Source organism: Acomys minous (genome assembly GCF_964271855.1).
Source record: "Acomys minous genome assembly, chromosome: 16".
In the NCBI taxonomy this organism is placed as follows: Eukaryota; Metazoa; Chordata; class Mammalia; order Rodentia; family Muridae; genus Acomys; species Acomys minous.
This window is the reverse complement of record NC_140498.1, coordinates 72,297,391-72,364,327: the sequence shown is the minus strand read 5'-3', so window position 1 is coordinate 72,364,327 and position 66,937 is coordinate 72,297,391. Positions and strand designations below refer to the sequence as shown.

The window sequence follows — 66,937 nt, the reverse complement described above, 5'->3', positions numbered from 1 at the left end:
TTTGACTTGATTTTGAGACAAGGTCTTACCGAGTTGCCTAGACTGGCCTGAATCTCACTTTCTGTAGCCCAGGCTGGGGTTGAATCACATCTTCTTCTGGCATAGTTCAGAGTACTGGGATTATAGACTTGCCTCATTATGCCAAGCTGCTGCTAATACTGTTAACCCAGCCTCCAGGACCCCAGAAAGCCTCCCTTTAGAGATCATAGCTTAGTAGTCACTTAAAACCAACTAAGGAAAAAGCCTCTCTGTCCTGTTCCTCCACATAAGGGTGGTGTGTCCTAGCCTCTCCCACAATCTCTATGGGTGCATTTCTTTCCTGTGGGTTCTAGGATGAGAAGCACTGGGCCATCTCTGCATGGTTTCCCTTGCCAGTTTCTCTTGAAGTTTTCTCGCCAAGCAAGCGGCCATGTTCAGCACACTCCCACTTCTCCTAAGTGCATTGCCATGTCCATCCCTTGCGAGCAATTTAGGGTCCAGGTGACTTAGCTGATACTGTCTATAGGTTAATATTCTGACCAAAGGTTCTTCATCACTTAGTCTCGTCGCTGGGGTCCCTGTTTGCTACTAAACCCCCGGCTATATCATTAGCTTCAAGGCACCAATGAAAGGGCCTGGCATACCTTCCCGAGCATGGGGCTTTTCTCCAGTGTGAATTCTCTGACGTTGAATGAGGCTTGTGAGCTTGAAAGCCCTTGTGTGGCCACTGTTGTTGGTGGATTTCTGTTGCGTGGGAAGGAGCCAGGGCACATGGGGGATGCTGGCTCCTGCCTCCCACATCCCCAGGACTCTTCTCTCCAAGGTGAATGTTGCAGCAGTGTGCAGGGGTCCAGGAGCCTCCAGGAAAACGGCTTTGTATTCACAACAGTCAATGTTGTTCCTGTGGTACAAGCACTGCAATATTAAAACTTGCTCCAGACCCAAGACTTGGCCACACTTTTTCTTTTCTTTCATATATATACACACACATTGTGTGTGTGGGGGGGTGTATGTATGTATGTATTTATTGGTTTTTTGAGACAGATTCTCTGTCCCAGAACTCACTCTGTACACCAGGATGACCTCAAACTCACAGAGAACTGGCTGCCTCTGCCTCCCAGGTGCAAGTGCAGGGATTTATGGCACGCGCCACCAGGACCTGACAAAGACACACTTATCTCCATAAACTGTGTTTGACCTGTTCCCACCAGCACAAGCACTGTACTATTGAACAAACTTGATCAAGACTCAAGATTTGGCCACATTTATTTCTAAAAACTGTATCTGATCTTTTTGGGGGGGCAGGGTAGTGGGTATATGTGTGTGTTTATAGGCCATAAGTCACCCTTGGGTATTGTTCCTCCAACACCATCTATACTATTTCCTGAGTCATGGTTTCTCTCCAGTCTAGAGCTCACCAAGTAAGCCAGTCTGGATGGCCAATGCAGCCCCAGGGACAAGTTTATGCCACCATGCCCAGAGTTTCTACATTGAGGATCAAACTGAGGTCCTTATGCTTGCACAAGTTAACTGAGCATAAATGGCTACCCTTGATCCTGACCCTCCTCCCTCAAGCTCCTTTGTGCTGTGATGACAGGTGTGTGCCACCATGCCCAGCCTTCCCTGTGCTTGTTCACATGCCCCTCATGCTTTATTCTGAGTAATTAAAAAATTAACTTTATTAAAGAACTTGCCTAGAATCCCCCAGTGAGGAGCTGGAGTGTGGCTCAGTGGTAGAGCACCTACCTAGAATCCCCCAATGAGGGGTTGGGGTGTGGCTCAGTGGTAGAGCCCCTGCCTAGAATCCCCCAGTGAGGGGCTGGGGTGTGGCTCAATGGTAGAGCACCTGTCTAGAATCCCCCAGTGAGGGGCTGGGGTGTGTCTCAGTGGTAGAGCCCCTGCCTAGAATCCCCCAGTGAGGGGCTTGGGTGTGTCTCAGTGGTAGAGCACCTGCCTAGAATCCCCCAGTGAGGGGCTGGGGTGTGTCTCAGTGGTAGAGCCCCTGCCTAGAATCCCCCAGTGAGGGGCTTGGGTGTGTCTCAGTGGTAGAGCACCTGCCTAGAATCCCCCAGTGAGGGGCTGGGGTGTGGCTCAGTGGTAGAGCACCTGCCTAGAATCCCCCAGTGAGGGGCCGGGGTGTGGCTCAGTGGTAGAGCACCTGCCTAGAATCCCCCAGTGAGGGGCTGGGGTGTGGCTCAGTGGGAGAGCATCTGCCTAGAATCCCCCAGTGAGGGGCTGGGGTGTGGCTCAGTGGTAGAGCCCCTGCCTAGAATCCCCCAGTGAGGGGCTTGGGTGTGTCTCAGTGGTAGAGCACCTGCCTAGAATCCCCCAGTGAGGGGCTGGGGTGTGGCTCAGTGGTAGAGCACCTGCCTAGAATCCCCCAGTGAGGGGCCGGGGTGTGGCTCAGTGGTAGAGCACCTGCCTAGAATCCCCCAGTGAGGGGCTGGGGTGTGGCTCAGTGGGAGAGCATCTGCCTAGAATCCCCCAGTGAGGGGCTGGGGTGTGGCTCAGCGGTAGAGCACCTGCCTAGAATCCCCCAGTGAGGGGCTGGGGTGTGGCTCAGTGGGAGAGCATCTGCCTAGAATCCCCCAGTGAGGGGCTGGGGTGTGGCTCAGCACTTGTGTAGAATCCCCCGGTAAGAGGCTGGGATGTGGTAGAGCACTGCCTCGTATATATACGGCCATGGCTTGGATCCAAGTAGAGTATGCACCAACTCTTCCCATCTCTCCCGCGATTATCCAGTTGTTTGAACACCATCTAATGAGTGCCTCTTTCCCAAGTATTTTTAAATTCTGCTTTAATTGTTAAATTCCTATTCAAGTAGGTTATCTCCTTAAATCTGCTTGAACCTTCTCCAGTACCTAATTATTTTACTGTGTAATTTCCTTTTATATTTGATATGATTGGTTCTCCTTTTAATGTTTCAAAATTCACAGAATGAAAAACAGGCAGCAGGGTGTGGTGGCACACGTCTTTAATCCCAGCACTTGGGAGGCAGAGGCAGGAGGATTACTGGGAGTTCGAGGCCAGCCGGGTCTACAAAGCAAGCCCAGGACAGCCAAGGCTACACAGAGAAACCCTGTCTCAAAAAACAAAGCGCAAACAAAAAAGAAAGAAAAAACAGGCAGCTACGATGGAGCTGGTGAGAGTTACCCCAAGGTTGAAAAAAAATCTTAATGAGTTGTTAATCTATGGCCAGTTGTCCACAGGGACAAGATACTAGATAAAATGAAAAAGGGTGAAACATAATATAGTTGGGGAAAAAAAAGAAAAGCCAAGCATTGTGGTGCACACCTTTAATCCCAGCACTTAGGAGGTAGAGGCAGAGGGGTCTCTGATTTTGAGGCCAGCCTGGTCTACAGAGTCAGTCCCGGGATAGCCAGGGCTACACAGAGAGACCCTATTCCAAAAAACCCAAAATTAATAATAATAATAATAACAATAATAATAATAATAATAATAATAATAATAATAATAATAATAGAAAAAATAACACATTTGCCATATCAGAACAATATACAAGATGCCCCAATATAGACAACAGTCTGAAAATGTTTTATTTTAAGCAGTGATTTCTTTTTTCCACAGTGTATTCCTGGACCCATTTTGTTTAAAAATAAAAACATGTTTTTGATAATGACTCTTGATGAGAAATTTGGTTTCAGATGAGATTTTATACAACAATAACATTAGGTCACGTGCCATTCAGAAGCTTGAGACTTACAGACCTCAGCACACTGTGCCACAAAGCCCAGGCTGTCCTGCCTTTCTGTCTCTTCTGGAAATAGCCCGGTGATGGTAGCCAAACATAGCATTAGCCATTGTGCCTCTCTTTTCCGGCTTCAGTGGAATCGTGAGAAGACTGTGTATCAGCTGCCTGTCTCTTTAAGCTTTTCGCAGAAAATGAAAATGGACCTTTCTCTGTCATCTGACGAAGTTCCCTGAAGCCAGCAGGCACCATCAGAATTATTCCACAGGTCTGTACCATTTGAGGAGCATCTTACATCTTCATTGGGACAATAGATATTGTGGGTTTGTTTTTTGTTTGTTGTTTGTTTTTCGAGACAGGGTTTCTCTGTGTAATAGCCCTGGCTGTCCTGGACGTGCTTTGTAGACCAGGCTGGCCTCGAACTCATGGAGATCTGCCTGCCTCTGCCTCCTAGAGTTCTGGGGTTAAAGGCATGCGCCACTACGCCCAGCTGGGTTTTTGTTTTTGTTTGGTTTTTTTTTTTTTAAGTTTTGCCTGCATGCACGTCTGCACACTACATGCTTGTTTGGTGTCTGTGGAGACCCAAAATGGGCACAGGATCCCCTGAAATTGTAATTATGGATGGTTGTGAGCTGCCACAAAGGTGCCGGGGACCGAGCCTTGGGTCCTCTGCAAGAGCAGCAAGTGCTCTTATTGACTGAGCCATCTCTCCTGCCCCAAGACAATATTTCTGAGTATGTCAAACAATTGAATATCTGTGTGTGTGTGGGAGGGGTGTGTGTGTGTGTGCATGCATGTGCTCATGCGCGCACATGTGAAATGCATGTCTTGCCATGTGTGCAAGTTCTCCTTTCCCCTCTCATCCCCCCATCATTCTTTTCTTCTGCCTCAGCTGGCACACACACACACACACACACACACACACACACACACACACAACTCACATGAAAGTATTTTCACAGTGAAGATTTATTTCAACAGATGCATTCAGTGAGGGCACAGCAGGAAGAGCTATAAATAGCTGAAGGGTGACGGAGTCAAGCGCACACTCTCTTGTTCCAGGAGCAAACTGCAGGGGCTGGTTTGGGATGTGCTTGCCCTGGAAATCTCACTCCAGTCCTGGGGTCAAAAAAATCTCCACAGGAGTTGGTCACATGCCTATCCTGTGACCATCAAGGTCCCATACAAAGCACCAGGTGAGTGTTGTGAGTTGTGAGTCTCCATGTCCGTGCCTCCTCCTCCTTTTTTTTGGGGGGGGGGGAATTTCGACACAGGGTTTCTCTATGTAGCCTTGGCTGTCCTGGTTTTGTAGACCAGGCTGGCTTCGAACTCACAGCGATCCGCCTGCCTCTGCCCCCGAGTGCTGGGATTAAAGGCGTGTGCCACCACCACCTGGCTTTCTCTGTGCCTTCTCTAAATGTGCTTTGGATCTGGAGAGATGGCTCAGTGGTTAAGAGTACTTGCTGCACAAGCAGGAGGACCTGAGTTCAAATCCCCAGACCCCACATAAAACAGTCAATGCCACATCGTAAGTTGTAAACCCTGTGCTGTGGAGGCAGAGGCAGGCACTGGGGCTTGTCAGTTGTCAGCTCCAGATTCGGTGAGAGAGCCTGTGTCAATGGCAGGCACACACACATACAAACACACAAAAGCTAGTGAGAAGCGTCGATAGGTAAAGACACCCGTTACTAAGCCTGGCGACCTGAGTTTGATCCCTACGGGGTAGAAGGAAAGAACTGGTGCCTGCAAGTTGTCCTCCGACCTCCATGCACAGTCATACACACACACACACACACACACACACACACACACACACACACACACACACCCCCACAAATTTTTACAAACTAAGACTGCTGTGTTAGCTCTCTGTTACTCTGACAGAAGACCTGAGACAGTCAACTCAAAAGAGTTTATTCAAGCTCGGGTTTCAACCCAGGCTCTTGACCGCTTTGGGTTTCTGACAAGGCGGAAGCCATGTCAGGAAGCAGGTGGGAGAACAAGGCTGCTTGCCTCCTGCCATCTGGAAAGTGGAGCGGAGGAGAGGAGGGGTGGGCACGCCCCTAAGTCTTGTCCAGGTCCTACGGTGATGGACTTCCTCCATCCAGGCCACGCCTCTAGAAGTTTTTAATCACCTCCCAGTCTCGCTATCAGCTAGGTACCAAGTCTTCAACACATGAGCCACTGAGGACATCCCAGACCCAAACCAGAGCTACAAGGACAGCCTAGTTCATCGTTTTGCTAATTTTCTGTAGACATGTTTGTTGTATATGCTTACATGTTATGTGCAGTTGCACGTACCCATGAGAAGAGGGCATCAGCGACCCCACCTTATTGCCTGGAGACAAAGTCTCCCACTACATTACATTTGGGAGCTAGACTGTTGACCAGCAAGCCCCTGTGAACTTCTCTTTCCACCCCACCCCACCCCCCCAATTTGGGCATGCAAATGGCCCATGCTCAGCTTTTACGAAATGCTGGGGATTTGAACTCAGGACCCTATGCTTGCATAGCAAGCACTTTTGCCCACTGAACCATCTCTCCAGCCCTTAGTTCACCTTTTTTTCTGATACAGGGTTGCATGCAACCCAGGATGGCCTCAAACTAGGTAGCCCAAATGATGATCTCCTCATCCCCCTGCCTCCACCTTCCGGGAGCGAAGATTACAGGTGCTGTTTTACAGCCTGGTTCTTCTTGATTCTATTTTGGGCACAGAAAAGATCTCACCAATCTTTCTGTGAGGATTCGAGTTTAGTTCTCAGAATTTGACCAAGGGTCATTGCCATGGCTACGGAGCTATGTGAAACCGTGCAGGGAAAGCAGACCTGCTGTGTTAACTCTAGTCTCACACGCATACAAAGGAAATCTCCAGGACAGACAGCTTCACTGAGGAATTCTGCTCATATTGGAAGAAATATTAAGGGCAAAAAACAGTGGTGAGAAGCCATGATCCCAGGTTCTAGAGGTAGAAAGACCAAGGGAGTGAGGCCAGCCCAAACAATGAATGGGAATCTTCTTCTTCTTCTTCTTCTTCTTCTTCTTCTTCTTCTTCTTCTTCTTCTTCTTCTTCTTCTTCTTTCTTCCTTCTTTCTTCTTCTTTTCTTCCTTCTTCCTTCTTTTTTCTTCCTTCTTCTTCTTTTCTTCTTTCTTCTTCCTCCTCCTCCTCCTCTTCTTTTGACAGGGTCTCACTATGTAGCTCTGGAATTCTCTAGACAATGCTTACCTCAAACTCACAGAGATCTGCCTGCCTCTATCTCCCAAGAACGAGCTCTCTCAAAATGAATGTATAAAGGTCTGAGGAATTGGTCTCTGGGGTAGGAGGTTTCCCTAACATGTGCAAAGTCCTTGGTTCTATTCACAGGAGAGAGAAGGAGGGGGGGGCGGGGAGAGGGAGCGCCCAGGCTACGGCTCAGTGGGTAGGGTTCTTGCCTAGCATGCAGGAAGCCCTGGATTCTGTCTCCAGTACTCCGTAAAGCAAGCAGTGAGGCCTGTGCCTACAATCCTAGTACTCAGGGCGTAGAGACCAAAGGACGGAGAGTAGACACGATAGCAGCTCCTACCGCTGTGACAGCCCTGCTGTGACTGGCCACATGACCTGAAATCGGGAGCCAAAGCTGTCTCCCCCAGGTGGCCTTCTGTTGGGGTTTTGTTTGTTTCCCTTTGGAGACAGGGTCTCCTATGGAGCTCTAGCTGCTCTGGGATTCCGTGTGTAGACCAGGTTGCTCTCGAGCTCACCAAGATCTCCTGCCTCTGCCTCCCCGGTGCTGGAATCAGAGGCGTGCGCCGCCAGGCTAGGCTTGCCAGGGCATTTTATCACAGCGAACGAAAGGACAGCAGAACTACAATCCCACAAGTGATGGGCAGCACACAGCAGCATGTGGAAAGGCCCAAGAGGGGGAGGAGGAAGGAAGAAAGAAAAAAGGAAAAAAAAAAAAATAGGACAGTGTGAGGGGAAGGATGGAGGGAAAGAGACAACAGACACGCTGAGGCATTTACACAAAGTGGATACATAACGTTAATATGAATGACCACTAGAAAAATATCAATTAAAGTCATAAGGTAACACTAAGCCTCTATTAGAATGACTAAAACAGCCGGGGGGGGGGGGGGAGGTGGCATACACCCAGTTCATGGCCAGCCTGGTCTACAGAGCAGGTTCCAGGACAGCCAAGGCTACACAGAGAATTCCTGTCTCAAAAAAAAAAAAACAACCAAAACCGAAAGTAAACAAGAGACTAAGACAATAATACTGATAATATCAAGCTCTGGCAAGAATGCAGAGAAACTGCAGTTCTCCTGGGCTAAGTGGGAATAAAATGGCACAGGGCTGGTGGTGTGTCTCAACAGTAGAGTGCCAGCCTGGCATTTCCCCCAGTGAGGGGCTAGCTAGCTACGTGGCTTGCTGGTGGAGTCCTGGCCTAGAATCCTCTAAGGAAGGACTGCGGGCGGGGCGTGGTTCCGTGGTACTGCATCTGCCTGCTCTAGCCTAATTGATGAGCTCCAGGCCAGGGAGAGATCCTGTCGCAAAGGAAGTGGATGGTGTTCCTAAGGATGACAGCAGCATACACATGTGCTGGAGGTGTGACACCTGCAGCGTGAGAGGCTTGGGGGTGGGGGGTCTCAGGACAAGAGAAGATGGTTAGCGCCCTAGAAACTGAAGCAAAGAACTGTGCGTTCCAGGCCAGCCCCGGTGAAGCAGCAAGAGGCAGAGCCTGTGAGATGGCTCAGCAGGTGAAAGGGTCAGCCACCAAGTCCAACGACCTGAGTTTGATCCCCGGGACCCACTTGGTGTGAGGGGAGAAAAGGCTCCTACCAATTGCTCTCTGACCTCCAACCTTACGCGTGGCGCCTGCGCACTTGCCTCTTCCCACCCACCCAATTAAAAACAAAGGCTAAAGAAAGGATAGAGGGAGGGAGGGAGGAGGGGGGAAAAAGTAGGCGTGAAGGCAGAAAGAAAACCCTAAATATAGCCTATTATCAGATGCCGCAATCAGGGCTTCACTCTGTGACTTTGGGCATAGAGGACAGGACACCGTTCTGCCCGTAACACATATAAAGCTCGGGGGGGTTTTGTTCCGTATTGAACAAAAACCTTCTAAATATATATAGGTTGGCGGGGGCGGGGGCCTCATCTAGTGAGGTTTCTTCACAATTCCCCACCGCCTTCAGCCCATCTTCAGCTGCTTAGATCAATAAAAGTCTCTGCGGGTTAAAAATACTTGGGCAACCCTGACACTGGAGAGCGCTCAGTCCCTCTGCGGGTGCTCAGACTCACTTGGTTTGATGGGATCTGGTTTTCCAGAGGAGGCAGCCTCCACTTAGCTCTTAGTCACAGCCGGCCTTCTAGAACATCCTCCCTTACTTAGCACCTGAACATCTCCCAGAGGTGGGGCGTGGCTGGGGCATTTGGGGTGCACTGATTATATTAGCTTTCCTCTTCGTGAAACAGTTGAGTTTGCATTACAGTGATTTTTTTTTTTAACCCCATTACAGGGTTTCTCTGTGTAGCCCTGGCTTGTCCTGGAATTTACTCTGTAGAACAGGCTGGCCTTGAACTCATAGAGATCTGCCTGCCCCTGCCTCCTGAGTGCTGGGATTAAAAGCATGTGTTACTACTACTCGGTGATTGTTAGCTCTCCTCCCAAAAGGGTAGCGGCCAAAGGCCTGCGATCTTATCGCTATGAAAAATCTGTTAGTTGTGGGCTGTGGAAAATGGCTCAGTTGATAGAATGCTTGCCTGCCATTCAAGCATGAGAAATTTGGGTCTTCTAAGTCCACATAAAGAACAATTGTTTGGATTTTTTGTTTTGTTGTTTTTTTGAGACAGGATTTCTCTGTGTAGTCCTGGCTCTCCTGGACTTGCTTTGTAGACCAGGCTGGCCTCGAACTCAGAGATCCGTCTACCTCCGCCTCCGTAGCGCTGGAAATATAGGTGGGCGCCACTGCATCCTGCGTGAGCAGGCTTTTGTAATCCCAGTGCTGGGGAAGCAGAGGCAGGCGGATGCCTGGGGCACACTGGCCAGACTATTTGGTTAGCTCCAGGTTGAAGGGTGGGTTAATTACCTAAAAGCCTCAGGTGGACGGACTGACGTTCACTTGACTGGCAAGGAGATCCACGTACCAAACCCGCGAGTACCTACTACCGATTTGAAAGTGTAAAGAACTGACTTGTAGATGGGGGGGCGGGGTGGGGGTTGGGGTTGGGGGCGTGTCCTTTCTCCTCTAAGCTCTTCCTTTCCATCCTATTAAAATTAACCCCCAAGCCCCGCCCCCATCCTAATCCCTTTCACACAGTTCCATTTCCATTCCATGGGGAGACTGCAGCACTGCAGACGTTCTGATTAAAGAACAGTTCGGCTGCTGTAGATGCTTGTCTGCTTTTGCCGCCGCGATCAATCTCTGACACAGTTTCAGTGAGAAAGCCTGTCTCAAAAAACACCGTGGAGAGCCCCGCACGGCAGCAAACACCCTTCCCCAGAGGCACGCAGATCTCTATGAGTTGATTTCTTTTTTTTTTTTAAACATTTATTTATTTATTATTATGTACACAGTGCTCTACCTCCATGTACACCTGCAGGCCAGAAGAGGGCACCAGATCTCATTATAGATGGTTGTGAGCCACCATGTGGTTTCTGGGAATTGAACTCAGGACCTCTGGAAGAGCAGGCAGTGTTCTTAACCTCTGAGCCATCTCTCCAGCCCGAGTTGATTTCTTAACACACACACACACACACACACACACACACACACACACACACACACACACACACACACACACACAGGGCCGGGAGTGGTGGCGCACGCCTTTAATCCCAGCACTTGGGAGGCAGAGGCAGGCGGATCACTGTGAGTTCAAGGCCAGCCTGGTCTACAAAGTGAGTCCAGGACAGTCAGGGCTACACAGAGAAACCCTGTCTCGAAAAACCAAAACACGCACACAATTGTGAGAATATGCTTTCTTTTTAACCCCAGGTGTAGAGACGTGGAGTTGTTTCGCACTGTCCGCAGCAGCTGACTGATTTGCCTCGTGTTCTCTAAGAAACATGTTTTTTGCCAGATGCTGTTAATCTCTGCGATTTGGAATTCTGGGAACTTTTCAGAGGGTACATAAATTCTAGTGCCCCCGAGAGAGGTTGTTGGCTGTTGGTCGTTTAGGGGGGTTGTTTATGGTCTGTCGGTAGCCATGATCAAAGAAGAAACAAAAGGAAAGAAATTAGATTCAGGGATTTCCAGTTACAAGCTGGGGGCCAGTGTGGTCTACCTATGGTGTTCCAGGCCAGACAGGACTTTATAGTGGTACCATCTCAAAAACAGAGAGGGATTGAAGAAGACGCCCAAGGCTGACCTCTAGCTTCTTCCACAGGCACGCACACACATACGCAATACACACACATACACGCTAATTTAAAATAAGTCTAGCCGGACATGATGATGCATGCCTTTAATCTTCGCACTCAGGGAAGCAGAAGCAATCGGATTATTCTGAGTTCGAGGCCAGCCTGGTCTACAAAGTGAGTCCAGGACAGCCAAGGATAACAGAAAAACCCTGTCTGGAAAACCAAAAATAATTTAAAAATTAAAAATACTAAATCATTTTTATTACATTTTATTTATGTGTGTGTGCGCGCGCATAAGGTGAATGAATGTATGGCTCTCTTTTTACTTCATGGCTCCTGGGAAATCGAACTTACATTATCCGGCTTGACGGCAAGCACTGTACTCGCTAAACCATCTTGTGTGTCGGGAAAAATAATATTTCAAAATCCTAATGAAGAGAGAGAGACTCTCCTTTCTGCATCGCGACCTTCACATCGCTCCGCCCCCTTGTGGAGCAGCGCGTCTTCACTGGCCGCCTCAGCCCTTGGCCCCGCCTCCCTGCGGGCAGCTACTGCGCAGACTCAATGTCGTCTATTTCTAATGGAGCAGCTCCCGGTCCTCCAGAGCACCAAGCCAACTTTCTAGAGGAGCCCCTGAAGAAGCGCCACCCGGAAGTTCAGGCTTCCCAGAAGGGGCCCCCGGCGTGCTTTCTGTAACGCCCGCCGTTACTCCTACCCCGAGGCTTTCCTCAGGTTGCTGTCCTTTGACAGAAAAGATGAACGAAGTTACAGTGGCTGTTGCAGAAAGGGTTGCAGGGCTACGCGGTAAGGGATGAATCCCCGAAGTGCCTGGAGAGAACAGCCCTGGGCCTAGGCCCTGGCTGAAGGGCGGGATGAAAAGACTCCGGTTAATAGATCGCTACGGATAAAACCGAAGGAAGCTGTCGGGAGATCATGCTCGAGGGCAGGGTTCGTGGATGCCCAGGGATGAAGCTGCAAGGGTAAGTGGGGTCGATCTTGAGGGCTGAGACTGTCAAACACTATCTTGAGTAGCTTTTTTATTTTATTTTATTTTATTTATTTATTTATTTATTTATTTATTTTGAGACAAGATCTTGCCATCTAAGCCTAGACCAGCCTGGAACTCACGAATCCTCTTACCTCAGCTTCCCAAGTGCTAGGGTCATAGGCATGCACCACCAGCAGCAGCTCAGCTGTAAGAGGGGGTTTTAATGAGGACAGCGGCGCTCTGGTTTGGGCCATGAAATGTATAACTGGTGCCAGGCTGGGTCGGGCTGTGTTGATGGGCTGGAAACAGGAACTGCCTGATTTATATAATACGAATTCATTAGCAGGCCAGGCTCTTCCACCACGGCGAGCTTTTCCGTGAGAATAAGGGCTCTCCTTGCCTACCCAGCACCGAGAAGAGTGCCTGACGTGTAGTAGCAGCTAAGCAGTGTGCGAGTGGCTTTGCCTTTGGTAAGACATCTTAACCCACCGCAGAGCCAGTGCAGCTGAGGAGTAGAGGGAAGGTAGCAGAAGGTTGGAAGAACACCAAAAGCGCGGTCCTGGTCAGGAGGGTTTGCTGAGCTCTCCTGCACTAACCACTGACAACAGGCTCCAGTGGGCTCTAGAGACGGGTCCAGGGCCCAGAACACGGGACCACGGCGAAGTTCAGTCTCGCCGTCCAAGCGATGTCCTTCTTTCTGTTCACGCCCATGCCAGAGCTGGGGAATGTTTTGTGTTTGCTTTGAATATGCCCTTCTACAGGCCGGGAACCGCTAATGACGTTAAAGCCCGAGTAGCATCATTTAATAAAACCAGTCCCTGTCAGATGAGGCAAGAACTCTGTGCCTGCCCTTTCCCTTTCTGCCGCTTTCACTGAACGTCTTCCCACAGAGTATAATACTCAGCCAAGTTATTTTGTGACTTACCGTATATTCTGTTAGAACGTTCCAGAAAGTCGATAATGAAGCTGGGCCAGCTAAGGCACACCTATAAATCCAGACTTGGGAAATGGAGGCAGTAGAAACAGAAGTTCAAGCCAACCTGGGCTATTGGGATCCATATGTATGCGGGAGGCAGGTGAAATGTGTCTGTCCTTAATAAAGGCACGTGCTGGCCAGCCTAATGGTATGGGCTTAGATCCCAGCACGCACGTAAAAGCCAGATTTGACTGTGCACTGCTGTTACTCTCAAGATGGCGAGGAGGAGGAGAGGCAGGTGGATCCCAGGGCACACTAGCCAGTCAGTGAGCTCCATTCAGCGAGAGACCCTGTCTTGTAAGATGAGGGTGGGGGCAGTAGCCCCTGGCCTCTGCATGCACACACACATACTGCGTGCATGCACACACATACAATAATGACGTTTGGGTTTTTTTTTTTTTAAGTTAATAATGAGGGAATGGAGAGTTGGTTCGGGTTAAGAGCGACTTGTTGCTCTCCGAGAAAACCCATGTTAGATTCTCAACATCCACATGGTGCCTCACAACCATTCATAATTCCAGCTCCAAGGGACCGAACACTCCCTTTCTGACCTCTGAGGGGCACCGTACATGTGGCACACATGCATACGTGCAGGCATAACACCCATATGCACACAAAATGAAGAACAGTCGTTTTTAAAATTAGTAACGGCAAGAATCTGTCCTCAGTAATTATGACTTGAGTATCTGCTAGTGTTGGCGCTGAACTGGGCTGAGTAAGAGCAGACAGCCATAGAGCCTGCCCTCATGGATCTCCCAGTCTAAGGCAGGAGGCCAGGATTAATCCCACTATCAATAGCAAGTGGCTAATTACACACTGAAAATAACACAGAGCAAACTGCGGGTGATGGCGGTGGGGGGGTGGGTAATTTTACTACTGGACCACCTTAAAAAAATAGTTCTTTGGGATTGCTTTTGTGTGTTTGGGGTTTTGCATTGACCTGCATTGTTCCTTCCTTTTCCACTGCCAATTAAGGGGAGGCCTCCAGTTAGTGGAAGCGAGCAAGTAATTACAAACCCAGGGACTGGCAAGATGGCTCAGGGGTCAGGGTTAGGTCTTTGTCATCTCGACGCAAACCAGGGTCATCTGGACAGAGGGGACTTGAATTGAGAGAAGGGCTCTATCAGAGTGGCCTGTAGGCAAGTCTGTGAGGCATTGCTTTGAGTTTTGATGTGGGATCATCCAGCCCGCTGTGGCTGGTGCCACTCGTGGCTGTTATTTCGGGGTTCTATAAGAAAGCAGGCTGAGCAAGCCACGAGGAGCAAGTCAGTAAGCAGCACTCCTCCGTGTCTTCTACGTCAGTTTCTGCCCCTAAGTTCCTGCCCTGCTTTCCCTCAGTAATGAACAATATTTGGGATGTGTTAAGCCACATAAACCCTTTCCTCCCTAAATTGCTTTGGGTCATGGTCTGTTACAGCAATAAAAACCTATTAAGAGAAGTGGGGTAAAAGCCCTTGTCACCAGGCCTCACGGCTTCAGTCCGATCCCTGGGTCCACATGGTGGAAGGAGAGAACTGACTTCTGCCCATTATCTTCTGACCTACCTGCACGTGCACATCATGGCGCGCGCGCACACACGCACACACACACACACACACACACACTTGCAGACAAGCAGCACATGCCTTTAATCCCAGGGCAGAGGCAGACAGATGGGTCTCTGTATATTTGAGGCCTACCTGGGCTACATAGCAAGTTCTAGGACAGCCAGTGCTACAAAGTGAAGCCCTGTCAGGAAAAGAGAAAGAGAGAAAGAAAGAAAGAAAACACAAACAAACTCTGGTGCCCGAGATTTGATCACTGCCCCTTGGCGGCAGAAATGCCCTGTGGGGACACAGAGGAAGGGGATGCAGGATATCCAGAAGAGCCCTGATAGGCTGTGGTCAGACAGTGGGGAGGAGGACCCCACTGGTCAGAAGTCTAGGGAAGAAGAATAGGGCGGAAAAGGGAGGGAGAGTGGAACGGGAAGATAGGAGGGAGGGGATTACAATTGAGATGTAATGTAAATAAATTATAATAAAAATGAAAAAAAAATGAAAGAAATTACAGACTGAGGTACCCACTTTGCTATAGAGGAGTAACTAAAGTATTCGAAAGGAGTTGTGTCCTGTTTGGGCTCCAAGCACATCGCCCCTTCTGTCTCCTCTCATCTGAGGTGATAATAAGAACCTGGTGCAGAAATGGAGACAGCTGTAGTTCAAAGCAAGTAGAAAAGGAGGCTGCTGGGGACACAGCTCACTGGTAGAGAGCTCACTTAGCGTGCGTGAGATCCTGAAAGCAGGGGTGATGGGACCACACCTGTAATCCCAGCACCCGAGAGGCAGAGGCAGGAAGATCAGGAGTTCAAGGTCATCCTCAGCTACCTAGTGAGCCTGAGCTAGAGACAGAAGGAAAGGAGGAAGGGGAAAAAATAGAGCAAGAGAAAGAAAACGTTTTCTAAGGTGGAGTAGAGTTTAAAAATGCAAGGTCTGGGGCTAGAGATGGCTCATCAGATAAAGAACTTGCTGAACGGGCCTGATGCCTGAGTTTGAGATGTTTGTGCATGTACAAACACACACAAACACACCCACCCACCCCACCCTGTGTAAGGTGGAAAGAGAGAACCAACTTTACACAATTGTCCCCTGACATCCATACTTCTGTCGTGGCCTTGACATGCACATGGGACACACACATGAGAACAGTAACTTAATATGAGCTGGTAATAGTGGACTGGGTTTTAAAATGATAGCCATAACAAACTGTTAAACCCAATAATATTAAAAAATAAAATTAGCTAATAGCTCTGCGATATTGAACAGGTGAAAGAACTTTCTAGAACCTGTTTCCCTATGCCGTGGGGCCTACTACTCCAAGAAGCCGTTGAATGGGTGTTCATCAGGTGTGGCCAGGCAAAAACTTGTTTGTCAACCTGTTCTCTAATGCAATTTCACCAATTCCCCGCTGGCCAGACTTCATGAAGCCCTTGTTTGTTTTTGTTCGGTGCTAGGGATGGAACCTGGACAGCTGCATATGGTAGGCAGGTGCTCTACCACTGAGCCGCACCCTAGCCCCACACTGGGGGATTCTAGGCAGGTGCTCTACCATTGAGCCACACCCCAGACCCTCACTGGGGGATTCTAGGCAGGGGCTCTACTACTGAGCCACACCCCAGCCCCTCAGTGGGGGATTCTAGGCGGGTGCTCTACCACTGAGCCACACCCCAGCCCCTCACTGGGGGATTCTAGGAAGGTGCTCTGTCACTGAGCCATGCCCTAGCCCCTCACTGTGTGATCCTACCCAGGTACTTTATAACCAAGTTACATCCTCAACCTATGTTTTTGTTTGTTCATTTTTGATGCAGAGTCTCTCCATGTAGTTCTAGCTGACCTAGAACTCGCTATATAAACCAGGCTACCTTTGAGTTCATAGAGATCCTCCTGCCTCTGCCTCTCAAGTGCTGAGATTAAAGACATGCACTATCGTATCTGACTTTTGGGGTTTTTTTGGGGGGTGGTACGGTGTGGAGAAATGGCTGCATAGTTCAGAACACTTGTTGCCCTTACAGAGGACCCAGGTTTAGTTCACATCATCCACATGGTGGCTCACAACCATCCACAACTACTGTTTCAAGGGATCTGACCTCCTCTTCTGACTTTTGAAGGCACTAGGCATGCACATGGTGCACATTATACATGCATACAGAAAACATACATAGAAAAGAAATTATTTCATTGCTAGTGTGTGTGTGTGTGTGTGTGTGTGTGTGTGTGCGCGCGCGCACATGAGTTGAAGTGCTCTTGGAGACCAGAAGGTTATGTCACATCGCCTGGAACCATTATGGTTGCTGGGAGTCAAATTTGGGTCTTCTGCAAGAAAATGAAGTTATTTTAACCACTGAATGCCCCTGCGCGCGCGTGCACGCGCGCACACACACACACACACACACACACACACACACACACACACCCCTTTTTTTTGAGATGTGGTCTCAGGTTCGCATGGCCTTGGGTTCAGTCTTTAGCAAGGTGGAACTTGGATTGGTGATTCTCTTGCCCGTTCTTGTATAGCTAGGACTTTAGGCCCAGGACCACAGGCCCAGTGTGCCCTTGTCCTCACCCGCCTGGAACATTCTCCTGTGTTGCTCACTCCTTCCTGTCGTGCCTGGACTCCTCTCCCTCTGAGTGCATCATTGAGTTCCCGCAGGACCCTCCTCCTGGTCTTCCTCCTCCTCCTCCTCCTCCTCCGGTCCCTTCCTGTTACTCTGCAATGTACTTTCAACTCCCCAAATTAGTGTGTGGGTTTGTTTTTTTGTTTTGTTTTGGTTTTTGTTTTGTTTTGTTTTTGTTTTTGTTTTTTTTTGCTGGTGGTTTTCTTTTCCTTTCCCCTGCCCCACAGTTGTCGCTTTATTGTGGAGGATCCACACGTGCTACAGTCTGAGTGTGGAGGAGAGAGGACAACTTGGTGAAAGTTGGTTCTTTTCACCATGTGGGCCCCAGGGACCAAACTCAGGCCTCCAGGCTTGACAGCAAGCACCTTTACTGAGTGAGCCATCTTTTTATTCCTGTGATGAAGACAAGCCTCTGCCTCCCCAGTGCTGGGATTACAGGCATGTGCCACCGAGCGCGGCCTCAGCCCCCACCACTTAAATGAGAAAATGACTTCTTTCAAAACACAGCTCATACAAACGCCTGAGTTCTTCGAATCCCAGCTGTTTCTCCACCCCATGGACCCTGCTTTGGGGGTCTGTCCTATGCAGTTGAGTGCTCACACTGTCTCACTTATTCTGGCTTCTGAACCCATAAGTTAGAGCGCTCAGTCCTTCAAGATGCCGCCACCCCGGGTGGCCCCTGCGCTTGTGAGCAGCTGGCCTGGTTCAGATTGAAGACTTCTGGGGGTCATGAAGAGCTGCGGGGCTCAGGGCAGCACCTACCTTCTCTGGCTTCTTCTTAGGAAAGGCACAAGCTGGGATCGGCCAATCGGAAGGGTGTGTTGGCTGTGCACGGTAATTCATGGGCTCTCTGCGTGCATGATGCTTCCACGTGATTACCAGCCCAGAAGCTCTTGACCCCGCGCCCCCACCCAGTTGAGAGCTTTATGGAGCCTTCACTTGACTGTGTTGACTCAGTCTCCAGCCTGTCTCCCTCCCCTAACAAATGAGGGGCAGTTCGGCGCAAAGTTCCAGGCTTTGATCTGGACTGCGTTCCTCTGTGACCAGCCTCCATCCTGAAGCTGCCCAGGACCCACGAGGATCCACCTAGTGAGAATGAAAGTTGTCCTCATGCCTCAGGAAGAGCCAAGGGGCTCAGGACTTCAGTGCTCCCATGACCCCCCCATTAGGGATCCCACCTGGGTGTGGGAGTTCATATCCTAAACCCAGCACTTGGAGGCAGAGGAGGTAGATTTTGAAATTTAAGGCTATTCTGAGCCACGTAGGCTAGCCATTCCAGGCCAGCCAGGGCTACATAGCTATAGAATGAAAAAAAAAAAATCTGAACAACACAAAAACCATGTGTTATGAACCTGTGTCAGAAGCCAAATATGTATTTGTTTGCCTGTGTGTGGATAGATAGATAGATAGATATAGATATCACTTTGTTGCAATGTTTTGGGTTTAGTTTGTTTTTCATTTTTATTTTTATTTTTATTTTTATTTATTTTTAAAGATTTATTTATTTATTATGTATAGTATTCTACCTGCAAGTACACCTACATACCAGAATAGGGCACCAGATCTCATTTTAGATGGCTGTGAGCCACCATGTGGTTGCTGGGAATTGAACTCCCGACCTCTGGAAGAGCAGTCAGTGCTCTTAACCTCTGAGCCATCTCTCCAGGCCCCCCCTTTTTTTTTTTTTTTTTTTTTTTGAGACAGTTTTTCTGTAGCCTTGGCTGGCCTGGACTTGCTTCGCAGAGCAGGCTGGACTCGAATTCAGAGTTCCACCTGTCTCTACCTCCCTGAGTTCTGTGATTAAAGGTGTGCACCACCACAACCAACTGTTTTTCCCTTTTAAAGAGATTTCCTTTTAATTGTGTGTACATGTACATCTAATTCTGTTTGTGTGTCAGGTGCCCTTGGAGGCATCAGGTCCCTAGAACTGGGTTAGAGGAGGTTATGAACCACTTGGCCTGAGAACTGGCAACCGAACTTGGGTCTTCTAGAAAAGCAGACTTATTTCTTCTTTATTTTATTTTATTTTGGTTTTAAGACAGAGTTTCTCTATATAGCCCTAACTGTCCTAGAAGATCACTCTGTAGAACAGGCTGGCCCCAAGCACACAGAGATCCACCTGCCTCTGCTTTCTGAATGCAGGGACTAAAGGTATGCAATATCATGCCTGGCTAGGCCAGACTGTTTTCTCTTTCTTTTTTTCTTTTTTTTTTTTTTCCTTTTTTTGTTTTGTTTTGTTTTGGTTTGGTTTGGTTTGGTTTTTTGTTTTGGTGTGGGGTTTCCGAGACAGGGTTTTTCTCTGTAGCCTTGGTTGTCCTGGACTCACTATGTAGACCAGGCTGGCCTCGAACTCACAGAGATCCACCTGCCTCTGCTTCCCAAGTACTGGGATTAAAGGCGTGTATCACCACGCCCAGCTGTTTTTTGGTTTTTCAAGACAGGGTTTTTCTGTGTAGGCCTGGCTGTCCTGAACTCACTTTGTAGACCAGGCTGGCCTCGAACTCACAGAGATCCACCTGCCTCTGCTTCCCAAGTACTGGGATTAAAGGCATGTATCACCACGCCCAGCTGTTTTTGGTTTTTCAAGACAGGGTTTTTCTGTGTAGCCCTGGCTGTCCTGAACTCACTTTGTAGACCAGGCTGGCCTCGAACTCACAGAGAACCACCTGCCCCTGCAGCACAGAGTGCTGAGGTCATAGGCATGCCTATGCACAACCACCCTGCCCTGCTGTAAAGCATTTTTTAAAATTAGTGATTGATGGGGTAGGACCCAGTCCATTGTGGGTGGTGCCATCCCTGGGCTAGTGGTCTTGGTTTCTATCAGGAAGCAGGCTGAGCTGAGCAGTGGTGGCACACGCCTTTAATCCCAGCACTCAGGAAACAGAGGCAAGCAGATCTGTAAATTCGAGGCCAGCCTGGTCTACAGAGCTAGTTCGAGGACAGCCAAGGCTACACAAAGAAACACTGCCTTGAAAAAGGAAGGAAGGAAAGCAAGCAAGGAAGGAGGGTGAGTGGGAAAGAAGGAAAAAGGAACAAACAAGCAAGCAGGCTGAGCAAGCCAGTAAGCAGCATTCCTCCATGCCCTCTGGGTCAGTTGCTCACTTCCTGTTCCTCCTTGGCTTGTGCCGTCTTGACTTCCTCAGATGATGAACGGTGATCTGGAAGCGTAAGCTGAATAAACCCTCTCCTCCCTAAATTGCTTTGGTCATGGTGTTTCCTCACAACAGCAGTAACCCTAACTAAGACAGTGAGAGAATCTGTTTCAAAAGCAAAATAAAAACAAACAAACAAACAAAAAACAACGGACGATTGGCACCTAAGGAGTGTGATATGCAAGATTGATTTCTGACCTCCACATGCACACACGGGGAAGGGAGTGAGGGAGCAAATTAAAATTGTGCAACCACAAAAAAAAGGGGGGGGGAGGAGTTTTGGTCATAACTGCTGATCTCAATAAACTGATCTCAATACGTGGGAGGCAGAGGCAGGCAGATCTGAGTTCAAGGCCAGCCAGGGTGACATAGTAAAGACCCTGTCTCAAAAAAACATAGAAACGAAAGGAATGTGTTAAGTCTTTGCTATAAGCCTTAAATTCCGTTGTATAACTAAAGGTCAAGATGAAAGGTCCAAAAAAGTCACTAACCACTTACTGCTCCTAATACTAAAATCCTAGAAGGTAACATTTGCCACTTGCTCCTCCTCGGGCTAAAGGTTTAGGTAATTATCTATGACCAGATTATCCCCAGACACGCAAAGAAATTATATTCGAAAGATCTGGCCCTGCAAGAGATAGCTTTTTATTTTTATTTATTTATTGGGGGGGGGGGGATTTTTGAGACAAGGCTTCTCTGTGTTAGCCTTGGCTGTCCTGGACTCACTTTGTAGACCAGGCTGGCCTCGAACTCACAGCGATCTGCCTGCCTCTGCCTCCTGAGTGCTGGGATTAAAGGCGTGCGCCACCACTGACCGGCCCAGCTTTCTAACTTTATTTTTAATTACGTGTATGCGTTTGTGTCTGTATGAGAACATACGCATGGAAGTGCAGTTGCCATGAAAGTCAGAAGAGGGCATCGGGTCCCCTGGAGCTGGGATCAAGGGGCTTGGTTGTGACCCACCCAGTATGGGTGCTGGGAAATGAACATGGCTCCCCCGCTAGAGCAGTATGGGCCTTTAACCCCTGAACTGGCTTTCCTACCCTGTCAGCATTTCTTCACATTCCTACCTATTACAGTGGCTGTCCACTATGATCACGTGACCCAAGTTTGCCTGATGGAGGGGGAAATAGAGTTACTAAACCCTCTTATATTGTGGAAGCTGAGGCCCTCAGGCCCCTGGTGTTTATTTGGGTTTTGTTGCAAACACTGGAAATAATCCAGGGTCCTAGAGTGAGGGGTTGTTAGAGTGGTCCCTAGGGTAATGTGATCCTTGGATGAGGTAGAGTCTAGCTAGGACACCAGGGGAGTCCAAAAAGCATCCCAGGGTAAGCGCTAGCGCCACCTCCGGCCCCTAGGCACAGGAGGAAGGGGCGGGGCTTCCACAGGTCGATGCCGGAAGTGCCTCTCCGCCCCTGCTACTGGACCATGGAGACCGTGTCCCAGTAGAGACCTTAGTGTGAGGCTTGCAGGGGTGGTGGCCATGGAGGCCGTGCTGAACGAGCTGGTGTCTGTGGAGGATCTGAAGGTGAGGCCTGGGTCAGAGGAAAGAGGAGGGTAGAATCGGAAAGAGCAGTTCCTGAGGCGAGCTGACTGAGGCCAAACATAGCCGGCTTCTTATTGCCGGGGAAGCCGAACTACGGCTCCCAGCAGCCTCTGCGGCGTCCTGCTTCTTGTAGCAACCTGCTCTGTGTTCCTAGCCCTGATGGGAGTTGTAGTTTCCAGTGTTTGGTCAACTCAGACCTGAGGCCTGAAGTCTTAATGTAAAGTAGAGTTGGGAATTTGGGGAATCCGTGCAGGAATGAGGTAGCATTTTAACCGGAGTACGCTTTCGCTAGTGTTGAGTCCCGCACGGTGCTAAGTTCACTGCATGGTAGCCCTCATCCTTGTAGCGGTGTTCTAGAATTAAGTTACGGCAGATTCAGGCCCCAAAGAGTAGCGTAGGACGGGACCGGCGGCCTCAAGTGAAGGCTGCGTAGGAGGTCGTTTAGCTGCTGGGTTTGTGTATTTACTGGTCAGCTACTTGGGGTCAGCTGGTCAGGTAGCAGTACCCGCAGCTGCCACCAGGTGGCATCTCCTCCTGGTACCACTAGGGGCTGGGTGCAGGGACCTTCTGAGAGGAGGGCACAGAGCCTGGGTCCCAGGGATGGAGCTGGCAGAAGCTGGAGTTCCGGGTACCAGTATCGACAAGTGGAAGGCGGAGGATAGGAAAAATGTTGTCTAACTGGCGTTTAGACACCAGGGTCAGCCGAGAATGGTGGACGCCCTTTGTTTCTAAATGATCCCTCTTCTCTCTAACGACAGAATTTTGAAAGGAAATTTCAGTCTGAGCAGGCAGCTGGCTCTGTGTCCAAGAGCACGCAGTTTGAGTATGCCTGGTGCCTGGTGCGAAGCAAGTACAACGATGACATCCGTAAAGGCATCCTGCTGCTGGAGGGTAAGGCGCTGGGTCCCCCAGCCCCACTGCTCAGCCGGCAGCCAGTCTGTCCTCTGCTGCCCTTGACCTCACCCCTCCGGGACTCTTTTCAACACGGAACCCTCACCTCATAGCTCAGTAACCACCAGTAAATTCACAGCTGCAAAGGACTAGATTTATTCTATCCTTAACCTCAACGTCTGAACGTTTATTCAGGTGGAAAATGCTGTGGGGGGGGGGGAATAAAACAAAAAACACGTTCTCGGTCTGGGGAGATGACTCAGTGCTTCCTGTGCAGTCATAAAGACCTGAGCTTGAATCCTCAGCCCCTGTGGAGAAAGCTGCGTGTGGCTACAAGTACATATATTGCGAGTAGTGGGGTAGGGGGGTCTTGCTTGCTACAGTCTTAGCTCCTCGTTCAGTGGGAGACCTTTTCTCAAGGGAACAGGGTAGAGTGTGAGAGCAAGACACTAGACGTCCTCTGGCCCTCGCGTGTGCATCAGAATATAGGCATCCATATGTCACATGCACACACACACACACAGTATCCACAAAACATTCTTGTTCAGTTATTAACAGTCATTTAGAAAGTTCTAGAGATTACAAATACGATCCTAGCACTCCAAAGGTGGAGGTATGGGGACATAGTTCAGTAGTAGAGCACTAACTGCAGAGATGGAGGCAGGAAGGTCAGAAGTTCAAGGCCAGAGCCAGCACCATACAGACCAAATTTGAGGTCAGCCTGGGATACATGAGCCCTCCTGTCTAAAAAAAGAAAAAGCATCTTTGGGGGAATATAGGCAGATTGTATGCAGGTGCTGTTTAATTTTTTTTTTTTTTTTTTTTTTTTTTTTTTTTTTTTTTTTTTTTGGTTTTTTGAGACAGGGTTTCTCTGTGTAGCCTTGCCTGTCCTGGACTCGCTTTGTAGACCAGGCTGGCCTCGAACTCACAGCGATCCGCCTGCCTCTGCCTCCCGAGTGCTGGGATTAAAGGCGTGAGCCACCACGCCCGGCTGGTGCTGTTTAATTTTATATAAGGGCCTTTACATCTACAGATTTTTGGTTCTGAGGGTGTCTTGGGATAATACCAGGCTATCAGGGGACAGTACTGTACTAAAAGCTGCCTGTGTCGTTCAGTCATTTTTGACTTTGACACAGGGTCTCTGTGTAGCTCAGGCTGCATCAAGCTCTGAACCTTGCCTCAGCCACCTTAGTGCTGAGAAGTCAGGGTGCCACCTGCTCTGGACTCTTTGTAAAAGCAAATACTGTCTGTCCCCTTACTTTGATCAGTTCGGATTATTCAAGTTTCTTTTACAGTAGGGCACAGCAATGGAAATGGTCTTGAGCATTTGAGTCTCATTAGGGACACACAGTCGGACATCGAGAAGGTCTCAACACTGCAAAACTATGTAGAGGCAAAGTATGGTTGTCCACACGAGTAACTCCAGCACTCGAGAGACTGAGGCAGCCTGATTGAGAGTTTAAAAGCAGCCTGGGCTACATAGTGAGTCCCTATCTTGACCCCCATCACACACACAAGCACAAAATGAAAAAAGTCAGGTGAGGGTCACTCAGGGAAAGTAAGTTAAAGAGAAGGGGTGCATTGTGGGCCAAGAGTGGTGGTGCACGCCTTTAATCCCAGCACTCAGGAGGCAGAGGCAGGCAGATCTCTGCGGTGGAGGCCAGCCTGGTCTACAGAGTGAGTTCCAGGACAGCCAGGGCTACACAGAGCAACCCTGTGTCAGATAGCAAAACAAAACAAAAGGCTTATGTCAGTAGAGCGCCTGTCTACTGTGTATGAACATAGGTTCCCTTCCACTCCCTGCACCTCGTAAGTCACTGGTCCTGTACCACTCAGGAGGTGACAGCAGGAGGCTTACAAGTTACAGTCATCCTCAGCGAGATGACACAAGGCAGGAGTGGCCTTGCAGTGAGACCCATAGCTGGCCGGTGGGAATGCTCCCATTGGTGCAGACTGGAATGCTGCCGCCTGCGTGTGTCACAGGTGTCTGGCAGTCTCATGCTGCCTCAGGGCTGTCACTGGAAAGCTGGGGGTGCTAGGAACTGATAGTGAGGTCCAGGACAGTGACCTTCCTAGGATCCTAGAGTGAGTCCATGTAGCAGGACCTGTGGAGCACAGTGTTAGAAAGAGAATCCAGCTGGGCAGTGGTGGCGCACACCAGTAATCCCAGCAGAAGCGGAAGTGGGTCGATCTCTGTGAGTTTGAGGCCAGCCTGGTCTACAAAGTGAGTCCAGGGCAGTGAAGGCTACACAGAGAAACCCTGTCTCGAAAAACCAAAATAATAATAATAATAATAATAATAATAATAATAATAATAATAATAATAATAAAAGAAATAAAGAGATAACTTTCTCCCCTCTCCAACCTCCTCCAGAGCTGTTGCCCAAAGGGAGCAAAGAGGAACAGCGGGATTATGTCTTCTACCTGGCAGTGGGCAACTACCGACTCAAGGTAAGGCTGCAGCGCCCTCCTTTGCACCCCGTGGTCCACCTGAGTCCACCCTCCCCGCCCCAGCCACAGCCCTGGCCCTCAGGAAGCTAGCAAAGGGCAGTGGGCCGGCGCAATGGGGAGTGCATGGGTAAAGAGTAATCCCAGGATAGACTCTGAGGGAAGGTGAGAGAGTATCAGGGTGTGGGGACCATGGTGACGTCAGGGTTGGGGTGCTGCCCCGTGCCTGTAGCTGTTATCTCTGCTAGCTTATCACCCCCCCACAGCTGGGCTGTTTGTGAACTCTACTCTGTGGGGTGGGGCTGTAGTGGGGGTGGAGGAGGAAGGATGAGCCGGGGCCGAAGAAGGACACCCTTGGGTGGGGGGTGGCAAGAGGAGCATCCCAGGGAGCCCACGGTGTGAGGTGTGCTCTTCCCTCTGATTGCAGGAATATGAGAAGGCTCTAAAGTATGTGCGAGGACTACTGCAGACTGAGCCCCAGAACAACCAGGCGAAGGAGCTGGAGCGCCTCATTGACAAGGCCATGAAGAAAGGTGACAGGCCTCTTGCCTTCTGCTCTTCCTGCCCCCTCATTCCTAGGGCCCTTGGGAGCACTCTCACATAGTCCTTTATCAGACCTACCCTCTAAGGTCTCAGTAATTCTGGAGCTCCAACCCCGACTCTGGCTATATGGGTGCCCCACTTCTGTGGAGGGGTGTGTGGTCAGGGGCCCCGGGGGCGGGACCCATCTGCTCATGCCTCCCCCTTTCCTTTTCCAGATGGACTGGTAGGCATGGCCATTGTTGGTGGCATGGCCCTGGGTGTGGCGGGGCTGGCTGGACTCATCGGACTCGCTGTCTCCAAGTCCAAATCCTGAAGGCAGCCTCTCTGCCCTGCTCTCTGCCCCTGGGGTGCCTAGGAGCCTGGGGCACACTGGAAGAGGGTCCTGCCCATCCTCACCATCCTCCCCTTTCCTTCCACATCCCTTGCTGCCCACCTCTGCAGTCTGCAGTACCCTCAGCCTCCCACCCCTGACACCTGTTGATTATCTCTGCTTGGCAATGAGTGTAAATAAAATTGGGCTGTGGCTTGGGAACCTCTGTGTCTGAGAGAGTCTGTTAAGGGAGAAGCAAGTTCACTGGGTGCACTGTGGCCCTCACTGCCTCCCCCGCACCCTCCAGGTTCCTCTGCCAGCCCACACCCTTCCTTCCTGCCCTGTCCTGAATCCACTGAGCAGGGACAGAACAGCTAGGAGGACATGGCTTTTCCATCGCCCCAGAATCACGGGAGAGAAGGCGAACAGAAGAGGGAACAGCAGTCTGGGATTTATGACTTTGGTCTCCTCTGACCCACTCAGCTGCCTGGGAGCTTTCCACTGCAGGGGGCCCCCACTGGGCTTCCTCCAAAAACCTCCGCCCTTCCCTGCCTTTGTCTTCCTGCCCCCTCCCCTTCCTCTACCCAGTCTTCCTCCTTGGCGTGGGGGGGGAGGGGGAGACATGGATGACGTAGGGTGAGAGAGGAAGCTGTGTGGAGCTGGCAGGGCTGTGGGGGTTGGTGGGCACAGGATACCCCAGTCCCTGCCTGTGGGACGGGAGGCAGAGATCTCACCCCACACCCCTTGTGCCAGGCTCTGCGTGGGCCTGTTTGGCTTCCCTGCATACTTGTCATTCCACAGCCCCTGGCAGGCTTGTGGGGGGGGGGGGAGCACAGGAGGAGGTACCTGAGGGGAGCATGGTGGGGGGAGCATGGTGGAGCCCTGAGGAGAGGAGGAGGAGCTGGGGAGCCACAGTGGGCATAGCTATGTCTCACATGCCAACTTGCCAGGTGAGAGCAAGAAACAGCCAAGAAGGAATCAGCCAGACTGGTGCTCAGCCAGGGTTAGGGTGGGGGACCCCAAGGTTTCAATTTATCATAATTAATTAATGGAGCTGGTGATAGTTTCCAGTAAGTGGATAGGTAGGAGGGATTAACCAGAACCATGTATTAGGCCTGTGATCCACCCCGACCCCGGGACCCTGGCCCCTTGGCATCCAGATCAGACTCAGTGCCGAAGGGTCAAAGGTCAGCTCTAGGAGGGGCAATTCAAGTTCAGGAAGTTTGGAGAAAGGTAGCATTCAGTGGCCTCACCTCAGCCTTGCGGCATTCAGATCCAGGACAATTAGCAACCGTTGGGGCAATAGGAGTGTGCCGGGGAGCTGTGATCTGTAATCCCAACTCCCATTACAACCTAAAAAGCCAATAATGTTGTGTCAACAAGGCTGAGAGCCAAAAGTTCAAGCCCAGGGCCCTTTGATATTGCTGGAGTCTAGTAGGAACCAGGTTGGCTGGACTCCAGCGCTCCCGTCACCCCCTAATCAACCTTCACGGTCCCAACCACAGGGTCTTCAGTGTCTCAAGTCACTTTCGGGGGTGGGGGGGGTCTCTTAATCCACGGTGGAAGCTGTGGTGGACCTGTGGGAGGTTTTCTTTCTTGACACTTGGGACTTTCAGTCACCTAAACTCTTTGTCCCCTCTAATTTCATTCCCTGGCCCTGGTGAAAGCTGAGTCAGAGACAGGCCACTTCCCCTGGATTCCTAATGCCTCCCCTGGGGGCTGCTCTTGGGCTGTATTCCTTAGTCTCCCAAGTTAAGTCCAACCTCCCCACTCCTAGGGCGGGGAGTCCCGGGTTAGGCTGGAGGCCGGCCGGGGGAGGGGGTGGACTTTTGGCCCGGCCCTTTATTCCCTTCATCACAGTCAACAGCTGCTGAGCGAGCGAGCAAGCAAGCGGGCTTGGCTCACTCCTCTGACCTGCCAGGAAGCAGAGGGTTCCAGAGGCAATCAGACCTGAGCTCCAGAGGAAGGCGGACAAGAATTTGCAGCTGGACGGGGTGGACGGGGCTGGCCTTCGCCCTTCTCCCTCCTCAGCCTTCCTCGACATCCCTTCTGGGCCAGAGCCTCCGGAACCCACCTGGACGTGCCACCTCTATCCCAATCCCTGGGGCTCAAGCCCCCTTGGGGGACCCGCATCCCAGCATGTCTATAGCTGTGGAGACCTTCGGTTTCTTCATGTCAGCCCTGGGACTGCTGATGCTGGGGGTGACCCTACCAAACAGCTACTGGAGAGTGTCTACCGTCCACGGAAACGTCATCACCACCAACACCATCTTTGAGAACCTCTGGTACAGCTGTGCCACTGACTCCCTGGGAGTCTCCAACTGCTGGGAGTTCCCATCCATGCTGGCCCTCTCTGGTATGGGGTGAGGGAGGCTCTAGGGGACAGAGGGAGGTTGGGGAGCTGGCCGGAGCGATTCCTAAAGGAGAGAGTGGAAGTGGGCTGCCTTTGGCTTGGCTTCGGGCACCCAAAGGATGTAGGCGTTGAGGCAAAGCCCTCTCTTCTTCTATAGATGACAGCTACAGCAAAGAGCACTGCATGACCCAGAACTGAGCGGGAACGAAGCCGTCACACATGCCCTACTGTGTGATCCTTGCCCAGCTAAGAGAAACTTCCAGATTCGATTCAGGCCTTTGCTCGCTCCAGGGCTTGGTGAAAGGTGGAATACATTTGGCCTTAGCCACCTGCAAGCTGAGAGCACTAATGGTGCCGGGGCACACTCGGTCACGAGGCTTCTAGGCAGCAAAACGTGCAGGTGTGAGGGTGTGAGCGAGATGTTGACTGTGGTTTAGTGCTTGATTCTGGGAAGGATTTGCTTAGTTGGCAGGGGTAAGATCAAGACTCCATCTTGGTTGGTTGACTGCCAGCCTCGGTGGCTGTGTGGACATCCACAACTGCTGTGTTCTACCCACCCCGCTGAACTCCAGAGGGCCCTCCTGCACACAGCTCCCGTGTTTTGAAGGGAGTCTCCTAGGAAGTGTAAGTGTGTGCTGGAGGGGTGTTTGTGTCAACATGCATGTGTGTTTGGGGGCTCAGAGTGTGGCTTTTTGGTTTGGTTTGGTTTGAGGGTCTTACATGGTTGCAGCCTGCAGCTCCAACTTGGGCCCAAGTGTGTCTTCGCTACCCTCATCTCTCACCATTTGCTTACCTGCAAAACCCCTCCCTCTCTCCGTCCCTCCCTCTACCATCAGTCCCCCCCCAAGGAGTCCCCAAACACATGTGTGTCCTCAGCATCACCTCCCCAGCATCCCCTTAGACCTCCCAGGCTTCCCGTGCTACAGAGATTAAGAGCCAATGACCATGAGCCCCTCTCTGGGTGTTCCCTCCACTAGATCCTGGCCTTGCTTTTCTGGGAACTCAGCTGCAGGTGATGAGTGGAACCTGAGGCCAGCCAGGCCCAGGGTGGGAAGCAAAACAGTATGAAATGGCCCCATGGATCTGAAAGATGCCCTGAGCAGTGGTGTCTGGGCGAATCTCTGGTACCCCGCTCTCCTGAGGTAGCTAGCTGCAAGGGTGTCATACTTCTGGCCATTTCTCCAGGACCTCTCTGGAGAAGCAATCTGTTCTGAGCCACAAACCCGAGAGCAAGAAGTAGCCAGAGGGGACCGTGGGTATAGGCAACTCGATGCCCAACCAGGCTGCGGCATCCCTGGTGTGCAGAGGACCTTTTGCTGTGAGCCGGGCCACCTAAGCCTTAGCTGGTGTTGCTCCTCTTTGCCTGCAAGAGACCATGAATTCGGAGGAAAGCCATATGGGAGTTTGATGGGGTTGATGGAACATACAAGGCCGTGAGGTCTCCAGGGTTCCCGTCACTTCCCTTTTGTGTTCTTTGGTTTGGATTGGGTTGAGAGAGGGTGTGTGTGTGTGTGTGTGTGTGTGTGTTGTTTTGAGACATGGTGTTGCTATGTAGTCCGAATCTCTGACCTAAGCTAGTGCTGAACTCGAAAAGATCCCCCTGCATCGGCCTCCCAAGTGCTGGGATTACAGGGGCGCACGACCATACCTAGCTTTTTCTTTTATGTGCATGCTACCCTTCCCGCTATGTACACCTATGCTTTTCAGAGGCGTTTACATCGTTAGCCTCATTTTGCCATGGCTGGACCACTCTGCCGAGCTAAGCAGCCTGCCTAGGGGCAGAGGATGTGGAAAGGAAGCTGCAATTTCAATTCCCTGGTGTCTGAGCTGAGGGCCAGTTTATTCTTCTGTGGTCTGCTGAGTCCTAAGAGAGATTTTTTTTTTTTGTACCCAGTCCTAGAGATTAAAATAAGAGCCATATGCATGCTAAACCCTGTACCACTGAGCTGCCCTCTCTGTCCCTCACTGGACGAAGTCTATGCTGCTGTTCTGCCACTAAGAGCCACCCCCAACCCCTCACTGGGAAATTGCAAGCAAACGTTCCACCTCTGTGCTACAGCGCCAGCCTTCTTTTCAGTTTTCGTTTTGAGACAGTCTTGCTGAGATGCCCAGGCCGCCCTTGAACTTGCAGCCCTCTTGCCCCAACCTCTCGAGGGCTGTGGTGATTTCAGGCAGAGCTCATCAAGCTGGGTTTATCGATCAATTAATGACTTGACACCTGCGCAACCTCTACAGGGTTCAGCCACGGGAGCCACATACCTGTAGGCCCCTCACTCATCTTTGTTTGTCAGCATTCTCTACACATTAAGAATCGCTGGGGGAGCTCTCTCTAAGGTGCGGCTGGGAGTCATAGTATCCTCTCAGAGAACTTTGCCCCTCCTCCCTACCTCTTAACTCCAGGCCTCTGCACCTCTTCCTGGCAGAGGCCCAGGCCTTTTGCCTTCCACACTGTGCTATGGGCCCCACCCAGGAAAGGGGTACAAGGTCCCTGAGAGTACTTGGCAACCATCAAAAACAGGAGGAAGAGCCAGCAGCTTCCCTCCAGTTTGAGAAAAGGGAAACTGAGGCACCAAAAGATGATGAACTGAGCTGAGCGCGGATGGGTTCCTAGGCCCAGGTTTTCCATCATCCGCTACCCTGAGCCATTGCTGCCCCCTGCTGGTTCCTGTAGGAGAAACTCAGATCCAACCCAAGAGGGCCCATAGTGTTGGCACACACACCTGTAACCCCAGCAAGCCAGATGCTGAGGCTGACAGATTGAGGCCGGCCTGGGCTTCCAGGATATCCAGGACTACCCAGAGAAACCCCGTCTCAGAAAAGAAAGAGAGAGAAAGGAGGTGGGGGTGGGAAAAGTCACTGAACCCTCACTTGAGTATCCAGTCCACCCCTCCCAACCATTTGTTTACAATTCTGCCCTAATTGCAGGTGGCCTAGGCTGTCTCTGGGAGGGGCTAAAATACATAGGTTGTGGAAGATTCGGGAAGGGGATTTCATTTATGTGGCTATGGGAACGATCTTCCATGCTGGGTCAACACTTTCTGTTGTGGCTACCGTGGGGTCAGCGGTCCCTTCTGCCAGTCAGCGCACATTCAAGCGCTCTGTAAGGTGGCCATTGGTGGTTGGTACCCTACTTTGGTTTGTTCGTTCCTGGGACCTCAAGATGAAGGGGCAGATGTTGTTTACATTCTCCCGGGAAGGAATTTGGGCAACACCAGCACTGGAGAGATGGAGATAAAAAGATCCGAAGCTTCAAAAGTGGTACCTTAGCTGGGCAAGAGAGACTGCAGTGTGAGAGGAGCCAAGATGAAGCAAAAGGGACAAGAAGGGAAGCTGAGCTAGATCAGGAAGAACGAGCTCGCTAGGCGTTTTTTAGGGGACGCATGCATGCTGAGGGGTTGGCTGGAAGGAAAAGGCTGACGCTTTCGCCCCCTGCACACTCTCCAGGGTATATCCAGGGCTGCCGCGCCCTCATGATCACCGCCATCCTCCTGGGCTTCCTGGGCCTCTTTTTAGGCATGGTGGGGCTCCGCTGCACCAACGTGGGGAACATCGATGTCGCCAGGAAGGCCAAGCTGCTGGCCGTCGCAGGGACCCTCCACATACTTGCCGGTAACGTGGGAGGAAGGGGACGCATGGAGTGAGGTGGCTTCTCATCGCCAGCTCTCAGGGTTTGCCTCACCTTCCCCTTTGGGTTGACCCCTGCCCTCTCTCACTCAGGCCCCACCTTGTCTGTGCTCTGCCGATCTTTAGACCACAATGCAGTGTCAGAAAGTAGGGCTGGCTCTGCTCCCCACTGAGCCCATTCCAAACTAGCTAGACCTGAGAGACTTATTTCCATCCTGAGTTTATGGCTGCCTTAGGGATCAGAGTCAGGGCATGTACGCGTGCGCACGCATGCACAAGCATGCACGCTCACTCACACTAACAGTGTACAGATGGCGTATCACTATCCAGCTTATTACATTTTTGCACACGTCCCTTCACAATAAACCATGCCGCAATGGTAAGTAAAGGCAGTTAGTGGTGACTCAAGATTGATTCTGGAATCTCCTGGGTGTACAGGACTCCCAGGGAACCTGTCCAAATCCTAGTCCCTCAGTATGACTGAGGCCTAGTGTTCATGGAGCCCAGGGTTCCATGCCCAGCACTGACTAAGCTCCGTGTGGTGACTCATGAATATGATCTCAAGAGGCAATGCCATCAAGGTTATGCCAGGCTACATGGCGCGTTCAAGGCCAGCCTAGGCTTCATAAGAGCTTGTTTTTAAAAAGATACCCTGGGACTCTCGTGGCCTGAAGAGAGCAGTTGGAACATGTCCGAGGAAAGGAAGTGTTACTCTTGGACATGATGCTCCCACCCTACTCCTACTCTGCCTCCCTCTCAAGCCCCTCATAGCTGCCTTGCATGGGATGGGGCGCAGTGCGGCTGTGAGGAGAGGGCACTTAGGATGAGAGCCTCCGACCTTTTCTTCAGGGGCCTGTGGGATGGTGGCTATTTCCTGGTATGCGATCAACATCACCACTGACTTCTTCAATCCTCTGTATCTTGGAACCAAGTAAGTGAGAAACCCCCTGCCCTTGGGACAGCGGGTGGGTCTCAGCTCCAGCCCCTCTGGGCCGGCACTCACTTCTTCCACTCCTCCAGGTATGAGCTGGGTCCCGCCCTCTACTTGGGCTGGAGTGCTTCCCTGCTCTCTATCCTGGGTGGCATCTGTCTCTTCTCTACCTGCTGCTGCGCCGCCAAGGAAAACCCAGCCACCAGGTGAGGGGGCAAGCCGGAGGAGGAGTGTGGAGTGAGGACCACAACATCCGGTGACCCTGCTCCTCCCCCCCCATCCCCCCCACCAAGCCCTCCTCACCCCCCCTGCCCCCCACCCACCCCAAAGCCCCCCTCACCCCCCTGCCCTCCCATCCCCCCCACACCCCCCACCCCCACCCCACCCCCTGTGACCCTGCCTTCCTCTTAATCCCACAGGGCTGGGCTTCCTTACAAGGCTTCCACAGTCGTGATACCCCGAGCCACGTCAGATGAAAGTGACGTCAGCTTTGGTAAATATGGCAAAAACGCCTATGTGTAGGAGGAGCTCTGGCCTGGGGGGACACCATTTCTTGTCCCACTGTCCCCAGCGAAAAAGTGTCTCCAGGACCTGTGGACCAGTCACCAGTTAATAACCTCAGGGCAGGCCAAATTTCCAGGCATCACCTATGCCTGGAAGCCACCTCCCACTCTGGGCACACCTTATCTGGCACTCCAGCCTCTCCCGGGAACAGAAGCTTCCTCTGAAGGAACTCACATTGCCTCCTCCAGCTGGACCCAAAGGGATGGAGGTGTCTGCAATATGTGACTCCATAGAAATATGTGATAAATAAATGTTATGATTGTTCAGGGAGCTCCCCGGGGTCATGAAGTTGCATCCAAGTAAGGGGGTCATTTTCTTTCTTCTTCTTTTTTTCTTTCTTTTTTTTTTTTTTGCATTGGTGTTTTGCCTGCATGTATGTCTGTAGAGGGTGTCAGATCCTTTCGAATTGGAGTTACAGTCATGAGCTGCCATGTGGGGTGCTGGGAATTGAACTCAGGACCTTTGGAAGGGCAGCCAGTGCTCTTAACCACTGAGCCATCTCTCCAGCTCCAAGGGGGTAATTTTCAAACCATAGACTTTCAAGTCTGTCCACTTTTGAGCTGTCTCATCCAGTGAGATAGTGTATGAGGGAGCTGGTTTAGAGTGTTTGCCACGCAAGTATGAAGACCTGAGTTCAAATCCCCAGCATACATGTAAGAAGCCAGGCACGGACACACTGTTGGCAACCCAGGCGCTGTCGGGGAGGTTCTCTGAAGCTTCCTGGCCTCCAACCTAGCTCCAGGTTCAAGGTTGAGACCCTGCTGCAAGGGATTAAGGTGGAGAATGAGGAAGCAGGCCACCAGAAGCCTTCCTCTGACCTCTGCAGGCACAACCACGAACACATGCACACATTCTCAACAAAAGGCGTTGCAAGTGATTTGAAAAGGGGAATAGCTAATTCCTGCTCAGCGTCACTCACCTCAGGAAATTGTGAAGAGCTGGGAGGCCCCTGGGCTGCTGAAAAGTCCTTCTCATCTGACTCTTGGGCCTGTTTTCTCACAGCTGTACAGCAAAGGGACAGTTGATCTAGAGCAGGTGTTGGTGTGTGCGTGTTTGAAGTAGATTTGGGGTTTAATAAAGATATTTTGAAAGATGCATTCTTTACATGGATGTGTGTGTTTCCCTTCCTGTGTTGATGTGCACCAGGTGCCTGCAGGTGCCTGAAGAGACCAAAAGAGGGCGCCAGATCCCCTGCACCTGGAATTACAGGAGGTTGTGAGCTGACGCCTGTGGGTGTTGGGAACAGAGCCCTGATCTTCTGTCAGATCTGCAAGGTCTCCTAACTGCTGGGCCATCTCTTCAGTCCCTTACCAAAGGGTTTTTGTTTTTGTTTTTGTTTTTGAGACAGGGTGCCTCTGTGTAGCCTTGGCTGTCTTGGATTCACTTTGTAGACCAGGCTGGCCTCGAACTCACAGCGACCACGCCCACCCAAGGATATTTTAATATAGGCGAAAGCTTGAGGGTCAAGAGAGAGGAGTTCACAAGAAAATTATATTCAAGAGCATGAATGTAGCCGGGCGTAGTGGTACACACCTTTAATCCCAGCACTCGGAAGGCAGAGACAAACAGATCACTGTGAGTTCGAGGCCAGCCTGGTCTACAAAGATTGCATTCTAGTGTAACCAGGGCTGCACAGAGAAACCCTTTCTTTAAAAATAAAAGAAAGGACCATGTGTGGTGGTGAGCCCAGCACTGGGGAGATGGAGGAGGGCTCACTGGCCAGCCTAGCAAGACTGGTGACCGATAGGTAAAAGTGCAGGGGGAGAGACCTTTGTGTTTTGTTGCTGTGGTAAATACCACGACCAAAAGCAACTTAGGGAGACAAAGATTTGCTTCAGCTTTTTGTTTTATTTTGTTTTTCGAGACAGGGTTTCTCTGTGTAGCCTTGGCGTCCCTTTGTAGACCAGGCTGGCCTCGAACTCACAGTGATCCGCCTGCCTCTGCCTCCCGAGTGCTGGGATTAAAGGCGTGCGCCACCGCTGCCCGGCTTGTTGGTTTTTAATAGCGCTCAAGCCTGCCTGCCTAGGGATGGAAACCCCCACAGTGGGCTGGGCCCTCCTTCATCAATTAGCAGTTAAGAAAATGCCCCCACAGTTCTGATCCAGGCAGTCCCCCCAATTGAGACTCCTTCAGATGATTTTGGGCTGTGTCAAGTTAAGAGCAGAAGCTAACCAGAACACTCACAGGCTGATCCGCACCCCCTCCCGTGCATACACACACCCCAGAAGAAAAAAAAAGAAAAGAAAACGAAGTCACTAGATAAAAACCTGGAATGCGGTAGGAGAAGAGGGGACCAGGTCTTCACCATCACTGACTGGCGACCTGGGTCGGCCTCTGGGTTCTGCGCTCTTCCCCTTCCCTATCACGGAATTCACACAGCTGCACCGACTCCCCTGCCTGCCTCTTCTCTCCGCTCCCTTTCAGAAAACCTAAACCGAGTTGCACAGCTGACCGCTGAACTGTACTGAGCATCGTTACTGGGTAGGGCTTTTATTTCTTCAGCCACTGTGTGGTCATGTAACTATAAAAGGCCAAGGGCAGGGGCAGGGAAACGGGAGCTGGAGAGATGGCTCAGAGGTTAAGGGCACTCACTGTCTGCTCTTCCAGATGTCCTGAGTTCAGTCCCCAGCAACCACATGGTGGCTCATAGCCATCTACAATGAGATCTGATGATGCCCTCTTCTGGTGGGCAGGTGTACATGCAAGCAGAGCGCTGTATACAAAATAAATATAAATCAACATTTAAAAAAAAAAGAGGCCAAGGGTGACTTCTTTTAGGTTTCTGTTTGTTTGTTTGTTTTGAGACAGGGTTTCTCTGTGTAGCCTTGGCTGTTCTGGACTCATTTTGTAAACCAGGCTGGCCTCTAACTCATAGAGAGCTGCCTGCCTCTGCCTCTGCCTCCTGAGTACTGGGATTAAAGGCATGTGTCACCACACCGAGCAAAGGGTGACTTTTTTGTTTTTCTTTCTTTCTTTCTTTTTTTTTTTTTTTTTTTTTTTGTTGTTGTTGTTTTTCCCGAGACAGGATTTCTCTGTGTGTAGCTTTGGCTGTCCTGGACTCAGTTTGTACACCAGACTGGCCTCCAATTCACAGAGGTCCTCCTGCCTTTGCCTCCCAAGTGCTGGGACTAAAGGCGTGCGCCCCCGCCCCCCAGCCAAGGGTGACATTTTTGTTTTGTTTTTCTTTTTTTTTTTTGAGACAGGATTTCTCTGTGTAGCCTTGGCTGTCCTAGACTTGCTTTGTAGACCAGACTGGCCTGGAACTCACAGAAATCTGCCTGCCTCTGCCTCCCGAGTGCTGGGAATACAGGCATGCGCCACCACAACCAGCTCTAAGGGTGACTTTTAAAGAGAACATTTATGTACATTTGTGTGTGTGTGTATATATACATGTGCACATGTATGTGTGCCAAAGCATAAATGTAGAAGTCAAAGGCTAACTTGTGGGAGTCGGTCCCAGGGATCAAACTCAGGTTGTCAGACCCAGCCACAAGTGACAAGTGCTCTTACCTACTAAGCCGTATCACCAACCCAAAAGTTTAGTGAGAACTTGTGTCAGAAAACTCACAAAACTTTGCTGGATCTCAGTAGCAGCTTACTCAGGTCGTTTCTTCAATAAATACTTAGATGCTCCTGCTGTGTTTAGCAGGCTAATTTCAAGGATTATGTCATTACGGCTCGCAATCCGCTTAGACAAGTAGAGAGTCTGAGCTCCTGGAAAAGCCACACCAGTCTCAGCAGTCAGCGCCACCAGCAACAGGGACCTTAAAGCTTCCCCCATGCTTCCCAGGGATGTCTTGATCCTATGCTGGTAATAAGTGCACACACACTCCACTTCTGACATCCTAAGGGCAACTGTAGCATCGGGGACAAGTGTCAGCTTGACCCATCCCGCTTAGTTAAGTATCAGACAGAACTGGTTTCCTCTTGTGTCATTTTGCAATGCTCCTCAGCTCTTGTGCCACTTGCCCAGTGGAAGCTAGCTCAAAACTGAAACTACTTCAAAAGGTGCTGATGGCGCAGCCTGTCAGCACAGCTACTGCCGAGGCATGGAGAGTTCAAGCTGGGCATGGTGGCGCATGCCTTTAATCCCAGCACTCAGGACGCTGAGGCAGGCGGATCTCGGTGAGTTTGAGGCCAGCCTGGTCTCCAAAGCAAGTCCAGGACAGCCAAGGCTACACAGAGAAACTCTGTCTCGAAAAAACCAAAAACCAAAACCAAACCAAACAAACAAACAAAAAAGAGTTCAGGGCCTATTGGAGCTACAGAGTGAATTAGTTCAGCATGGACAACCTAGTGTGATCCAGTTTCAAAATAAAAAAGTGAGCTGGGGATGCAGGAGGAGAGAAGAGAGAGAGAGAAAAAAAACTCAGAACCAGAAGAAAAAAAATAAGTAAAAAATATCTCTTTCCAAGCCAGGTGCGGTGGCGTACGCTTTTAATCCCAGCACTCAGGAGGCAGAGGGAGGTGGATCTCCCGAGTTTGAGGCCAGTCTGGGTCTACAAAGAGATCCAGGACAGCCAGGGCTATGTAGAAAGACCCGTCTTCAAAGTACCAAAACAAACAAACAAACAAACCAAAACTCCCACCTCCTTCCAAACGAAATTCATAGCCCAGAAATGGGGCCAGTGTGATGGCTCAGGGGGTAAAGATGCTTGCTGCCAGCTAACAACCTGAGTGTGATCCCCGGGACCAATGTGGTGGAAGAAGAGGACTCCTCAAAGTTGTTCTCTGACTTCCACACTCATGCTGGGTCTCTTACACACCCTCATCTGCCCTACACTAAATGTTAAATTTTAAAAAAGAGGAAAAAAAAAACTATAAAGTAGTCAACAGCAGGTGAAAGAATCGAGGTGCTGAGGACACTAATCCCCAGGGTAGAGTTGATGCAGCTGCTGGCTGGCTAGGAGGGGGCTGGTCCCCTTCCTCCTTAACCAATCTATAAGCTTCCAGAAAAGCTGTGCGCTCTGGTGAAGATGAGTGCTCCCAAGAGGGTGGGGGTGGGGTGGGTGGGGCTATAACTTTTTTCTTTTATTTTTTACATGTACGTATGCCTGTGCACCTCATGCATGCAGTACCCTCAGAGGCCAGAAGAGGGCGTCAGATCCCCTGGAACTAGAGTTGCAGACAGTTATGAGATTACCATGTGGGTGCTGGGAATCGAACCTGGGTCCTCTAGAGGAGCAACCAGTGCTCTTAACCACTGAGCCATCTCTCTAGCCCAGAAGGATTTTTTTTTCCTTTTGTCTAAGTGGGTACACAAGCGATTGTGCTTTTCTGCTGGACCCTCCAAACCAGCTCGTGGGGTCCATTTGTAGTGGGATATACAGCCCTTGGGCTTTCCAAAGACCAGATAAGGGCAGGGGGACGACTGAGTGGGTAAAGGCAGTAACCCTGAAACTCTGACGACCCACATTTGATTTTTAGAACCCACACAGAAAGCCAGATGTCACGGCTCGTATCTGCGATCCTTGCAGCCCTACAGCGAGACGGGGAGTGGGAGAATCACTTGAGGGCCAGCTAGCCTGAAGTGCCCTGGGTGAGGGTAGCCACAGTAAAAATCCTGTCTCAAGAAGGTAGCAGAGGAGAACTGATTCCCTCAGGAGTTGTCCTTTAGCATCTACACACTCACTACAGCATGTATACACACACACACACAGACACACACAAATACAGAAGAAAAACACTTCAGATATATGTATTAAAAAAAAAAACAGTACATGGGAGGTGGAGGCAGAATGATTAAGAATTCAGTCACCCTTGGATATACTTTTTTTTTCAAGGCCAGCCTGGGCTACGTAAGACCTTGTTTCCTAAACCAAACTAAAGCAACAGCTAAGAAAGGCAGATGACGAGCCAGTCCTGGTGGCGCACGCCTTTAATCCTAGCACTTGGGAGGCAGAGGCAGGCAGATCTCTGTGAGTTTGAGGCCAGCCTGGTCTACAAAATGAGTCCAGGACAGCCAGGGCTACACAGAGAGACCCTTTCTGGAAAAACAACAACAAAACCCACCACCACCTCACAGGTTGAGAGCACAGGCTGCTCTTCCAAAGGTCCTGAGTTCAACTGGCTCACAACTGTCTATAATGTGATCTGATGCCCTCCATGCTGTGCAGGTACACATTTGGGCAGAACACTGTATACATAATAAATGTATACATCATTGAAAAACAGAAAGAAAGGCAGATGACTTGACAGTGGCTAAAGAACGGAGGATGGGATATAATGCTCAGGTGACGCAAGGTGCAGACAACGGGGGGGGGGGGGGGGGGCTGGAGGAGAGAGAGTCTATGCAGGACTGACAGCCAACCCGACCTTTACCTCCAAACATCCCAGAATGAGCAGGCAGGTTCCTGTCACCAAGCCATTTATTATCACAGCACTCAGCCGGCTGGACCAAGCCCCCCCCCCCCCCGGCAGTCCCTGGGGTCCATGTGGCCGTCCTTGGTTGGCAGGACACAGCTTTGCTGGGTGAATTGGCGGCTCTTCTCTCTGTCCTTCATGGGTGGGCTGGGGGTGAAGGGTTAGGGGGTACTTCCTCCCCCTGATGCCAGGTTTACACAGTCCACTTCAGACACCTGCAGAGAGAGAGAGAGAGAGAGAGAGAGAGAGAGAGAGAGAGAGAGCGCTAGCTCACTGGGGAAGGAGGGAGGACCTGGGTGGTAGCTGTGGGCACGGGTGGGTTAGGCTCAGGCTCACCTGGTCTCCTGGTGGGTGCCCAGGCAGTGCACGGTACAGTAGCGGGCACCGCAGCTTACACAGGTATACGGGGATGGGAAGCCACACACAGCACAGAAGGGGCGCTGGGGCCGGGACGGGGGACCCGCACAGGCTGTCAGGTAGTTGGGGCCCTCAGATGCACTCAGGTTCTGCAGGGACACGAAGAGACAGGCATCTTGAGTTCTCTAAGAGCTTTCTAGGGTCCTCCCCAGCTCCCCTTCACCCTTCACCCCTGGCTGAGCCCTCTGGCACCTGCTCCTCCAGCAAAGCCTGGAAGTTTTTCCGGAAGCGAAGTTTGAAATGGTCACCTCGGGTTTTCTTCTTTTTCTTTCCTGCGGGGGCAGGGGGGGCATCAAGGACAGATGCTTGAGCTAAGCAGTTGCTGTGATAGCCATGTTGGAGATGCCCACCCACAATGCACTTGGGGTCTGCCCCTCCCTGCCTGCATCTACCCTAACATGACATCACCAATCCTGATCAACTCTCAGCTACTTAAAGTCCAATCTACTCCACCTTTTTATTTTGGGGACAGTAGCTCATGTAGCCCACGCTGGCCATGACCTCACTATGTAAACACGGATGATGTGGGGGCTGATCCTCTCCCTTCCCCTTCTCAAGTGCTGGGATTATAGGTCTTTTGTTTTTGCTGGTTTTTCCCCCCCCTTTATGGGGGTTTTCGAGACAGGGTTTCTCTGTGTAGCGTAGGCTGTCCTGGACTTGCTTTGTACACCAGGCTGGCCTCCAACTCACAGAGATCCACCTGCCTCTGCCTCTCAAGTGCTGGGATTAAAGCCGTGCGCTACCAACACCTGGCTCTGTTTTTGCTGTTTGGATGCAAGGTCTCACTAAACCCCAGGCTGACTTTAAACTCACTTTGTAGACCAGGTTGACCTTAAATTCTTGGCAATTCTCCTGCCTCAGCTTTCTGTGGTCTGGATCTCTACGCCGTCATACCTGGTTGCTTCGTCTTTTGTTTGTTCGGTTTTTGGTTTTTGAAGACAGGGTTTCTCTGTGTAGCCCTGGCTGCCCTGGACTCACAGAGATCTGCCTGCCTCTGCCTCCCGAGCGCTTCATCTTTTTATTCCATGCACAGGATGAAACCGCATCACAGAGAGGAAAGCCAGCTGCTCCCAGCACAGGAGCTAGTCACTGGCAAAGCCACAAGTCCTTCCTAAGCCACCTCCCTTCCCACATGGCCTTCCCCAGTCCTGTCTCCTTTCCTCTCCTCCAGCTCAATGACTGAGATTTTATGTTCGGTCATATAAAGACATACTGGAGCCAGCAAGACGGCTCAGTGGGTAAAGCGCTTGCTGCCAAGCCTGACAGCCTGAGTTCAATCCCTGGGACTCACATTACAAAGAAGAGAACCAACTCGTGGAAGTTGTCCTCTGACCTTCACCCCCATGCTATGCCACGGCATGCATGTGCGCACATCTGCGCAAATAAAACAACAGGGATTGCTTAAAGTTTAAAACCCTCAAAGGGTGGTGGTGTTGCACAGCTTTGAACCCAGTGCCAGCAAGGCAGAGGCAGAGGCAGGCAGATCTCTGTGAGTTCGAGGACAGTCTGGTCTACATAGAGAGACCCTCTCTCAACAAACAAACAAAATCCTCTCTGCCAGAGAAAGACCAGGCACATACATCTTATATCTAGCTTAGTGTGTCCAGCTGTTCATGGTTGATTTGTTGTTAATCCCTCCCTCCCACTCCAGGTATTCCTTGGTGTCCAAAGGTAACACCTTCGGACACTAACTTGACTCAATGGATTCAAGACAGAGACAGGGTGTCTCTGTGTAGCTTGGCTGTCCTGGACTCACTCTGTAGACCAGGCTGGCCTCAAACTCATAGAGATCTGCCTGCCTCTGCCTCCTGAGTGCTGGGATTAAAGACATGTGCTGCCACTACTGCCTAGCCAGAAGATGGTTCTTTAGAATACATTGTCTTCTCAGATTGTTTGCTCTATGAATAAAGGGCAGTTTTGCTGGGCAGTGGTGGCACACGCCTTTAATCCCAGCACTTGGGAGGCAGAGGCAGGCGGATCTCTGTGAGTTGGAGGCCAGCCTGGTGTACAAAGCAAGTCCAGGACAGCCAAGGCTACAGAGAAACCCTGTCTCAATAAAACAAAACAAAACAACAACAACAACAAAAGTGCAGTTTTAAAGAACCAGAGGCCAGTAATACGGCTCAGTCGGTAAAGGCACGTGCCGCTAAACCCAGCAACCTGAGTTTAAACCCAGGAACCTATACAGTGGAAGGAGAGAACCAATTCCAAACAGTTTTCTTCTGACCGCCACATGCAAGCATGGGCAGAACACAGACACACAAAATAAACGAATGTAAAGACATTAAAAAAATACAATTAAGATTCAACTCCCATCTCTGCTCATTGGCATCTGCAGTAACAGGCTGCCAAGGAGCTTCATGACACTGCCTCACTCTTTGTCCCCCAAGCCCCACCTCACCTGTGTCTGCATCGTCATCAAACTGAGGCAGCCTCTTGCCCAGCTGGGGTAGGCCTGCGTGGGGGTCATCCTGGAAATTGTCATTCTCTAACGCCTCGAGCTGTCGATTGATCCGACGCTGCCGGGCCGCCCTGTCCAGCACCCGCCGCTGTCCAGGGTCCTGGGAGCGAACTAAAGAAACGGGGCAAAGAGAATTATGAGGGTCAAGAAAGGAGGAAAGAAGCCGGGCGTGGTGGCGCACGCCTTTAATCCCAGCACTTGGGAGGCAGAGGCAGGCGGATCGCTGTGAGTTCGAGGCTAGCCTGGTCTACAAAGCGAGTCCAGGACAGCCAAGGCTACACAGAGAAACCCTGTCTCAAAAAAACAAAAAACAAAAAAAAAAGAAAAGAAAAGAAAAAGAAAGAAAGAAAAGACAAGAGGAAAGCTGGGCTGGCAGCGCATACAGCCACGGTCTCCGGGCCTCATCTCAGGCAGTGTGCTGTGGGAAATTCCCAGCTCTTGACCCTGCTTCCTTCTGGGTGGGGGGTGGGGTGGGGCTGGGGTGGGGGTGGGGTCTCCTGTTTCAGCCCTTCATGCCAACTGTTAGTCCTCCAGCGCCAGCAGTAACTAGAGACACAATAAATTGCAGCTGGCATGATGGCTCAGTGGCTAAGAGCACTTTCTGCAGGCAGGCCCAGTGGTGAACACTTATAACCCCAGCACTCGGGGAGGCAGAGGCAGGCGGATCGCTGTGAGTTCGAGGCCAGCCTGGTCTACAAATCGAGTCTGGGACAGCCAAGGCTACACAGAGAAATTCTGTCTCAAAAAAGTCACCACCACCACCACCAACTCACAACAACAAAAAGGGCACTTCCTGCTCTTGCAGAGTATTAGAGTTCAGTTTTCGGCACCCAGGACCATCAGCCACCGGGGCAATTCACAACCTCCTGTAACTTCAGCTCCAGGGGCTCCAACTCTCTCTTCTGTCCTCTGTGGGTACCTACACACTCTCTGCATGTAGCAGCAACAATAGCAACACACACACACACACACACACACACAAATAATAATAATAAGGAGTGCCTTAGAGGATTAACACTGTATTGACTTCTGGCTTCCATATTCATGACATCTGTGACTTTGTAGGGCAAAACCCAGTATACTTTTCTAGAATGTTCCTTCGGCCTGAGATACGTTCCTATACCCCGCGACTGCACTGACTACCTTCCTTGGATTAAAAGTCTTCCTGGCAGGACTCCCAGCTCTTCCTCTCTTGTTGGCTATGCTTCCTAGTCCCACAGCTCGGCTCCCCTCTTGCTCCCTAGGCCACCTCTGCCTGTCCCTCTTCTTTTATTGAGAAGCCTTTTTGGCTTGCCCCTTTGCCACCCCCACATCCTTCAATAGTGTCTCATGAATCCCAGGCTGGCCCAGGACTCACTATGTAGCTGGGCATGGCCTTGAATGACCTCCTACGCGCTGCCACACGCGGTTTCTGTGGTGCTGGGGAGAGAACAATCTTCCAGCTGAGCCACATCCCTAGCCTCTCTTTCTTGCGTTTCTTTCTCTTTCCAAAATATTCCGTTTATTCTGTGTGTTCTGTGCATATATGGGCATTGCAGTACACGTGTGGAGGTCAGAGGACAATCTGTGGAAGTTTTTTTTTTCTCCCATGAGGTGGGTCCTGGAGCCTGAACTCAAGTGGTCAGGCTTGGCAGCAAACACGTTTAGCTACCGTGCCATCTCACCAGCCCATTCCTGATGTTTCTCATCCAAACACAGAGTTGTGTTTCCCAACATGCCAGCCTCAAACCTGAACTCCCCCAAACCACAGACTTGGCTATAGGACATTGAGGCGAAGGCAGGACCAGCTTAGTTACGTAGGCAGCCTTTAAGCTACAAAATAAACCTGTCTCATTAATAATAATAACAACAACAATAATAGCAGTAGTAATAATAATAATAAATAAAAAGAAGCAGGCCGGTGGCAGCCTTTAATCCCAGCACTCTGGAGGCAGAGGCAGGCAGATCTCTGAGTTCGAGGCCAGCCTGGTCTACAGAGCTAGTTAAGACAGCCAAGGTTACTCAAAGAAACCCTGACTCGCAAAAACAAAAAACCAGAAGCTGGGTTGAGCACAACTGCTCATTGCAACAGGCTTAGGAGTGACTAGACTCTTCCTCTCCATCCCCCAGTCTGGTTTGCAGCATGAATGAATGGTTCCGGGACCGCCCCAACGCTGAGCGTGAGGACCTGCGAAGGGATTTGACGTGAAAAACTGGGCGGGGAGATGTCAGGCTGAATTTGAACTTGGAATGCACAAAACGCAGAACCTCTGAAGGCTCACATACCCGAGGGTTTCTTCTCCACCATTTGCTCAACACAGCTGTCAGAAGAGCCTACTGCGCACGCGTACTAACCAACCGCCCTTGGTCCAAACTCATCACTTCCGGTGGCGTGCACTCGTACGCGTGCGCAGTCATTCCCCTCCCGCTTGAAGTCATTACGTGATGTTCCCTTGGAGACCAGAAAGCTTTCCGCCATCTTTGATACGGGCAAACCTACTTCCGGTCGCGTTGTAGTTGTAAAAGAAAAAAAATTTTTTTTAAAATCTAAGAGCCTCTTAAAAAGGGTCACTTTTTAAAAATGGTGCATGTGGTTTTTAGGAGCGCGCTCTGGTCCCGGTGCCTTCTTGCAGCCCCGGAGCGTGTCCCCGGGCTGCGGGAGGGGATAGGCAGGTTCGATGCCTTTGTTGAACCCCGACCCACGGCGATGTCCGCGCGATCCCGCCTGACGCTTGCTGGCCTTTCCGGGCTCGTCGCCCCCGCCGCGCGTCCTCCCCCAGGTCTCGCCGTCCAGTCCTCCCACCGGATCAGTGCTGTGGTCAAGACCCGCCCCCGCGTCCCCAGGACCCTCCTCAAAAGGTCACTTCCCCTCCCCGGGGGATTCGGTTCCTCAGGAGTGAGTCGTGCTGTGCCGGGGACTTAGACCCTCTGCTCCTCCCTACCCCCCCCCCCCGCGCCCGCGCCCGCGGGACAATCCTTGCCTTGTCTCGCCGTCTGCATCTCGGGTTTTCGGTGGCCTCGGGTTACGCCTTTTTTTCCAGGGCGGAGTCTCGAGCGCAGCTCCTCCTCGTAGCGGGCTAGGCTTCCCTTTTCCCAGAGTCTTCTCCGGGAGTCGGAATCTCGGCGCTAAGCTCAGCCCCGGTGCGGGCCTGGGTGTCGCCTGAGCGTGCTGCTAGCCATGGCTGCGTCAGGCCCGGAACCCCGGCTTTTGCTCCTGCTGCTGCTGCTGTTGCCGCCGCTGCCCCCTGTGACTTGTGCCTCCGATCGATCCCGGGGCGCCAACCCTGTCAACCCAGGTGAGACCACCCCTCTTCACCCCTCACCCCCAGAGTCCAATGGGCAGGGTCAACGCGTCTGCCAGCCTGGGAGGGAGTGTCCAGTCTCTTTCCGGGACCCAGCCCATCACCCTCTTCCCCCACGTTGAACTAGGGGTTCCAGCCAACCCCAGACAGACAGGAACACCCCAGCCCCCATTCCTGAGTGTTACCCTTACCCAACTCTTCTGGAGACCAAACGTCCTGGAAAGAACTTTAGTGAAGTTAACAGAGAGGTGGAGGGAATACACGGGGATCAACACGTGGGGCACCCGAGCCGTGGGTCTGAAGTGCTAGTTCCGTGGCTGTGACAGACAAATTGTTGGTGATCACTGTGGCTACGGCCGAGACTGAGGGATACCGGCGTTTTCTGCAGTCTGCGGAGTTCTTTAACTACACCGTACGGGTGAGTGGGGGACCCCTGGGGAAGGTTCTATCTGTGGGGAGACCGGGAAAGCTGGTCCTGCTTCCTCACCTTGGCCAGCAGAACCTCTTCCATGGCATGGGGGGGTCGGGGTGGGGTCTTTCCTGCAGACCCTGGGCCTGGGACAGGAGTGGCGAGGGGGTGATGTCGCCCGAACAGTTGGTGGCGGGCAGAAGGTCAGGTGGCTCAAGAAAGAAATGGAGAAGTACGCAAATCAGGAAGACATGCTAATCATGTTTGTAGACAGGTAAAAGGGGGGGGGGGTCTGGGGTGGGAATGGGGGGGGGGAATGAATCGGAAGAGGGGGGAAAAGAAGAGACCCCGCCCCCCATCGTCCCCTTTTCTTCGCTCAGCTACGATGTGATTCTGGCGGGCAGCCCGACAGAACTGCTGAAGAAGTTCCTTCAGAGTGGCAGTCGTCTGCTGTTCTCTGCCGAGAGCTTCTGCTGGCCTGAGTGGGGGCTCGCAGAGCAGTACCCTGAGGTGGGCACGGGCAAGCGTTTCCTCAACTCTGGTGGTGAGTGGCAAAGTTACCCAAGACGGAGCCGTCGCCCTCTCTATCTCCTCCGCCATTGGAGCGGGGTGGGTGGTGGTGGTGGTGGTCATTGTATGCTCTAGGTACTTGAGGGTTGGAGAGAGAGTGGGACCCTGGGAGTCTTAGGGGGCGGAGTCTGACTCTCTTCTGCCCCGCCCCCGTCCCCCTCCCCCCCCCCCCCAGGATTCATCGGCTTTGCTCCCACCATCCATCAGCTTGTCCGCCAGTGGAAATACAAAGATGATGATGACGATCAATTGTTCTACACTCGACTGTACCTGGACCCAGGGCTGCGGGTAGGGAGACTCGGGAAATAGGAGTATGGAAGAGGGGGGTGCAGGTGTAAAGGAAGTTAGAGAAAGATGACGTCACCTGTCCCCTCTCAGTTAACTGCTTCACCTTATGCCATCTAGGAGAAACTCAAACTTAACCTGGACCATAAATCCCGGATCTTCCAGAACCTCAATGGAGCTTTAGGTGAGGAAAAAGGGGCTTAAAGGTGGGTGCTGAGGCATGGGTTCCTGCCAGGACTGGGCTGGTCCACAGCTGACCAGTGTGCTAACTTACCCAGCACCTATGCATATGTGTTAGCAAGAGTGAGGCTGAGAGTGTGGCTCAGTGGTAGAGCACCTGCCTAGAATCCCCCAGTGAGGGGCTGGGGTGTGGCTCAGTGGTAGAGCACCTGCCTAGAATCCCCCAGTGAGGGGCTGGGGGTGTGGCTCAGTGGTAGAGCACCTGCCTAGAATCCCCCAGTGAGGGGCTGGGGTGTGGCTCAGTGGTAGAGCACCTGCCTAGAATCCCCCAGTGAGGGGCTGGGGGTGTGGCTCAGTGGTAGAGCACCTGCCTAGAATCCCCCAGTGAGGGGCTGGGGGTGTGGCTCAGTGGTAGAGCACCTGCCTAGAATCCCCCAGTGAGGGGCTGGGGTGTGGCTCAGTGGTAGAGCACCTGCCTAGAATCCCCCAGTGAGGGGCTGGGGTATGGCTCAGTGGTAGAGCATCTGCCTAGAATCCCCCAGTGAGGGGCTGGGGTGTGGCTCAGTGGTAGAGCACCTGCCTAGAATCCCCCAGTGAGGGGCTGGGGTGTGGCTCAGTGGTAGAGCATCTGCCTAGAATCCCCCAGTGAGGGGCTGGGGTGTGGCTCAGTGGTAGAGCATCTGCCTAGAATCCCCCAGTGAGGGGCTGGGGTGTGGCTCAGTGGTAGAACACCTGCCTAGAATCCTCCAGTGAGGGGCTGGGGTGTGGCTCAGTGGTAGAGCATCTGCCTAGAATCCCCCAGTGAGGGGCTGGGGTGTGGCTCAGTGGTAGAACACCTGCCTAGAATCCTCCAGTGAGGGGCTGGGGGCGTGGCTCAGTGGTAGAACATCTGCCTAGAATCTCCCAGTGAGGTGCCGGGGTATGGTTCAGTGACAGAGCAGTGCCTAGAATCTCCTAGTGAGGGCCTAGAAGCATCATTCAGTTGCAGAGCACTAATGGTGTCCAATATGAAAAAGCAGGCTGAAGTAAGGACTGACTCCCAGAATGAGAAAACTCACTATAGATGGTTGTGAGCCACCATGTGGTTGCTGGGAATTGAACTCGGGACCTTTGGAAGAACAGCCAGTGCTCTTAACCTCTGAGCCATCTCTCCAGCCCTAGAGGGCAACTCTTGAGACGCCACTCTCTCTTTCTACTATGTGGTTTCTGGGTGTTAGGCTCGATGACAGGGGCCGTTATCTCCTGAGCCACTTCGCCAGCTCCGTTCTGACACACTATATGATAACTTAAGAAAACAAAACAACGTTTTTGTAATAAAATTTCAGCTCAAATGGCAACAAAAGAAAAAAGCATCACCCTGACTGAGCTACAGTCCAAGGGCCTTTGGGCCTACGCGCTGCTCTGTCTGCTAGAGGAGTTGGCAACCCCAACTTACACTTTAAAGAGCCTGTTGCTTTGTGGTTCCCAGATAAAGGGACTCTTGAAAACCTTCCCCTTTCCCTCCCCACCCACCAGATGAAGTGGTCTTAAAGTTCGACCAGAATCGTGTGCGCATCCGAAATGTGGCCTACGACACACTTCCCGTTGTGGTCCATGGAAACGGTCCCACTAAGGTGCCCCTAAGCGCCATCAACCCTTGCCTGTCTCAAGCCCTGGGTACCCCCCAACCCTCCTGGACCTCCTGTCCTCCCCAGTCCCAGCAGAAGAGGTGTTGGGACAGCTGCCTCCTCACCTTGCTGTCTTTTCCCTGTGCTGAGCCCAACTTGCCCCCTATCTCTCTGTCCCCAGACACCTCTACTTTAGCCTGACACCCCCCCCTGTCCCAACAGCTCCAGCTCAACTACTTGGGGAACTACGTCCCCAATGGCTGGACTCCTCAGGGAGGCTGTGGATTCTGCAGCCAGGACCGGAGGACACTCCCGGGGGGGCAGGTGAGGTGTGCGATGTGGAGAGGGAGGGCAAGCTGGGGGGGCCTCGGGTGCAGAGTGGGCAGTGGCTGGCTAGGCAGGGCTGTGGGCCAGAGAGAGGCCTGCCTGAGCTTCTGTGAGCCTTGTCCTGTGCTGCCCTCCAGCCTCCCCCCCGGGTGCTTCTGGCCGTGTTTGTGGAGCAGCCTACCCCCTTCCTGCCTCGATTCCTGCAGCGTCTGCTCCTCCTGGATTACCCCCCAGACAGAATCTCTCTTTTCCTTCACAACAATGTGAGACATGGGGTTCCCCCCCCTCTACACCTCTTCCCACCTGTCCTTCCCGATTGCATCCGGGGTACCACCTCTCTGCCCAGACTGTCGACCCCTCCCTCTCCCCTCGCGTCCTCAGGAGGTGTACCACGAGCCTCACATTGCAGATGCCTGGCCACAGCTTCAGGACCACTTCTCAGCTGTAAAACTAATAGGACCAGAGGAGGCGCTGAGCTCGGGGGAGGCCAGGGACATGGCCATGTGAGTGAGTCTGCCTGGTCCTTCCCTCTCCCCACTCCCCTTCCTCACCCTGTGCCATAAAGGGTGGAGCCTTGGGAAGAAGACACTGACCCTTGCCCTCTTCTCTGAACTGGGAGATCCTCACTCATCCTGCTATCCCCAGCTATCCCCTGCCTCATGCCTGACCTGGGCTCATCTCCCCATTTGTGGGTTCCCCCCCCCTACCCCCAGGGACAACTGTCGGCAGAACCCGGAGTGTGAGTTCTACTTCAGCCTGGATGCTGATGCTGTCCTTAGCAACCCGGAGACCTTGCGCATCTTGATCGAACAGAACAGGTGACCAACCCCACCCACCCGTGGAGCCCCAGGAGGGCCTAGGAGCCCCGCCCATTCTCTGGGTGGGACATAGCCCTTTCCCCTCTTGTCCACCTCTCTCTGCCCACCCTTCACACTTCTGTCTTACGCACAGGAAGGTGATAGCTCCCATGCTTTCCCGCCATGGCAAGCTCTGGTCCAACTTCTGGGGTGCCCTGAGCCCCGATGAGTACTATGCCCGCTCCGAAGACTACGTGGAATTGGTGCAGCGGAAGCGAGTGTGAGTCCCACTCCTGTGTTATGCAGGTGCCAGACCCTTCCCTGGGTCCCCACTCCGTATCACGTGATCATTAGACAGGCCACTGCTGTGGACAGGGGCCGGTAATGGATCGGGTGATGTGAGAGATTCAGGCTCAGGGTTCTGGGGGACCCTGAGAGAAGCTTCTGCAGTGAACAAATGGTAATCTGAGGGGTTGTCCACCTGGCTGACCATCCCCGGTACCTGCAGGGGCTTGTGGAACGTACCCTACATATCCCAGGCATATTTGATCCGAGGGGAGACCCTGAGGACTGAGCTGCCTCAGAAGGAAGTGTTCTCCAACAACGGCATTGACCCGGATATGGCTTTCTGCATGAGCTTCCGGGACAAGGTGAGTGGGGTGGTTGTGGCATGGGTTGCCAAGTTTGGGGACTCGATGCTGTGTCCACAGCCTCCTGTCGTCCTCCTCACGCATGCCCACCCTTTACCCCACTCCAGGGCATCTTCCTCCACCTCAGCAATCAACACGAGTATGGCCGGCTGCTGGCCACTTCTCACTACGACACAGACCACCTACACCCGGACCTCTGGCAGATCTTTGACAACCCTGTGGTAAGAGGGGAGCCGCCCCCTCCCACTTCCTCCATTGCCCGCCATGGGTGGGGCAACCCAAGGGTGAGAGGGAAGGAGGCTCCACTCAAGTGTTCCCTCAAGTGCCCTAACCCTTCCCGCAGGACTGGAGAGAACAGTACATTCATGAGAACTACAGCCGTGCCCTGGATGGGGAGGGGCTGGTGGAGCAGGTAAGCCGCCGCAGGACCTTGGCCTATGCTGAGATTGGTGGGTTCTAAGCTCAGCTCCCAGGGACTGAGGGTCTGCTCTTTGAGCAAGAGGGAAGCTAATAGCCACACCAAGTGTTACGGGCCTGCCATCCTGGAGGTCTGGAAGCTGACACAGAAGGATGGAGAATTTTAGGCTAGCTTGGGCTACATAATGCCAGACCAGCCACGGTCAGATGACAAGACCCAAGGCTCAAATATATGGGCAGAAGCTAGGCGCTGTGGTGCACACCTGTAATCCCAGCACTCAGGGAGGCAGAGGCAGGAGGATCTCTGAGTTCGAGGCCAGCCTGGTACAGAGCAAGTCTAGGACAGTCAAGGCTACACAGAGAAACCCTGTCTCAGGGAAAAAACAAAAAAACAAAAAACATGTGCTGAGGAGATATCCCAGTGGCTAAGCACATCACACGTGAGCACGAGGACCTGGTTCAGAGCTCCAGAGCCCAAATAAATGCCAGGTGGATGTGGTGTTATGGCCCCACCTGTGATCCCAGCCTTGGAGGACAGAGACTAAGGATCCTCGGCAAGTTGGCTAGCAAGACTGGCCGCATCAGTAAGCTCTGGATTTGATTAAGAGAGCCTGCCTTATGGATAAGGTGAAAGAACAACCAAGCAGTTCCTGATGTCAGCCTCAGACCTCCGCAGGCACACATGTGCACATGCACGCTTCCGCACAGGTGTGTTCACAAACACGTAGAATCAGGTGTGCAGGCCTATACTCCCAGAATTCAGCTAGTGGAAACAAAAAGGCATGAGAATTAGTAGTTAAAGGGCAGCCTCAGGCACTTAGCAAGTTCAAGGCCATCCTGGATTCCATAGTTAAGACCTTGTCAGCCAGGTAGTGGTGGCGCACGCCTTTAATCCCAGCACCCGGGAGGTAGAGGCTCACTGTGAGTTCGAGGCCAGCCTGGTCTACAAAGTGAGTCCAGGACAGCCAAGGCTACACAGAGAAACCTTGTCTCGAAAAACCAAAAAAAAAAAAAAAAAAAAACAAACCTTGTCTAAAACTGAAAATAGATAAATGGGCTGGGGACGTGGCTCGGTTTGCAGAGTGCTTGCCTGTTTAAACTGAGCATGATGTTGCACGCCTCTGCTCTGACATCAGCATTCAGAAAGTAGAAGGAGGATCAGACGTTCAAGGCCAGCCTCGGCTACATAGTGAGTTTGAAGACAGCCTGGGTTACATAAGACTCTGTCTCAAAAAGAAAAAGGCAGAAGAAGATCATTGTCCTAGAGACTGGGGCTGCAGGCACCCTATTCCTGCCTTCCTCTGCTCAGGCCTCTCCACTGACCACCACCACCCCTAGCAGCCTATATGTTTCCCCACCCCCCCTTCCCTGAGCTTCACCTTGCCTTGTCCCTTGTTGTCCTGCCCTGTCCCTAGCCATGCCCAGATGTGTACTGGTTCCCACTGCTGACAGAGCAGATGTGTGACGAGCTGGTGGAGGAAATGGAACACTATGGCCAGTGGTCCGGAGGCAAGCATGAGGTGAGGGCAGAGGGCTCCCCAGAGGGACAGGGTGAGCCTGACAGAGGGACAGTGGGATCCGGGTATAGAGGGGACCCCAGAGGCGGGACTCATTCGGGGTATGTTTGTGACTTGTCTCGTTGCTGTGGCAAAGTGTCCGACAAGAGGAACTTGAAGAAAGGGTTCATTGTGGCTCACAGTCTTCGGGTACAGCCCCTCATGGTGGGAAGGATGGCAGCAGGGGTACGAGGATGCTGGCCCCACACATCTGTAGCGGGGAGCAGAGGGAGATGGAGCTGCTGCTTCTCAGCTCACTCTTCTTTGTCATTCAAGCCTTCGGCCCATGGGATGGTGCCGCTCACAGTGGTCAGGGCTTCCCACCTCTGTGAACGGCATCTAGATGATCTAGGTGATGCTAGGTCCCCATCAAGTTGACAGTTGAGGTTAGCTGTAGCACAGGGTGCTCAGTTCATGGCTGCGGGCGTTGGATAGCATGGCCAGGTCACAGGTGACTCATAGGAGAGCTGATGACAGCAGGGACTGAAAGGCCCAACAGCAGTGAAGCTGGCCGACAGTAGAAGAAAAAAACTGCTTTTAAGTGGCAGTGCTGCTCACACCTTTAGTCCTAGCACTCGGGAGGCAGAGGCAGGCGGATCTCTGAGGTCTAGGATAGCCAGGGCTACACAGAGAAACCCTGTCCTTTTTAAAAAAAAGAAAGAAAGAAAGAAAGACTGGGAGGCAACAAGAAGACACGGATGTTGTCCCTGAGACAGAATGGGCTGGCCCAGGGATGTGGAGGGCTCAGTGTCTGTTGCCCACAGGACTCCAGGTTGGCTGGAGGGTACGAGAACGTCCCCACCGTGGACATCCACATGAAGCAGGTGGGGTACGAGGACCAGTGGCTTCAGCTGCTGAGGACGTACGTGAGGCCCATGACTGAGTACCTGTTCCCTGGCTACCACACCAAGGTGGGCTATCCCAACCACTGCTGTCCCCCTCTTCTCCTGCCCCAGTCTCGGAAGGCTCCATATGGACCCCCCCCACCCCCCCACCCCTCCACTCCTCCCACCCCCTCAGCCCCTGTAGCATCTAAAGCTCCACTGACCTGGGGCCCAGGGTGGAGATGCTTTTGGGAAGAAATTAAGGCTCCTACTTGGGCTGCTGTGCTATTAGTGGGCTGGGCATGCTGACACCTGTAAGCTCAGCACGCGGGAAACTGAGGCAGGAAGATGAAGAGTTTAAGGAGAGCATGGGCTGCGCAGTCAGACCCTGTCTCAGAACAGAAAAGAGGGGCTGGAGATGTGAGTCAGCTGGAGCGCTTGCCTTGCGTGCGCACAGCCCTCTCTTGCATGCATCCCCAGCACCGCATAAAATGGAGGTAGAAGGACTGTAATCCCAGTGCTCAGAAGGCAGAAGCAGGAGGACCAGAAGTTCAGGGTCATCCATAGCTGCATAGTGAGTTTGAGGCCAGCCTGGGCTACGTGACACCTCGTCTCCAAAATCGGGAAGAAATGGGGCTCGGGGAGTTGGCTACAAAGTGCTTGTCATGTAAACCCGATCGCCTGAATTCATGTCATCCATGTAAAAAGCTGGAGATAGCATTACACATCTGAATCAGTGCTGGGGAGGAACCTAAGGTGGAGGAGGAGGAGTAGACCCAGGGGTGCTGGCACCCACCTGTGATCCCAGCAGGCCGAGGCAGGCAGATCTGAGTTCGAGGCCAGCCTGCTCTACACGGCAAATTCCAGGCCAGAGAGGTTTACATAGAGAGACCCTGCAAAGTGAGTTAAGGAAGGGCCCTGGCTTTTCCCGCCTTTCCCGAAGCTTCCACTTCATGTCCCCACAGACGCGGGCAGTGATGAACTTCGTGGTCCGCTACCGGCCGGATGAGCAGCCCTCACTTCAGCCACACCATGACTCGTCCACTTTCACAGTTAATGTTGCCCTCAATCACAAGGGCGTGGACTATGAGGTGAGGGTGGGGTCCTCCCTGTCTTGGGGCCCCCGCTGGGCTCCTGCACACACTTCACCTTGCAGCCTTGTCTCAGCTCCCTTCCTGGCCTCTGTTCTCGGTTGTTTTGTGTCATGTCTTGCCTCGGCTGCTGGATTAGTTTGCTCTCTGTTGCTGTGACAAGAAGCAAGACCAGAAGCCACTTGGGGAGGAAGGGTTACGGGGCTGAGTCACCCCCATCACAGTCCACCGTGGAAACCAAGGCAGGAACCTGGAAGCAGGAGCTGATGCAGAGGCCATGGAGGGGTGCTGCTTACTGCTGGTTCCCCACTGCTTGCTCAGCCTGCCTTCTTATACACCCAAGGACCACCTGCCCAGGGGATGGCACCGCCCACAGTGGGCTGGCCCTCCCACATCAATCATCAGTGAAGAAAATGCCCCACAGGCTTGCCTACAGGCCAGTCTTAAGGAAGTATTCCCTCAGTTGAGGCTCCCTCTTCCCTGATGATCCCAGCTTTGTGCCAAGTTGACAAAAACCGAACCAGCGCGGCTGCTTCCCTGCTTCCTCCTGTCCCCGTGTCTGTACTGGTTACATTTCTGTTGCTGCCGTAAACTTCCTGACAAAAACAGTGTAAGCGAGGAAGGGTCTATTTTGGCTCAAAGTCTGAGCGTACAGTCCGTCCTGCTGTGGGTGTGGCATGGTGGCAAGAGCTGGAGGCGCCTAGTTACTCTGTGTCCACAGCCAGGGAGAGGGCTCAATCCTGGTGCCTAGCTTTTGTTCTTTTAATTCAGCCCTAGACACCAGCCCATGGGCTGCGGCACCCTTATTCAGGTGTGGCCCCCCCCCCCCCCCCGAGCTCCCCACCCCGATTTCAGTCCAGATTTACTACTACATAGCCTCTCTTGCCTGTGTCTTACCACCACCCCGTTTGACTGGCATCTCCCCCCCTACGCCTGTGGTCCACCCTCTGCCCCCCATCCCCATGTCTGCTTTCTGCTAACCTCACTTTTATCCTTATGTTCTGTCTGATCTCCCCCCAGGGAGGTGGCTGCCGCTTCCTGCGTTACAACTGCAGGGTCTCGTCCCCGAGGAAGGGCTGGGCTCTCCTTCACCCCGGCCGCCTCACACACTACCACGAGGGGCTGCCCACCACCCGGGGCACTCGATACATCATGGTGTCTTTTGTTGATCCCTGACACTCAACAACCAGTCCGCCAAACCTTCTCTGCCACTGTGCCTTGTTGGGTGACCTGGGTGGCCATTCTCGGAGAGAGAGCGGCCCCTGCCCTTCCCATTCCCCGAGTGTGTCTGTGGGCCCGGGATGGAACGTGCTGCTGGCCCCCACAGCCCTCTCAGGAGGTCCCTGGAGTCTTCCACCTTCCCACTGACCCCATGGACTCAGGGGGAGTGGACTTCAGAGGGCTCCCTGCCTGATAAATTATTAAGCTTCTCTGCCTCACTTTCAATAAAAGGATGTTTGTAACTGTCGAGTCCATGAATCATATATAAAGACAGAGTCTCGTGGAGCCCGGGCAGGCCTCCACCTCACTGTAGGAATTAGGGTTGTATGCCACCTGGCCCACTTTATGCAGTGCCGGGACCCAAACCCAGAGTCCTGCATGGTGATAAGGACTCTACCAACTGAACTATACCCCTTTCTCCTCTTCCTCTTCCTCCTCCTCCTCCTCTTCTTCTTTGTCTCTTTCTTCTTTATCTTCTTTTCTTTGAGACAGGGTTTCTCTGTGTAGCCTTGGCTGTCCTGGACTCCCTTTGTAGGCCTGGCTGGCCTTGAACTCACAGAGACCCTCTGCCTCTGCCTCCCTGAGTGCTGGGATTACAGGTGTGCGCCACCACATCCAGCCCCCCTCCCCCCACACTTTTTCATTTCATTATTTTTGAAAATAAGTTACCTGCATGCCTGCGTAGGTATTGTACATGAGCGCAGGTGTCCACAGAGGCCAGGAGATGTATCAGATCCCCCTGGGACTGGAGTCACAGGGTTGAAAGCCACCTGATTTGGATGCAGGGAACCAAACTGCAAGAGCACCAAGCACTCTTAACTTCTCCAGTCCCCGCCCCCTCTTATTACACTTACTTAATTTAGTATGTTTGTATGTGCGTGTAACTCTGGGAACAGGTTCTCTTTTTACCTGTGTGCTCGGTAGTTTATGCCAATTTGACACAAGCCAGAGTTATCCGAAAGTCTGAAAGGAGGAAGCCTCCATTGAGAAAATGCCTCCATAAGACTTGCTGTAGGGCATTTTCTCAATTAGTGACCAACGGGGGAGGGTCCAGCCCACTGTGGGTGGTGCCATCCCTGGGCTGGTGGTCCTGGTTGTACAAGAAAGCAGGCTGAGCAAGCCATGATGAACAAGCCAGTAAGCAGCATCCCTCCATGGCCTCTGCATCAAGCCCCTGCCTCCAGGTTCCTACCCTGCTTGAGTTCCTGTCCTGACTTCCTTCCGCAACGAACAGCAATACGGAAGTATAAGCTGAATAAATTCTTTCTTGCCCAACCTGCATTTGGTCATGGTGTTTCACTGCAGCAATGGAAACCCTCACTAAGACAATGTGAGACAATGTCAAGCTTGGTGGTGGCAAACGCCCTAACCACTGAGCCACCTCGCTGGTTCTCCTTAGCATTGTGAGACCAGAAACTCTTCATTGTCTAGGCTGGCCTTGCTTTTAAAGCAATCCTCCTTTTCTTTTTCTTTTTCCCTGAGGCAGGATCTGTCTGTATTAGCCTTGGTTGTCCTGGACTCACTTTGTAGACCAAGTTGACCTCAAGCTCACAGTGATCTGCCTGCCTCTGCCTCCCGAGTGTTGGGATTAAAGGCGTGCACCACCATGCCCGGCTTTAAAGCAGTCCTCTTAGCTCTGCCTCCCTCCCAAGTGCTGAAATTACTAGCATGAGGTATCTACGGATGACTTTCAAAAATGGAAGCCAGAGGCCGGGCGTGGTGGTGCACGCCTTTAATCCTAGCACCTGGGAGGCAGAGGCAGGTGGATCTCTGTGAGTTCGAGGCCAGCCTGGTCTACAAAGTGAGTCCAGGACAGCCAGGGCTACACAGACCCTGTCTCAAAAAAAAAAAAAAAAAAAAAAAAAAAAAACCAACAAAAAAACAAAAAAACCTTGGAAGCCAGGAAAGGTAGTGTGCAATCCTAGCATCCAGGAGACAGATGGAAGAGGATGGGGGGTTCAAGACCAGCCTGTGCTAACATAGAGTGTCTCAAAATATAAAGAGATGGCTCAGCTGGTAAAGGTGCCAAGGGATGTCCCTCAGTTGTAGGGTGCTTGCTCAGAATTCACAAGGTCCTGCGTTCCATCCCTACCATCGAAAGAAGACAAATTAGGATCCGAGAGATGGCCCTCCGGGTACAGGCACTTGCCACTGTCAAATCTGAGGTCAGTCCTCAGCCCCACATGCTGGGAGGAAGGAACAAACTCCTCCAAGTAGTCCTCAGACCTCTAAAGGCATACCATGCCACGTGTGCTCTTCCACAGATCAACACATGCAAAATAAATATTTTTCTAAAACTTAAAAAGAGCGAACATTTAGAATCAAATAGACTTGATCAGCAACTGTACATTTCCTGCCTCTTAATTACCCCTCTGCTGACAGCGAGCAAGCCCTTTCCTTCTGTCCAGCGTACACACTGATGACGTGACCGCTCCATGCATGGTATGGTTAAGGGGAAGGTTTTTAATCGTAGGCGTGAGAGAACAGCCAGAGACATCTGGGAGAGTCCAGAGCAGGGAGGGAAAGTACTAGATGGGACCTGGCCATGAGAGAAACAGGAGCAGAGCAGAGTGGATTCTGAGGACCAAACTCAGCAAGGCAAGCACTTTGGTGACTGGGTTATCTCCCCTAGCCCTCCCTCAAAGTCTTTTTGAAAAAAGATTTGCTTTGGGGTTGAAGGGATGGCTGAGCCATTAGGAATATGGATTGCCCTCCCAGAGAACCTCAGTCTGGGTCCCAGCACCCAGGGCAGACAGCTCGCAACCACCTGTAACTTTCAGCCCCTAGCCTCCCAGGGCACCCCACACACCCTCCTCATACACAAATACATGACTAAAAAAAAAAAATTCTTTTAAAATTAAATCTGCTGGGAGCAGTGGCGCACGCCTGTAATCCCAGCACTCAGGAAGCAGAGGCAGATGGATCTCTGTGAGTTCGAGGCCAGCCTGCTCTACAAAGCAAGTCCAGGACAGCCAGGGCTACACAGAGAAACCCTGTCTTGAAAAACAAACAACCCCTGCCCCCAAGAAAATCCAAAAATAAATAAATAAATAAATCTTTTTGTAAATTAAATAAAAAATTTAATTTTTTATTTGTGTGTGTGTGCCCATGCACGCATGTACACACATACGCATACATGTGTCCAAGGGCATTCGAGTGCCTTGGAGACCAGGAAAGGGCATCAATCATATCCCCTGGAGCTGGAGTTACAGGTGGTCCTAAGGCACCACACATTGTTGTGGGAACCGAATTCAGGGCCTCTTCTGCAGGAGCAGTAGCCGCTCTTAGCTGCTGAGTCAGCCCTCCAGATTCTCTCTACCCTTTTCTCCAGATTGTGTGTAGGTCCTGTGTGCATTGTCCCAGCTGCCCTGATTTCAGGATGGTAAGGATCGCTGTCCTTGAAGACAGTAAGCTCCAAGAGCTGAGTGCTACAGCTGGCCCCAGCCTGGGGAATTTGACCTTAGTTAGAACCAGGCAGTGACTACGGAATTTTCGTTCTTGTAAAAGGCATGGGCCTTCACAGTACATGTCAGATCTCTACCACAGCCTGCTTAGCAGAGGCCCTAACCACTGCGGAGTTCAAACAGGTTGCCCTAGGATCCCGGCCACGCCCCAGGATTCCAGCCACGCCCCAGGATCCCGGCCACGCCCCAGGTCTTTCCCACTCCATACTATTGGTCAGCTCTGGCAAGCTCAGGGAGAGATAGCTTTGCCTTGCCCAGTTCACAGTTCACTGTCCACGCAGCTCAATGTGTAGGTCAGAGAAGGGGGGCAGAAGTGGGGGTGGGTCCAGGGGTCAAAGTCAGAGGATTGAGTTAAGAAGGGGTATGTGTACTTAAGCGGTGGGTTGCCCCAGTGCAACTCCCCTCTAAAGTATGGCGGCCTCCTCCAGCCCCCTGCACCGGAGTCTTCAAGTGTTTGCAGTGCTTCAGTGGGTCTTTTCCTTCTTGGGACTTGGTGAGTCCCTAAAGGCGCTGGAGCCAGACAAACCTGGCTGTTTGGGGCTTTGCTCCCCCATGATCCTGAGAAGGCAGAATAGAAACTTCTGGGGTCCTAAAAGGAGTCTGGGGCTTAAATACCAAAGACCTGGGGGGTGGCGGTGGGGGTGGGGTGGGGGGGATGAGCAGAGAGGAAGAAAGAGCTTAAACATCAAGGTTCTTTTAGAAAAATATTTTTTATTGCATATATTTGTTTGTGGGGTGGCATGTTCATGCGGCAGTAAATTGGTGCAAAGCAGAGAGCAGCCTGAGGTAATCATTTCTCTCCTTGCATTCTATGGGGCTGGGGGACGAAACTCAGGTCATCAGCCTTGGCAGCTGGCCCTGAACACCTGGATTCTTAGTGTTCCCCCCCTTCGCCCCCCCCCTCCCATCTTGTCCTCCAGCCCTGCTGTGCCTGGCGGCCTTGATTCTAGCCTCCCTTGGCCGGGCTTGGACCCTTGTGGTCCTCTACCTGTTCTGGCTTCATCGAGACAGACACACACCCAGGATGGGGGGTCGCCGATCTGCCTGGGTCCGTAACTGGGCGATCTGGAGGTACTTCCGAGACTACTTCCCCGTCACGGTGAGGGTCCCCCGCCACCACCATCACCACCACCACCCCACCCCCCCGCCACCCCGGAAGGTGCTCTGGGTTGATGGATGGGTGGGTGGGGCTTCAATACATGTGGGCACCCCTCCCCCACCTCCGAAGCGGTTCCTCACCGGGAAATGGGCTACATTCGTACCCTCTGCTCTGCAGCTGGTTAAAACGGCCGAGTTGGATCCATCCCAAAACTACCTTTTCGGTTTTCATCCTCACGGGGTTCTGGTTGTTGGGGCCTTCAGCAACTTCTGCACAGAGGCCACGGGCTTCTCGCGCCTCTTTCCGGGTCTCAGGTCACATCTACTTATGCTCCCATGTTGGTTCCAAATGCCTCTCTTCCGAGATTACATTATGACCAGTGGTAAGGAAACCCCTTCTCAAGATCACCAGGGCCCCCGCTGTTACCGCACCCTTCTTATCCTGGGGTGGGGGAGGTGGGCGGGGTAGGGGGTGGGGGTGGGGGCTCCTGTATTCCCCTCTATCTTGGGGGTGTCCATGCACAGCTTTTCGTCCTCTTCACCCAGGTTTAGTCTCTTCTGACAAGGCTAGCGCTTCCTATCTCTTGTCCCACCCTGAGGGTGGCCGGGTGGCCGTCCTGGCTGTGGGAGGTCCCCTGGAAGCTTTGGAGGCAAAGCCTGGAACAGTGAGTTTGCGGCTCCGGCATCAGAAAGGATTCATTAAATTAGCCCTGGAACACGGGTGAGGAGTGGGCGGGCGGGCGGCGGCGGTAGGGCTATAGCCACCGGAACTGCCTGCAAGAGAGGACCATGGAGCGGATACTTCAGGCCCCACGTCAGCCTCATAGGTGTCCGTTGCTGCTCCTCCAGGGCCTCTCTTGTGCCTGTCTTCTCCTTCGGAGAGAATGAACTCTTCCAGCAATTTCCCAACCCGCCAGGCTCCTGGATACGGAGGGTGCAGGAAGCTCTTCAGAAGATGCTGAGTGTGGCCCTGCCTCTCTTTCATGGTCGCCTGGGTCTCCTGATTCCCTTCCGTGTGCCCATCCACACTGTGGGTGAGTTACGGATCTCCCAGCCCGAGGACTGGATCCTAGCTCTGTGGTCCACGAAGCTGGCGTTCATCCCGGACACTGGCCTGGAACTCTGTCCAGGCTGATCCCCGGAGAGTGGGGCATCTCAACAATCAAGTCTTCTTCCATCATGTCCCCTCCACAGTGGGCGCCCCAATTCCAGTGCAGCGAAGCCCGAGGCCCAGCCGGGAACAGGTGGACCAGTTGCATGGGATGTATGTAGAGCGTCTCACACAGCTGTTTGAGGAACACAAGACACGCTATGGTGTCCCTGCTGATCAACACCTAGTCCTCACCTAGGCGGGTCCATGTGCCAGTTGTCCCGGCCTTCCTGAGTGACAGCGGGGTGGGGGGGTGGGGGGGTGAGAGGGCGGGGCTGGGGAGGGGATTAAAGGTGGGAATAGACAAGAAGCCTTTGTGTATTTTGTACAAGTTCAGGGGAGGGAGAGATAAGCCACTGCCACTGGGCAGCCCCCCGCCCCCCGCGCGCCATTGTCCCCACTGATTCTGGTAGTTTTGACCACTCCCAGGGACCTGCAAACAGATTGCATTGCAAGCGGCTGCCTTCCTGTCAGGGTCCTCTCCCCCTGCCTGGCCTGTATGTTAGAGATCAAAGTCTCAGGTCCGCACCGCACCGCGCCCGCACCGCTCCGGGTGGGCGTTCCTACCTTACTGCCTCAGTCACCAGGGAGGAGAGCCTTGTCCCTTTTCTACACTCTTTCTCCCTCACTCCAAGCTCCTCCCAGTGTCTTGCCCAGACTCATTGACCAAGGAAGTTCAAAGGTCAGTCCAAGAAGGGGCCTAGAAAGTTCTGGGGCTCCGGGGCCAACATCTGATCATTCTAGAAGTGAACTGCTCCCTGGGAATTCATGTCCCTCAAAACCTTCACCCTCTGTTTCCCAGATTCCAGAGACCTGGTGATGCCCTGGGGGCCACCAGGATGGATGGTCCTATATCCCCTCACTTTCTCTCACCATGAAAACACCTCAGAAGTAATAGCTTAAAGTGGTAGGCGCCTACCAATCCTGTGCTCATGTTTTTCATCATGAGTAAGGTGACAGGAGAGGGGGTGGGGTGGGGGTCGGGCAGACATGGGGTCCCAGAGACAAGGGAGCTAGGAAAAGGGGGTCAGAGGACATATGGCCCGGTTGTTACCCTTGTAGGTTCCAGGCACCAGGAAAGGGCCAGAGGAGACCACGGGCTGCTCAGCAAGGGGTGGAGGACAGGGAGCAGACCGTATTGGATGCATGTCCAAAGCCAAGTCATCTTTCCTCGTCACCCAGGCCTTTTCTTCACCTTTCTGGCCGTCTTTCTCCTCTTTTTTTTTTTTTTTTTTTAACCTGGCTCTGGCCCTTTTCTTTTCTCTGTTTGGTATGACTATACCTGAATTAGGACACGTCCATCCAAGGTAAGTCTTGGACAGAGGTCTCCAGTCATTAGAGCTGTGTTTCTCCATTGTCTCTGTGAGCACACACATGTGGCTTTGTCTGTAAATGTGTGCGGGGACAGGTGTGTGGATTCACGCGCATGTGCGAGGGTGCACCCATGTCGCACGTGGGGAGACTTGAGGTTGATTCTGTCGCCCTTCCACCTTAGTCGCTGAAGCAGGCTCTCTCAATCAAACCCAGAGCACACTGATGGGGCTGCTCTTGCTAGACAGCTTGCTCTAGGAGTTCCCATCCTCACTTCCGGAGGTCGGAATTACAAGTGACTTCCATGCCCACCTGGCAGCTACATGCATTCTGGGGATCCAAACTCTGGTCCTTAGGAGCCCATCGAGGCCTTAACCCCTGAGCCATCCGCCCCATTCCAGAAGATACAGTCTTCCGAGGGACTGCTTTATCCCTGCCCCATGGATGAGAAAGTAGAGAATTTGGTAACACCGGAAGAGTTTATTTCCCTATCAAGGTGGCCAGTCCAAACTCTCTTGCTTGTTGGTTTGGTTTGGGTATCTTTAAAGACAGGGTTTCTCTGTGTAGCTCTGGCTGACCTGGAACTCACTCTGTAGATCAGGCTGGCCTCGAACTCACAGCCTTCCCAGTGCTGGGATTAAAGTGTGCGCCATCACTGCCCAACCAGTCCAAACTCTTGAAAGCCTGTCTCTTTCCTTCCTGTCACCTACTTACCTTCCTCCATGTAGTAGCCTACGCTCGGGGATGGGGTGATTTGTGAGAATGACCCCCAATGCCCTCGGTCCCATCTTAGGACCTTGAACTTTGAAGTATTGTAAAGGGCAGTTCTTTCCAACAGTTATCTTGTTGTTGTTGTTTTGTTTTTATTTTTGGTTTTTGAGACAGGGTTTCTCTGTGTAGCCTTGGCTGTCCTAGACTCGCTTTGTAGACCAGGCTGGCCTCGAACTCACAGGGATGATCCGTCTGCCTCTGCCTTCCCAGGGCTGGGATTAAAGGAGTGCGCCACCACACCCACCCGGCTTATCTTGTAGCCTTACTTTGTTTCTACTTACCTTTTAAAACAAATTACGTTTACATTTTGTTTATTTGGGGGGTTGGGGGTGGAGCTCATGCATGCCACAAAGCGTGTGTAGCCCTCAGTTTTCTCCTTCCATCATGTCCCGTGGGTCCCGGGGATTGAACTCAGTTCCTCAGGCTTGTCAGCAGTCTCCTTTACAAGCTGAACAGTCTCACCTGGCCTTCATCTTGCGTTCTGTGCCTCTTCCTCCTGGAATCTTCGCCAACACCTCGAAGCTGCTGGAAACCACAGAGCTGCCTGCTGACCAGAACTACAATGCTCAGACCCCACCCTCCATGGGATCATTAGCAGAGGAATCTTTTGTAATTTCTCCACTGACAGCAACGCCCTCTCCCAGCTCTTTCCCAGCCTTAGGCCTTGGGTAGCCACATTGGCTTGACTCATCTTTCTATCTCTCAAGAATACCTCATGTTCAAGGGTAAGGCTTATCCTAGCCTCGTGTCAACCTGTGGAATTTCCCAGATCAAATTGGCCTGTGGTGATGTCTGCAGAGGGAATTTTTTTTTTTTGGTTTTTCGAGACAGGGTTTCTCTGTGTAGCCTTGCCTGTCCTGGACCCGCTTTGCAGACCAGGCTGGCCTCGAACTCACAGCGATCCACCTGCCTCTGCCTCCCGAGTGCTGGGATTAAAGGTGTGCGCCACCATGCCCTGCTTGCAGAGGGAATTTCTTGGCTGTTAATCAATGTGTAGGACAACCCAGTCCACTGTGGGCAGCATCATTCCCTAGGCCTGTGTAAGAGTTAGCTAAGCGTGAGCCTGTAAGGAGCACTCCCCTGTGGTTCCTGCTTTGGTTCCTGCACTGACTTCCCACAATGATGAGCTGCAACCTACAAGCAGAAAACAAATCTTTCCCTCCCCTAAGTTGTTTTTGGTCAGAGTAAACACACAGAGATGAAAAGTGGAAGCACCCATGGGTCATCGGGCACCCTCTCCATAATTAACAAGATCCTTCCACAGAAGACTCCTTACTTGAGTAAGAAAACTGCCATGAGCATTGGTCCTATTCAGAGAGCAGACGCAGGGAATAGAGGACTTGGAAGAATCAGAACGGGAGGGTTGCTCTTTCCGTACTACACAGTGGAGGTGGTAGGGCCATGGAGCTGGTGACAGTGCCCCACTCTTGTCCCGCAGGGGCACTGTGAGTCCTGTGAGTCGCCAGAGTCTGGACTTCATTCTGTCACAGCCCCACCTGGGCCAGACAGTGACCCTCCTGATTGGGGGTGCACGGGAAGCCCTGCACGCAGTCCCTGAGAAGCACCACACTGCGTCCCCGACATGCAAAGGCTCTGTGCGCCTGGTGCTAAGGCACGGGTGAGCAGGGCTGTGGATTCCTTTCAGGTTAGGCGTTTTGCTTTGTAACAAGTCTCCTGTAGCTCAGGATGGCCTTGAACTCACTATGTAGCCAAGAATGACCTGGAGCTTCTGATCCTCCTGCCTCCACCTCTTGAGCACAAGTGTGCACCCTCACGTCAGGTTTAGGCCATGCTGGGGAATGAAACCCAGGGCTCCATGCATGTTAGGTCATAGGTATATCTCATATATATATACATACATATATGTGTTATAGAAGAACACACACATAAGCTGGGTATGGTGGTGCACGCCTTTAATCTCAGCACTCAGGAGGGAGAGGCAGGCAGATCAGATCGCTGTGAGTTCGAGGCCAGACTGGTCTACAAAGTGAGTCCAGGACAGCCATGGCTACACAGACCCTGTCTCGAAGGAAAAAAAAAAAAAGAACACACATGTACATGTTTGTATATGTATGTGTGTATAGATATAGAGATATAGAGATATCCCCTAGCGTCTACAGGGATACTGTTCAATAATTCAACTAGCATCCACAGGGATCCATCGCTTCTGTCTTATACTGGGGGATTTGCTTATTCCTTGACATCCAGATCCATGTCCTCCACCTATAGGTTCTTTTTTTTTTTTTTTTTTCACCTATAGGTTCTTATGACTCTGACATTTCCTACTCGGTGCCCAGTACATTCCCAACTATCACTGGGACTCAGAAGCCCCTCCCCCTCTCCCTCCCTCCTCCTCTCTCTGTCTCCCTCTCTCTCCCTCCTCTCTTTCTCTCTCCCTCCCTCCCTCATATCTCTCTCTCCCTTCCCCTCCCTATTTTCTCTCCTCCAACCTCTTCTCTCTCCCTCCCTCGTCTCTCTCCCTCCTCTTTCTCCCTCCCTCCTCTCTCTGTCTCCCTCCCCCTCCCTCCCTCCCTCCTCTCTGTCTCCTTCTCTTCCCCCTCTCCCCTTCCCCCTTTTTTTCCTCTCCCTCCCTCTCTCTCTCCCTCATCTCTTTCCCTCCCCTCTTTTTCTCTTTCTCTCCCTCCTCCCTTCCTCTCTCCCTCATCTCTCTCTCCTTCCCTCCTCTCTCTCCCCTCCCTCCCTCCCTTATCTCTCTCTCTCTCTCTCTCTCTCTCATGCTCGTGCCTGTGTGTGTGTGTGTGTGTGTGTGTGTGTGTGTGTGTGTGTGTGTGTGTTAGAGGCCACAAGAGGGCATCAGATCCCCTGTCTAAAGTTACAGGCATTTGTGAACCAGTCAACACAGGTGCTTCTCGTCCTCTGCAAGAGCAGCAAGTACTCTTAACTTCCAAGCCATCTTTCCAGGCCTTCACCTGGATTTTTAATTTTTTCTTATTTTTATGTGGACATGTGTTGCCTGCCTGCATGTCCATGTACCATGTGTTTGTAGTGCTCAAGGAGGTCAGAACCAGCCATTGGATCTTCTGGAACTGGAGTTAAAGGCAGGTGTAGGATACCATGTGGGTGCTGAGAATTGGATCTCAGTCTCTCAGCCCCAGCCCCTTGCTCCCTTTTTTAAAAAATTTGTTTGTTTGTTGTTGTTTTGTTTTGTTTTTTTGAGACAGAGTC

At 52.0% G+C, this 66,937-nt stretch overlaps 5 protein-coding genes across 8 annotated transcripts; 4 read left to right on the top strand and 1 right to left on the bottom strand.

The window, feature by feature from the left end:
* The first annotated feature begins 11,725 nt into the window (after positions 1–11,725).
* On the top strand, positions 11,726–26,251 carry FIS1 (fission, mitochondrial 1). 2 transcript variants are annotated; one of them, XM_084761313.1, is made up of 5 exons: positions 11,726–12,005; positions 22,596–22,728; positions 25,103–25,179; positions 25,604–25,709; positions 25,935–26,251. In XM_084761313.1, exons 1-5 carry the CDS (start codon positions 11,982–11,984, stop codon positions 26,030–26,032), a joined length of 438 nt encoding a protein of 145 aa, XP_084617439.1. In that variant the 5' UTR covers positions 11,726–11,981; the 3' UTR covers positions 26,033–26,251. The 2 variants fall into 2 exon arrangements, with proteins under 2 accessions (XP_084617439.1, XP_084617438.1); XM_084761312.1 differs by lacking the exon at positions 11,726–12,005 and adding an exon at positions 21,664–21,819.
* Positions 26,252–27,780: 1,529 nt separating this feature from the next.
* CLDN15 (claudin 15) lies at positions 27,781–34,598 on the top strand. Its single transcript, XM_084761098.1, has 5 exons — positions 27,781–28,385; positions 31,827–31,991; positions 32,856–32,937; positions 33,027–33,143; positions 33,357–34,598. The coding sequence occupies exons 1-5, from the start codon at positions 28,169–28,171 to the stop codon at positions 33,457–33,459; spliced, it is 684 nt and encodes a 227-aa protein (XP_084617224.1). The 5' UTR covers positions 27,781–28,168; the 3' UTR covers positions 33,460–34,598.
* A 5,253-nt stretch (positions 34,599–39,851) lies between these two features.
* Positions 39,852–45,838, bottom strand: ZNHIT1 (zinc finger HIT-type containing 1). Of its 2 annotated transcripts, none has more exons than XM_084763626.1 (5): positions 45,703–45,838; positions 42,683–42,853; positions 40,474–40,553; positions 40,201–40,370; positions 39,852–40,079 (listed from the first exon to the last, which is right to left on the bottom strand). In XM_084763626.1, exons 1-5 carry the CDS (start codon positions 45,719–45,721, stop codon positions 40,058–40,060), a joined length of 462 nt encoding a protein of 153 aa, XP_084619752.1. In that variant the 5' UTR covers positions 45,722–45,838; the 3' UTR covers positions 39,852–40,057. The 2 variants fall into 2 exon arrangements, with proteins under 2 accessions (XP_084619752.1, XP_084619751.1); XM_084763625.1 differs by lacking the exon at positions 45,703–45,838 and adding an exon at positions 45,008–45,163.
* Positions 45,839–45,885: 47 nt separating this feature from the next.
* Positions 45,886–56,199, top strand: PLOD3 (procollagen-lysine,2-oxoglutarate 5-dioxygenase 3). The gene is made up of 19 exons (XM_084763603.1): positions 45,886–46,017; positions 46,350–46,441; positions 46,570–46,706; positions 46,813–46,976; positions 47,178–47,290; positions 47,408–47,471; positions 48,983–49,080; positions 49,297–49,398; positions 49,539–49,664; positions 49,783–49,904; positions 50,115–50,219; positions 50,353–50,478; positions 50,707–50,848; positions 50,956–51,069; positions 51,192–51,260; positions 52,681–52,785; positions 53,586–53,732; positions 54,611–54,736; positions 55,757–56,199. The coding sequence occupies exons 1-19, from the start codon at positions 45,900–45,902 to the stop codon at positions 55,910–55,912; spliced, it is 2,226 nt and encodes a 741-aa protein (XP_084619729.1). The 5' UTR covers positions 45,886–45,899; the 3' UTR covers positions 55,913–56,199.
* A 3,504-nt stretch (positions 56,200–59,703) lies between these two features.
* Positions 59,704–61,916, top strand: MOGAT3 (monoacylglycerol O-acyltransferase 3). 2 transcript variants are annotated; one of them, XM_084762881.1, is made up of 6 exons: positions 59,704–59,914; positions 60,342–60,520; positions 60,698–60,902; positions 61,066–61,240; positions 61,369–61,553; positions 61,714–61,916. In XM_084762881.1, exons 1-6 carry the CDS (start codon positions 59,833–59,835, stop codon positions 61,866–61,868), a joined length of 981 nt encoding a protein of 326 aa, XP_084619007.1. In that variant the 5' UTR covers positions 59,704–59,832; the 3' UTR covers positions 61,869–61,916. The 2 variants fall into 2 exon arrangements, with proteins under 2 accessions (XP_084619007.1, XP_084619008.1); XM_084762882.1 differs by lacking the exon at positions 59,704–59,914 and adding an exon at positions 60,173–60,207.
* The last annotated feature ends 5,021 nt before the right edge of the window (positions 61,917–66,937 follow it).

What these genes read in the sequence shown, in the direction of transcription:
- FIS1 (XM_084761312.1), top strand. Translation starts at nt 21,775, where the DNA reads ATGGAGGCCGTGCTGAACGAGCTGGTGTCTGTGGAGGATCTGAAG. An exon ending in AGGCATCCTGCTGCTGGAGG is followed by an intron (nt 22,729 to 25,102) that starts GTAAGGCGCTGG and finishes AACCTCCTCCAG; the next exon opens with AGCTGTTGCCCAAAGGGAGC. An exon ending in TGGGCAACTACCGACTCAAG is followed by an intron (nt 25,180 to 25,603) that starts GTAAGGCTGCAG and finishes CTCTGATTGCAG; the next exon opens with GAATATGAGAAGGCTCTAAA.
- ZNHIT1 (XM_084763625.1), bottom strand. Translation starts at nt 45,029, where the DNA reads ATGGTGGAGAAGAAACCCTCGG. An exon ending in AGGCTTTGCTGGAGGAGCAG is followed by an intron (nt 40,371 to 40,473) that starts GTGCCAGAGGGC and finishes GTGTCCCTGCAG; the next exon opens with AACCTGAGTGCATCTGAGGG. An exon ending in GGCACCCACCAGGAGACCAG is followed by an intron (nt 40,080 to 40,200) that starts GTGAGCCTGAGC and finishes CTCTCTCTGCAG; the next exon opens with GTGTCTGAAGTGGACTGTGT.
- CLDN15 (XM_084761098.1), top strand. Translation starts at nt 28,169, where the DNA reads ATGTCTATAGCTGTGGAGACCTTCGGTTTCTTCATGTCAGCCCTGGGA. An exon ending in CCTCTGTATCTTGGAACCAA is followed by an intron (nt 32,938 to 33,026) that starts GTAAGTGAGAAA and finishes CCACTCCTCCAG; the next exon opens with GTATGAGCTGGGTCCCGCCC. An exon ending in AAGGAAAACCCAGCCACCAG is followed by an intron (nt 33,144 to 33,356) that starts GTGAGGGGGCAA and finishes TTAATCCCACAG; the next exon opens with GGCTGGGCTTCCTTACAAGG.
- PLOD3 (XM_084763603.1), top strand. Translation starts at nt 45,900, where the DNA reads ATGGCTGCGTCAGGCCCGGAACCCCGGCTTTTGCTCCTGCTGCTGCTG. An exon ending in CGCCAACCCTGTCAACCCAG is followed by an intron (nt 46,018 to 46,349) that starts GTGAGACCACCC and finishes TGGCTGTGACAG; the next exon opens with ACAAATTGTTGGTGATCACT. An exon ending in GGTCCGGAGGCAAGCATGAG is followed by an intron (nt 52,786 to 53,585) that starts GTGAGGGCAGAG and finishes TGTTGCCCACAG; the next exon opens with GACTCCAGGTTGGCTGGAGG.
- MOGAT3 (XM_084762881.1), top strand. Translation starts at nt 59,833, where the DNA reads ATGGCGGCCTCCTCCAGCCCCCTGCACCGGAGTCTTCAAGTGTTTGCA. An exon ending in GAGACTACTTCCCCGTCACG is followed by an intron (nt 60,521 to 60,697) that starts GTGAGGGTCCCC and finishes TCTGCTCTGCAG; the next exon opens with CTGGTTAAAACGGCCGAGTT. An exon ending in TGTGCCCATCCACACTGTGG is followed by an intron (nt 61,554 to 61,713) that starts GTGAGTTACGGA and finishes TCCCCTCCACAG; the next exon opens with TGGGCGCCCCAATTCCAGTG.